This window comes from Melospiza melodia, chromosome 3, assembly GCF_035770615.1.
Source record: "Melospiza melodia melodia isolate bMelMel2 chromosome 3, bMelMel2.pri, whole genome shotgun sequence".
NCBI classification, from domain to species: domain Eukaryota; kingdom Metazoa; phylum Chordata; class Aves; order Passeriformes; family Passerellidae; genus Melospiza; species Melospiza melodia.
In genome coordinates this window covers 136,274,553-136,345,438 of record NC_086196.1, presented here as the reverse complement: position 1 = coordinate 136,345,438, position 70,886 = coordinate 136,274,553, and the positions used below count along the sequence as shown (strand labels likewise).

At 47.7% G+C, this 70,886-nt stretch overlaps 1 protein-coding gene and 1 long non-coding RNA gene across 4 annotated transcripts; one reads left to right on the top strand and one right to left on the bottom strand.

Annotated features, from left to right (window-relative positions):
• Nucleotides 1-35,289: 35,289 nt before the first annotated feature.
• On the bottom strand, nucleotides 35,290-39,236 carry LOC134416481 (uncharacterized). Its single transcript, XR_010027278.1, has 3 exons — nucleotides 39,157-39,236; nucleotides 38,015-38,160; nucleotides 35,290-35,964 (listed from the first exon to the last, which is right to left on the bottom strand). It is a non-coding gene; the product is annotated as an uncharacterized LOC134416481 (long non-coding RNA).
• On the top strand, nucleotides 37,794-67,666 carry GATA4 (GATA binding protein 4). 3 transcript variants are annotated; one of them, XM_063153168.1, is made up of 7 exons: nucleotides 37,794-38,817; nucleotides 39,568-40,210; nucleotides 58,673-58,842; nucleotides 61,412-61,537; nucleotides 62,056-62,143; nucleotides 62,406-62,551; nucleotides 63,157-67,666. In XM_063153168.1, the coding sequence occupies exons 2-7, from the start codon at nucleotides 39,682-39,684 to the stop codon at nucleotides 63,337-63,339; spliced, it is 1,242 nt and encodes a 413-aa protein (XP_063009238.1). In that variant the 5' UTR covers nucleotides 37,794-38,817; nucleotides 39,568-39,681; the 3' UTR covers nucleotides 63,340-67,666. The 3 variants fall into 3 exon arrangements, with proteins under 3 accessions (XP_063009238.1, XP_063009239.1, XP_063009237.1); XM_063153169.1 differs by lacking the exon at nucleotides 37,794-38,817 and having other exon boundaries at nucleotides 39,495-40,210; nucleotides 58,676-58,842; XM_063153167.1 differs by lacking the exon at nucleotides 37,794-38,817 and having other exon boundaries at nucleotides 39,495-40,210.
• Nucleotides 67,667-70,886: the final 3,220 nt, after the last annotated feature.

Genomic DNA, 70,886 nt, shown 5'->3' with positions numbered 1-70,886 from the left:
CAACCAGACCAAGATTTCTGAGTCTGCCATGGCAAGGTTTCCTCTTCACTCTTCAGATAATGTCTGCAGCCCTTTTTCCATGCCCTTTCTCATTTTTCAGGATCTTCTCTAAAGAAGCAATGTGGCTCTCTCAGTGCCTTACCACAAACTAACTATCCCAGCATCCACTGAGAGATGATCCTTCTGGTCTCAGCCATGTGGCCTGGATAGAAATGACAGAAAAAGAGTCAGGGTGTTTTATACAGGTAAAGAAATAAGGATGTTTTCATCTTTCTACATTCTGAGATTTGGCCTCTTCTCCCAGGAAACAAGAGATAGGACAAGGGGGAATGGCCTCAAACTATGCCAAGAGATGTTCAGGTTGGTTATAAGGAAAAATTTATTTGCTTAAAGAGAGGTTAAGCATCGGAACAGGCTGCCCGGGGAAGTGGTGGAGTCACCATCACTGGAAACGTTCAAAAAACAAGCAGATGGGGCATTTCATGACATGATTCAGTGGGCATAGTGGTGATGGGTGAAAGGTTGAACTTGGTGATGTTTGAGGTTTTTTCCAACCTTAATTATTCTCTGTTTTGTTCCTTTCTATTTACAGTAAAAACTGATAATAAAACATCACTGCAGAATCCGTATTTGGGGGAACTCATCTATCTGGGGTGTGTGAGAATGTCTTGATTTTCACCTTCATTTTCTGAAAAGAGAGGGAAAGTTTCAGAACTGGGATCACTCCCTGCAGATTCTTTTCTTTCCCCCAGTCATGGAAATGGGGCAGGAGCAGCCACTGACCCTGATCCACATCACCCACACCAGTGACACCAAAGTCTTTGCCACTGGGCCTTTGCCCTTGGCCAACCTGCAGATGAGTTCCCCAAAAAGCAGCTGAGCTTCCCATGACTTGACTCCTACCTGGAAGACACAACCAAGCCCACGGCAGTGCTGACTTTGGGCTGCAGGGATCTCTGAAAATCGGGATCCTAGGAAAAACTGGCTAATTAACTGGAGAGCCAAAGTGCAGCGCTGCTGGGTGGTGGGGAGAGGTGAAGGGGAGGGAGAGGTTGCTCAGATGGTGTGGGTGTTTCAGGGCAGCTTTCCTTACAGGTCTTCAATATTCCTACCCTGGCCAGGTCCAGGAAGGACCAGGATCACCTGGTTTAGAAGCAGAATTCCACTGAATGTTGGATGTGGGACCCAGGGTTGGTTTGGAACAGCAAATGTGAAAAACCACCGAAGGTTAAGGAGTGCTGGGCTTAGCGGGCAGAGCTTTGCCCCATCTTGTTCTAGAAGTGAAACAGAACCCATGGAGTGCACAGAGGTGAGTGTCCCACCTCTCCTCCAGGAATGCCATGGGGAAATACAAAATGAGGGCAAGGACAGAGCAACGCTTCCCCAACACCCTCTTCCAGCTTTAGCGCGTTTCTGCCACGTGACATCCTGAGCTGGATAAGCTGATTTCATGTTTAATCGTCCTCTATAGAACATTTTTCCTCCACCCAACTGTCCAGTTGCTTTCCTGAACCCTCATGAACCTCCAGCTTGGCCTGGAGTTGATCCCATGCCCCGGTGTCAGGAGGCCAAGCTCCTTGCAGACAAGTCTGAGGACGCAGTGGGGGCCAGAGGAGCCCTATCAGCCTTCCCCACTGCTGAACTCCTGCTGACTCCGAGAGGAGCCAGCCTGACTCCCCGGGATGCTGAGCACATCCCAAACAAACAGGAGGGGAAAGGCAGAAATTGGCCCGTGTGAAAAATGAGAGGGGGAAATAAGGGGCGAAGCGAGAAGGGAAACGCCTGATTCATTATGCACTTGTTTTTGCTTTTGTCTTCTCCAAGGAGGAAGAGGATGGAGCGCCGTTGTCGAAGACAGAGACAGAAGGATGTTTCCTGGCCTGGCCTGGCCTGGGAGAGGATCAGATAATGGGCAGATAACAATAGAAATGATGACTGAGACGAAACTGCAGCCACTCACTGTGCAGAGAGAGCAGCCAGCCCACCTCGGGCAGGGGAGGCTGAGGAGGAAGAGGAAGAGCAAAACAGCTTCAGTGCAAGAGATGCCTGGTCCAGGTAGGACAACTGCAAGCTCAGATCCTCCAGGACTTCTTTACCCCATTGCATGAGCCTTTCCACACATTTATTTGAGGTCTGAGGATGCAGCTGTCCCACAAATGTGGCTGGGGATGGGCAGTAACCATTTATCATGATTCTGCCCACCACAGTTTGTGTTTCTACTCCTGCTGTCCCTCCAACAGCACTTCAGAGCTGCCATCCAAGCGCTCCAACTGAACTCTGTTCAGCCCCCATCATGTGGGATTCTCACTAATCGATGGGTGCAGAGGAGAAGGAGCAGTAAATGAAGGAGCAAGAAACTAAATTAGCTCTGAAGGTCTTCTCAGAAAGGCCTGTTTTATTTTCTCTGCTGCAAATAAAACATTGTTGTGGTCTTCTCTCATCTCCAGGGCTCAACATGCAAACGGTCCCCCAGGGTATGCAAACACAGATGCAAAAGTGCTGGTAGGCAAACACCAAAGCCCAGGCTTTAGGAGATGGATGAAAAGTCCAATTGTTCCCCCAGCACTGCCCGGGCCACCACTAACCCGTGTCCCCAAGTGCCACATCCACAGGGCTTTTAAATCCCTCCAGGAATGTGACTCCAGCACCACCTGGGCAGCACATGGAGGTACCACCCACCCTCTCCTCTGGGGAGAGCAGAGAGGATGAACCCCACACATGTGCACAGGATTTTCCTGGGGCTCTTATTTGCAGTTCACTGTAAATTCCTCTGGTCCCAAGGATGAATTTTGAAAGGATGCTGAAATGGATCCTGATTGGTTTTTTGGAGCTCCATGGACTCCAGAAAAGCCTGAAGTCTGACTGTTGCTATTAAACAATGTAGGGACCTATAGCAAGACATGTGATTGCTTGTTCTTCCACATCAAACAAACCTGCTGAGCTGACCAGAGCTACCAGGGAGATGGATTTGCAGCAGACACCAGTCTACAGCCACAAAATACAGCTCCTCATCCACAGTGAGCCACCCAGCAGCTGAACCCAAAGCCCATAATCAATGTTATCCTCTGCTTGGTCACCCTGTGAACTGGGCACCAGTGAAACAGCAAATTAGGAATCAAACTGGGTCATTATTAATGACACAGTGGCAAAGAGGAGGCTCCAGAGAAGCCTTTAAGTGGTTTATAAAAATGAGAAAGAGGGACCTTTTCTATGGGCATATAGTGATGGGCCAAGGGGGATGGGTTTATCTGAGAGAGGACAGGTTTAGATTAGAAGTCAGGGAGAAATTCTTTACTCAGAGGGTAGGGAAGCCCTGGCACAGGTTTTCCAGAGAAGCTGTGGCTGCCCCATCCCTGGAAGTGTTCAAGGACAGGTTGGGTGGCTTGGAGGAACCTGGGGTAGTGAAAGGTGTCCCTGGCCATGGCAGGGGGTTAGAATAAGATGATTTTTAAGGTCCCTTTCCAGCCAAACCATTCAGTGATTTGGTGATTCTAATTCATATATGGCTTCTACAAGTGGCTCTATTAATTTCATGAGGGGGTGTCTTGGCAGCAGCATCTTTACCAGGCCACTGGGTTTGAGTGGAGCAAAATAGGAAATTAATAACTTCATTAAAAGAACAGGAAATATCAAAACACCTTCTGGTCCTACCTTCACACACAGAGCCAGGAGGACAGGACAAGCATGAAATTCCAAGGAGGGAGGAGCAGATGAGGTCCACACCTCTCACAACCGAGACTGCTCCAAGAAGGAGTCACAGTGGGTTTGAAAATATTGATTTTGGTCAGAATTTGTTGCTGCTGACTTTGGCCAAAGCATGAGTGCCACGTGGGCTGGGGCAGTTCAGTGAAACCCGGCCATGGTAGTCATGGATGATGCTCAGATATGGCTCCAGATGTTCTGTGCCCTGCCTTGACAACCTCATTGCTGCTCTTTCCACTGCTGAATAAGCCAAATCTGACATTTGATCCTACCTGGCCATAAAACTCACATTGGTGCAGTAACAGAAATCCAATGTACTCGTTTCTTCCTGTGTAACACCTGAAGCGACTCTGTTCCTGCTGCTGTCATGGAGGTGGGTCCTGAGGGCTTAAAATTAAAATATCCTGAGTTGAAAAGGACCCACAAAGATCACCAGGAAGCAAACCTGACGAGACTACACCATTATGCTTTTACTTCATGCATGAGGATTCATTTATCCTTTCCATTTAACCCCAGATTTTTTTTTAAGTCATTTTAAGGATGCTCAGTTGCTGGCGGGATTTTGAAAATTGGTGTTTAGAGGTGCAAAAATCTGGGGGGAAAAAGGCCCCTGAGTGTAAAAGCCAGTGAAAACCTGCCTAAGAAAATGCTGCTTGGGATGATCCATACTACAGGACATGACATGGCTCAAGTCCTGCTGCAGAAAGCCACGTCTGCACCTTCTGGGGCTTGCAGAAGGACCCAGAGAGGACATTTATCGTGATAAGAAAACACCCCAATTAAAAATATTGTCTGGATGGGAGGAGCAGGAATTATGCTCATTAAATTGCTGCTTGGAAAATAAAAAAGAAAAAGTCTGCTCAATTTGGGCTGGTAGCCCCCCTTCACCACCCAGCCAGGCCTCCCTCCCTGCTCCATGCAGGAGAAGGGCTCCTATCTCCTGAGAATCCCGATAAACCCTCCTCTCGCACCCTCCCCTTCCCCCCCCGAAATAAAAGTGAGCTGTCTTAGTGCTAGGATGCAGAAACCACTTCCAAGCCAGCATTACATCAACATTGCAGCTGATAAAGGGATGCACAATGGAGTGTTAGACTAATAGAAAAACACAGCTCAGATAAGGCAGGCTCCTGATAGCCTGGGCTGATGTAAAATGCCATTGTCTCCCTTTCTGTCAGCTGAGTCACTGCAGCGATAGGGAATTCCAGTGGCAACGGGCAAGGCAGGGGTCAGAAACCACAAGCCCTGGGCAAGGCAAACCCCCTGGTGTGGGCACTGCTGGGCAGAGGGAGCTGGGGGTGCAGCTGCTGCCAAATTCCCCGTGGCTGAAGGGACTGGGAGGAGGATGAAGGATGGAAAGGGTCCAGCCTGCAAGACTGTGTGTGCAGCAGAGGTCCCTCAGCAGCACCACTCCTGGCATGGGATCCACACTTTCCATGGCTTTTCCTTGCTGTTGCAGCTCCCTCCACTGCCTCACCCACCTCCTGTGTTTCCTGAAGTCAAGGGAGAGTGAGAAATCTGCTGGAGAATGCAGGGGAGGGGATGCTGGTGGCACTGCAACCTCCCAGGTTCTTTTGGGTCCAGAATGGCACAAGAGGAGCCAAATCTTGTCTCCAGCTGCTGTCCCACACTGGTCTGAAAGATAAACTGGGAGAGGCACGGAGAAGGACAGCCTGCCCACACCCAGCCAGTGCCAGGGGCCAGAGGATGTCTGTCTGTCTGTCTGTCTGTCTCCATCCCTCCTGTGAACGGGAACTCCCAGAGCCTGCCAGGGGCTGTGATAGTGCCCTGCCTGCAGGGTGAGGGTGTTTTTCCCTCTCATTTTCCTGTGCTGCCCTTTGATCTCCTCTCACACGGCCCCGGCTCGAGGCTGCCCCAGAGGAGGAACTCCAGATTACGTGCTGGGGTTATGTCATTTTTCCAGCGGACGTGCTGGCCTGGATCACGGCGGGGAAAAGCTTTTTTTAGTGCCAATGCTGCACTCAGTGGGAAGGCAGGTCCTGGGGAAAGGCTGGAGTGGGGATGCTGCAAAGGCCTCGTGTCACAGGGAACATCTGGGACCCAACCCTGGTCTGTGTGTGCTTATTCACACCTCAGTGGGAATATGAACACTTCAGAGCCTGCCACAAGGCAGTGGGTGCAAGATCAGGCCTGGCTGAAAACTCAGTGTAAAAGCAGAACATGGGTTTTATGTCGGGAAATGGGTGATGCTTTTACCCAGATCCTCAGAGGTGGAGCAGATCTATGAGGACATTGCACATTACAGGGGTAGAAAGCATAAAACTCCACTGATGGAGAATGAAATCTGGCTGAAAAGCTTCAAAGATTGCCCTTATCCTTCATCAGAAGTAAAGACTTACAAAAAATTATAAAAATAAATTATTTTTTCTACAATGCTTTCTTACATGTTTTTCTTCTGAAAAACTTCTCAGCAAGACCTTTCTCTTTTTCCCAAACTATTTGACTTTCTTACCCATCTGGTCAACTTGGGGACCATTTCCTCATTATACAAAGATAGAAGCAAACCCCAAAATGTTGAAGAGTACAAAAAAAGAGGATGGAAGCCCATCATTTATATTTGTGAAGAAACCAAGAGGCCCAGGGAAAACTGCTGAAGGTGGAAGTTTGTGGAGGAGACCCTGTCACGTAAGAAGCTCTGACTCTTGCATCTCCATCTCTACTGTCTTTGTTTCAATAAACTGATGCTGACCAGAAATACCCCATGACAATCTAAATTAACTTCTTGTGAGTGTGGAAGGAGATCCAGACTGGATCTGGTTTCTAACACCAGATAAATGATTGGGGAGTAATTTCTTGTCATGATGCCTGGATTTAGTGGTGAGGTGGACCAGGAAGGAGAGAAGGTCGTCTCTGCTTGGAAAAAGGAACGGATGAAGACTCAAACCTCCATGTTCTTCAAGACTTCTGGGGGTACAGTTTGTGCCTTGGGTTGCATTGGTTTGTAGCGGTCTCTGGATCACAGAATCATGGAAAAGTTTGGGTTGGAAGAGACCTTAAAATCATCTCCTTGCACCCCTCTGATATGGACAGAGACTTTCTTCTAGACCAGATTGCTCCAAGCCTCATCCAAGCTGGCCTCAAGGCAATCAATATTTCAGAGTTTGACCTCCGTTCTCTCAAAACTCAATATCCTGCCAGAAATCCCCATTCCCTGAGGGAATTTCCTGAGGCAGATGTGGGTCACACTCTGCACACACGGGCATGGATGAGGGATTGCAGTCTGCCTGCACTGATCACCTGTGGGACAGAGCAGGAGGACAGGACTGGGTTTGCATGGAAACTCCAGGGAGATGCTCATGGGAGAAATTCATTATCTGATCTAGAACACCAATGAACGCCCCTGTTCCCATGGAAAATCTTTAATGACCACAGAATGTGACATTTTCCAAGGAGAAAACATCATTCCACACAATGAAATGCATCACTTCTTCAGGAAAGAAGGAATCCCTGAAAAGCTACTTTCTTCCAGAAGAATCCATGATCGCTTTGACTCAAAACTACTTGAAGAAGAGTTCTGCAGTGTTAAAGTACAGCCCACAAGAGAAGGGTGATCAAAGCTGCTTGAGGATTGAAAATCCAGTTTAGACAACCTCAGTGCTGGCCCATTTCCCTCCCCTGGCCTCACTGGTTCTTAGATCTACCTCTGAAAGGTGGAAATTGTGTTAACAAGAGAAGTCTTTGGGGAAGAGGCTTCAGCAGCTCAGGGAGAAGGGATGTGTGAGGTAGATTTGGGATTTCAGGGAGGAGAACAGCCTGGTCTGGTCTCAAATTCCTGCAGATGTCCCATGGTTGTCTTTTTTCATGGAATCACAGAATCAGTAAGGTTTGGAAAAGACCTCCAAGATCAACGAATCCCACCTTCCATTTTGATGGGAATAGTTACAAAACACAAGAATCTCCAGATCAGATCCTCAAGGACCTTCTGACACCAGAGGGATCTCCTGATTGATGTGGCTGTGGGCATATTGGGGTCCTCATGAAACACCATTTACCTCCCACAGTACAAAACCTCTGGGGAGATCCTTTAACTCAGCAAATCCACATTTTTTCTCTTCCTGGATTTTTCATCCTAAAATGTTGGGACAGGATTTAACTGCAAGTCCCAGGAGACTAAATTTGGGGTTTAAGAAGGTTTTCCTCACTGAAAACGCACGAGAGCAGCCAAGATGCCCTCGCAGGGCTGAAAGGCAAAGGGAACACAAGTGACTCACACTTTTCTGTCCAGCAACTGGAGATTGAGTGGAATATGGACTTAATGATCCCTGTCTCTTCCAACACGGAATATTCCATGATTCCATGATATCCTGAGGCTGGGAAATATGTTATGAGAGAAGCTATGAGGATAAACCCTGGAGAGAGCAGCTGGGCTGCTGCAGACAGTCTGGGTCTGGAGAGGCAGGATCCCACCCTTATGGGATCCTCACCCTTTTCCAGGAGAGACAGAGACTGCTGAGATTCTGCTGGGGAAGAAAAATACAGTCTGGCACTGAACCCTTGAAAGGTTTCCGGCCCTTGGATTAGATGACCTCAGTATGCCTTTTCCATATCTGCTACCTCAGATATAAGGCTTACTTGAGTCTGCTGGGAATTCTTGGACAGAACTACTCTCATTTTTTCTTTTTTTTTTTTTTTTTAACAGAGAAAACCTATTTGTTTAGTAGTTATTATTATTATTATTGTTGTTGTTATTGTTGTTGTTGTTGTTGCTACTCTTTTCTATGGAAATGTACTCATTGCAGTGAATCCTGTAAAAATTATCAGTGCTAAATGGAATTTCTGCTCAAAATTATCACATTTCTCACCCAATAGCTTTGAAGACATTTACAGTCCCAATCAGGCATTTAATTCCCCATTTCTCAGTACAGGATCTGTTTTGACTCTTTGGACGTCTCATTTTAGTGTTCCTCCATGGCAATCCAGGGCTAGGCACAAGACCTGTGGCTTGTTGCTTATAATCAAATGTTTAATTATCTTGTCTCCCTTCTCCAAACCCTCTGTAGGTCCTGGCATCCTGTACACCCCCACAGCCTCTGAAGGAGATATGGGAAAGGAGGACAGCTGTGGTTTGGATGAAATTCTGGTGTGATCCCAACCTCTCTTCTCAAGGATTTAAAAATGATCCAGATGTGAATCAGTTTTCTTCAGAGCAAAGGTGTTGTCACTTGCAAGTTCTTCTTTTCCATGAGTTCTGCCTGCTTAGGTGTGAATACAGATCTGTTGTGATGCTCTGCAATGTCAGAAGGGGTCCATAATATTTGTGAAATCTGGAATTGGATATGGAAAACAGGCAGGCTTAAAAAGCTGACTTTTTTTGGAAGTGATCATCTTGGCATGCCCTGAAAAAAAATCTTGTTTTCATAGAGAGCCGAACACATTCATGGAATCGTGGAATGGTTTGGGTTGGAAGGAAACTTGAAGATCATTCCATTTCACCCCATGCTGTGGGCAGGGACACATTCCACTATCCCAGGGTGCTTCAAGCCCTGTCCAACCTGGCCTTGGACACTTCCAGGGATTCAGGAGCATCCACAGCTTCTCTGGGCAATCAGTACCAGGGCCTCACCACCCTCATCATAAAATATTCTTTCTTATATGTAACCTAAATCAGCCCTCCTTTGGTTTAAAGTCATTAACCTTCATCCTACCTCCTTCTCTGAGACTGGAAAATTGCAAATTATAAAGTAGCCTGGAGTCCAATCTTCCCAAAACCATCACCAAATGTCTTGACCCACCTCAAGAAACTGATTTTCCTGAAGGAGACTCCTCCTGGTCTGATCATTGCCACCACCAACCTCCAGAGAGCAGCTGTGGTGTTAGGATAGATGCCAGCAACCAGAAATCTATTTTTTTGGCCCCAGACTGTGGCATGGAGAAATCCTCCATGCACCAACACTGCCACTAAAAATACACCCTTGTGAAAGCAGCTGTGCAAGGATGCTAATGTTCTACCTGAACCCCAGCAGATTGAAAGGTCCAGGTGATTCAGTTTGTTTTGCTTTTCAGGGAAGGGAAAGGAGTTTCATTTTGAATTGTGTCTTCATGCCAAAGTTTGAACTTGTAATGAACACACTTGAATCAATTTGCAACTGAGGGAAAAGGAAATTTTTTGGCTAAAGAAATTCTGAATCAGGTGTGTTTGTTTTATAAATGTATTTTGAAGAAAAGCAATGTCTCTCAGAGCATGTCTTTCCACGGGAGCAGAAGGGTTTGTATGCTCTTGGGAAATATTACTGCTCAATTTCCTGGTTTTGGTCCCAAAAATTCCATCCTCAATGCAGAATAAAACAGGGGGACACAGGATGGGACAACTACAGCATCACTTTGGGTTGTTCCATCACCCTAATGGGAATATCATCCTCCCCTTTCCTTGCTGCCCATGGGAAAGGGTCCCAGAACTGGAGATCCTGGCATGGAATGAGACCAGGGCAAGCACGGAAAAGGAGGGGGGATGAGGATGGAAAGGGCAAAAGAAGGGGCAATGGGGATGAAAAGGGCAAGGGGAGAGGTGGCTTGTATCGATTGGTGTGTGAAAGGCTTCCAGGGAGCCCCGTTGCCGAGAGACAGCCCTGGGAGATGCGAGGCTGGGATTAATAACTGCTCCATTGGGGCCCTGTTTGCTCTCCTTGCCCGGAGCCCGAGGACTTTGGTCGCAGCTTATCGCCCCGCCGAAAGCCCCAGGAATGCAGTCACAGGCAAATGTGCTCGTTCACACGACATCTATTAATCAAACGACTCCCCCACCCTTTAACCCTTCGCAGCTCGGGCAGGGGGAGGAGGTGAGCGTGGCTCTGCTTTGTCTAAAATCAGGGTCCCAGGAGTCCCTTCAGAGATAGAGGTAAGTCACTCCAGTTAGGATACCATCCCCTTACTCTGCATCGAGGGTTTTCCCAAATTTTTATGGGATTTGTTTTGGTGCTTGCACCTGAAGGCATCCTATTCCAGTTGGGGGCCAAGCACCTAATCATTTAAAATGCTTTGAAAGCCCCAAATATTGTCAATTAAAAACTACCACAGACTTTTCCTCCTCTTCACTCTGTTTCACACTTGAGGTGCTGCTTGCACTCACGCCAGGGTGGTTCTGCAGCTCCCCTGAGCTGTGGCTCTTCTGCAGCTGCGCACATCTGTACTGGGATTCTATCTGCTCTGAGCAGCACAGAGCCCATCAGACACACCCTGGGGACACAAAACACCACAGGCAAATGTCTCTGCTGCTGCTTGGAGCAGGTAGGATTTACTCACAGAATCATAGAATATCCTGAGATGGAGCTTGGTGCCCCCATGGCAACACCAACCACCCTGGAATGATGGAATCATGGAATCATGAAGGTTGGAGAAGATCTCTAAGATCATCCAGTCCAACCATTAGCCCAGCAAGGACAGGTCCACCTCTAAACTATGTCCTGAATTGCTGTGTCCCTCTTGTCTTGCTGCTGGGTGTTTTAGTCTCTGAAATGTGCAGAGAAATGTGTTCCTGCCTTCAGACTGAGGAAGATCTTCGGACTCTTGGCCTGTAAGCACTCATTTAGCCAGTTCAATTAACCTGAGAGGCTCTGTAGGCCCTCCATGGTGAGGGAAGAGGCAATGGCACCTCCTGAGGACAAATCAGCACACCAAAATTAGGCTCCTGCTCTGTAACACTGCCTGGAAATCATCACCTGCTGCATGAAGTGTTGTTAGCTGGCCAGGATGGACATTGCTGCTTTGGTTACCCTGAGATGTCACCTCATCCTTGTCCACACCCTGAAATCCATGGGTTGGGTCAACAAGTCAATCAAAAACACCCTTCAGGAAGGTAGCAGGGATACCCCAGTGCTGTAAGACACACGTGAGCCTGGGAAATGCCACTTGGGCATTAGGAGATGGCTCCTACAGAGGGTCTGGAATGACATCCCAGGAGAAGCAGCTGGGACAGGAATCCCATTGCACTCTGAGCAGCTTCTGGTGGGGTGACCCAGAGTGGAGGCTGATGCTGCTCCTCCCCGTCCTCTGTCCCCTGTTCCCAGATAAACAGAGCCCAGTGATAAGGTCACCATTTGTGAAAGGGGTGGGGACTCCACAGCCTCACCAAGTGCGCTCAGTTCTCCATCACCTCAATTTTCCACCCTGGCTGGCATCTCCTGACCCAGGAGCCCTGCTGGGTGACAGGGTGAGGCCCTGGCTTTTGCCCCAGGCCAGACCAGGCTGGAGGATGGGGTGGGTGGCTTTCAGCCTCCCCACACCAGGAAGGAAGGATGGATTTTTTTTCACGTCACGTCCTGAGGAGTTTTTAGCCCTGGGTCCCGTCTTGTTGGCCTCGTGTCAAGGAGGAGAAGCCAGGAGCTCAAGGAATTTGAGGGAAGGCAGAAGGCACCATGCCAGAGGTGGGATCTGGGGCATTTTTACCTGCTTTTGGGTTCTTTGCCTGATTAATGAAATTTCACAAGGTGAAGGTGCCAGGATCACCACCTCCTTCTTGTCAGCGCAGGTTTCACCTGCTCATGACAGTAAAATAGAAAGGACATTTTTATTATCTGGCATTTTTAGGCATGCAAAGCTTGGGTTTTTTTGTAGCTGTCAAAGGATGAAGCACATCTTTTGGGATTGAACCATTTCAATCAAATGAAGCATCACCACAGTCCAACCTCTGTTTTGAACCTTCAATATTTTCTCCTCCAGATCCAACTATTCCTAAAATCACAGATTTCTTTTGGATTAAATCAATCCAAGAGATGCACTACAGCTCACCAGGGGTCTGTTTTCTATGGGATCAGATTAAACCCCTTCTGAACCATCTGCAGTGAAGGCATCACATGCTCAAGGCCAATATTTTGGCTGCTTTGTCCTGCTCCTACATGGCCACCTCTCCTTCTGCTTTTCCACAAGTTATTGAGTAGGATTTGCCATGTGTGTGTGCAGCAAAGGGACCTGGTGGGGTCCCTGCATGGAAGACAATCACTAATCAGAATGAACTGATTCCTCATCACATTCCTTCTTTCTGATGGCGCAATGAACAGAGAAAAAGAAATACAAGTAGGAAAAATAAAAGTATTACGAGTTCTGCAGCTCAAACAACCTCCAGCAAACCAGGTATTGAGAGGCAAGAGGGAGAAAAAAATAACACACAAAGCAATTTGGCACCTTTACCTGTAAATAATTATTCATCCAAACTTCAGTGATAAGGACATGACACTCTCCAAGCAGATTAGGACCTCACTGGAGAGGAAAACCCTTCTTGTTCCCCCTCTTCCCATATTGTTCCCAAAGAGTTAACAGCGAAACAGGTCTGCAATTACCCGGGAATAATGGGGTGTGATTGGGGCACTAAGGAGGTGGAATTGATTTTTTTTTTTTTTTTTTTTTGCAGGCTTTCAGCTCTGGAAGCCCCTCCCTGACTTCCTGGTAACTCATGACCAGCAGGGTCAATAGAGCAGAAATCCTTCTAAAGGGCCAATCTGTATTTGAATTATTTAAACAATGTAGTACAGCCAAGTTAAATGGGGCTTATCAAACGTTACACCTCTCCAGGCACAATTGGAGACAGAAGGATATTAACTGCTGAGCACTCCACCGATGGCATGGAGAGAGATGGAAAAAAGGGGGAGAAAAAAATGGGCAAAAAAGGGGAACCAAGGCAGGCTGATTTAAGCAAGGGAGAGAAGCAGGTGCCTGCCCAAAGATCCAATTTTACGGTCTTTTCTCCCATTTGGAGACCTTCCATTCCTATCCTGGAGATTGACTTTACCCATGCTGATAAACTCCCTAGTTTGGGGGGATTTAACTCAACCTGCATCATCTCCCCACCATAGGATGAGAGCAGCTGGAGGGATCTGGAGGATACAGGTCTTTTCTTCACCCTTCTGGAAAGGAAAATAAGGAAGGAGTTGTTTCCATGTCACATAGGTCGGGGTTTATTATCCCCAAGTGTGAACTTTGCCCGGGGAGGGCTGGGACATGGAGCAGCCTGCGGGGCACAGTGGAAAAAGAAACAAAAAAATAGTAATAGTAAGAGTAGCAATAATAGCAATAATAATACAATAATAATAGCAATAATAATAGTAATAGTAATAGTAGTAATAGTAATAATAATAATAATAAAAATAATATCTTATCTGGTTATTATTATTGTTATTATTATTGTTATTATTAATGTTATTATTACTATTACTATTACTATTACTATTATCATTACTACTCTTACTATTAATATTTTTCTGTTTCTTTTTCCACTGTGCCCTGCAGGCAGCTCCATGTTATTATACTAATACTAATACTAATACTAATACTAATACTAATACTAATACTAATAAATCTTATATAGTGTATAGTATCTATTACATATTATATAGCTGGTGGTATTATTATTATTATTATTATTATTATTATTATTATTATTATTATTATTATTATTATTATTATTATTATTATTATTATTATTATTATTATTATATTTTCTTGAAATTTAAGAGCCAGACAACAAAATTTTGTCAGCTGAGAGAAGTTAAAGACTTTGTCCAGCAGCCCCAAAAGGGGGCTGAGAGTATTTTTTTTCCCATAAAAATATCAGGTTTGCTTAGGTTTGGGAGTTGAAAATACATCCAGGAAAAGAGCTCTTGATTTTCTTATGAATGTGAAAGTAAACAAGAATCCACCTGGGTGTTTTCCTGGCCATTTCTCCTGCTTTACTCAAAAAATTTCTTGGTGTTTCAGGTGAGTGGATGTGCATTGGGAAGCTCGGGGGTCTCAGGTGGGATGCAGGGGGTAAATAGTTCACAGGTAATTCATGCACTGACATTTTCTCATGACTTATTTGACCTGGAGAGAAAACAAATGTGTTTGCAAGTAAGAAACAAACTGCAAACAGACCCCAAAGGAGCCTAAATTCACCAGATGATGTATGGATGGGTGAGAAATAATTCACCCACATTCAGCTCTGCAGTAAGGATGGAGGGGGAAAGGATTTGTAAGGATTCATGGATCAAAAATGCATAAATATTGGTTTAGTGAGCCACAAAGGTTTCAGCAGAAAGCCTCAAGTTTAAAGCAATTGAGAAAAGAGGGAGAAAAAAAGATTAATAACACTGGCTTAAGGACACACATCCTTCACTTACACAGCTACCGTGCTGCCTCTGAGCTAATTAACCCTGTTAATTAATGAGGTTCAGGTATCAACCCCCGAGAGTGGATTTTTGTTGGGGTAGGGGATCTTTGCCCACCCTGATCTGTGCTGCCATGCCCAGGCTGGACCTTCAGCTGGAACGTGCCGCCAGAGCTGGACAGGAAAACCCAGAGGGAAACATTTCCTGCTGTGAGAGGCTCTCCCATCCAAACTGGAACATTTCAGGAGACGTTGCTGATTTCACTGAGGTTGGGGTTTTTTTGGGTTTTTTCTAAAAGAAAAATAATGAGGAGAAGGAGAGGAAAGTTTTCCTGACTCTGTTCCATCCTTTTTATCAGAAGTTAGGACTATAAGAAGGTGCCTCGCGGCTCAAATCCAGGCCGGTGCTATCTCACTATTTGACATTATTTGTCATTTGGGGAAGAATTTCAAAATGTTTAGATTTCGTTACAGTTCAAAATGAAGCCCCAAACTCAACTTTTCCTCCCCCCTCCTCACCAAGCAGCATTTGCCACCCTTCCCCAGCCACATTTTCAGGGTCTGCAGAAATCCCCAAAACGGGTTTTTTTGGGGGCAACGTCTGAAACGCAACCGGGTGCTGCGTTTGCTCACTCGGATCCAGCCCCAGGCAGCCTCTGCCTCCCCTCCACGGGGGAGTCCTGTCCCTGCCAGCTCTGGACGTCACATCTCCAGCGGATTCTTGCACCTTGGACGTTTTGCTGAAGGTCAGCGTGGCCAGCAGCCCCTGCTTTCACACGCCGCCTTCGCCGCACGATGCTGGGAGGGGACGGGATGGTCACAATATTGGGAAAGCTCAGCCCAAGCAAGAGCAGGGTTTATAAACTCCTGGCCTAGCCCTCAGGCTTGCAAGGTCGCCCCTTATCTGAGTTTGCAGAGGGTTTGCAAAGTGCTGGCGGCCCTCCAAATATGTTTGGGAGTTTTTTTTTTACTCGAACCTAAGGCTGCCGGACTCCCACGTTTGACATTTTCCAAGTGCCGCGGGACGGAGAGGGAACAATGTGTGATTATGGCAGCTGGCTGGGATCTGCAGAGCTGCTGGCTGAGGCTTTCCTAGGGCCAGAGCAAGTGCGAAGGCTCAGCAGCCCTGCAGGAGCCACCTTCCTCAGGGACGCTGCAGGGTGGGCAAAGCTGGTGCTCAGCCCTTGGAAGCCTTTAAATTGCAGATGGAATAAGGAAGTTTTGCAGAGAAGGGAAATACCTTTATTTCCAGGCATTTATTATTATAAATGCCTGGTTACCTCTATTTTTCCTGAACTGTCGTGAGACCCTGCAAGACCCTGTGGGCTGCTCAGCCCCATTTCACAAAGAAATGAGACAAAAAGTGCCCCCATGGATTATTTAGGGTCCTAAAGGAGCTCGTGGACTCAAACCAGGGTTTCTCCAGGTCTACTTTAACTCCTACATTGACTCTTTTGTGTCTTAATTAATCCATTAGTAGCAAGGGCTCACCATAATTAAAGAGCTGGATTCACTAATGGACGTGGTCAATATTGCACGGTAATTTAAATGAGGTGAGGTGCCCTAATTCTCAGCTGGGAATATTTGCATTATTTGGGGGAAAAGGGAAGAGAGGAAAACCACACTGAAGACAGACAAAAGTACAAACTCACTCGTTGTTTTGTTTCCCCTTTTTCTTCCTTTAATCTCTCTGGAAAACTGAGTGTTTCCAGCAGGACAGGGAGTAAAAGAAAACAAAAGAAAGAGGAAGGAAAACCAAAAAACAAAAGTGAGTGTTTCTCCTTCTTTCTCAAGAAAACAAGTCCAGCAAACTTCTTCCAAAACTGTTTTTCACCCAACGGCCGCCTGCACTGAAAAATAATTTTTTTTGGAGGAGGAATGAAAGGCTGGGGAGAAATGGGATGTGCTTAAATACAAATTGCACTGGAAGTGCAAAGGGGGTTATTAGTCAGATAGGGAGGATTATTTTACATCTCAACCACCTCCACAACCACGCGTGCAAGCTCTGCATGAAATGTTGCCTTAATCATCCTGGTCAAAGTCCTTTGGCTACAAGCAAGGCCTTGTTGTACTGGGGATTAACAGCGGGGAGAAATAATAAGAGATTCTATATATACAAATTTCTGGCTTTGGTTGGAAACCCCAGGGTCAGAGCAAAGCTCTGATTTCAAACAACTGTATTTTGAGTGATCCTGTTTATCCCAAGTGTCTGCTGAGGCTTTGACTCCGAGCTATTAATACAAAATAAATAATTTTCACATGAGCTGTTTTTACCTCCCTTGCCAGAAAAACGAAGCAGAAGCAACACGTGTGAACAGCACAGAGGCAGGGGTGGGGCCTTGGGCTTCTGGGATTTTTTTTTGGCTGCTGGATGACACACGGAGCACTGATGCTGAGGAAGACCATCAGCCAGCCCAGTTAAAGATGCTTCTGCAGCACACATGGGATGGTGGGGGGTTCCCAAGGTGTTTTATGGCGTTTTAACTGCTGCTGTTTGAGGGAGGGTCTGATCTGACCCTCTGAGTGCAGTGTATGAGCCCAGATGATGCAAATGTGCTGGTACAATACCTGGGGGTGTTGCAGATGCATCCACAGGACTGTCTGTCTGTGGGGCTCAATGAAAATGTGGGGTTTTGGGAAGCAGCATCCCTTGAAGAGTCTCATTACCTGTGGTGTGGGACCCATCCAGGCTGGTGGAGTGCACTTGGACCCAGAGAGTTTGGATGCTCAGGGCAGGGAGCAGGAGGTCAGGAGATAAAGGCAGGAGCAAATCCCTGCTCAGCTGTGCTCCCAGCAGATGCCAGGGATGAGCTGTATTTGCACACCTGGCGCTGAGCCCCCTCCCATGCCAGTGGCTGTGCAATCACAGCCCCCTTCCCTTCTCCAGCTGCTTCCCTGCTCCCCTTTTTGCAAATTGATGTCTTGAGCTCACCAGATCTCTGCACCTTGGTGCAGGATTTTGGGTCTGGTGATAGAGTGAAATGGGAGGGAAGCTCAAATGGTGCCAGGCACTCCAGGAATGAGGGCCTCAGGGGCAGGAAATAATCCTGCAAAGCCTCTGCAGAGGCCACTTGGCTTCCTGAGGTGTACCTGAAGGACAGTCTCCTGCTATTGTTCTGCAAAAAACACCTTAAAGTCTTTACCACTTGTTGTTCACCTTGTAATGAAGGAGCTTCATGAGGGTTTAGGGGTTCAGAAGTGAGGGTGGGCTTGGGGGCACCAGCAAGGCGAGGAGAAGGCAGCTGAAGGTACCAAGTCATTGCCTTTCAAAATCGCAGCCCTCAGGAAGAAATTCTTCCCTGTGAGTGTGGAGAGGCCCTGGCAAAGGTTTCCAAGAGAAGCTGTGGCTGCCCCTGGATCCCTGGAAGTGTCCAGAGCCAGGCTGGATGGGGCTTGGAGCAACCTGGGATAGTGGAAGTTGTCCCTACTCAAAGCAGGGGGTTGAAACTTGGTGACCTTTAAGTCCCTCTCAACCCAAACCATTCTGTGATTCTGTGATTTACCCCTGAATTCCACGTTAGGAATTCAAATCAGCCTGGGAAAAGAGGGAATCCCTGCTCCCACCCTGGCCCCTCCACCCGAATAAGCCCCAGATCTCTCCCATCCTTGCGGGATGTGGATCAGGGAGGGATGCAGCTGACCCTGGGGTGTTTTCCATGTTTAGACTCACTCAGGTACAAGGAAAGACCTTCAAAGCTGCTGCCCCAAGGACCTGGAGTGCACGGCTCCCCCAGGGCAGGCGGGGGACGTGGCTGCTGCAGGGACTGGGGAGGGACTGCTGGAGTCTGGGAGTCTGCAGGGAGGGCAGGCAGCTGGAAAAGTGCCTGGCATTCGTGTCTGGGGCCTGGCATTCGTGTCTGGGGCCTGGCAGTCATGCCTGGGCCCTGTCCCTCTGGTGCTGGGCTTGAAGGATCTGTTGAACTCTGTACTGATCAACAGAGAAAATGACCTTAAATTATCAGGTTATAGAAAAATATAATTTTTTTTAAGCTGTAAGGTCTCCAAGACAGGACTGTGTCCCACACTTGTGTAAAATCTCTGTTAAACTACTGGGATGCAGAAGCACACAAGGCTTTAGATACCCAGGTGCTTCTTAAGGGAAGAAAGATTGAAGATAAGGATTTAAACACATCCATGTTGGTTCTGGTTCTGGATATCCATTGCTTGTAATCTTCCATATTCTTTTATATAAAAATATAGATATTATTATATAAATATATAAATATATAAATACATATTATATTCTTATCTATAAATATAAGAGAGGGTCTCATATTTCTATTATATATATATTATATTTATATTCATATTGTATTATACTTTTATATTATATATAAGAATATAATCTTTTATATTCTTACAGATAAATCTATTATATTTATAAATCACTGCAAGATCAACTCCATCTCATCTTTTCCCACCAATACCTCTTTCCATTTTGGAGGAAGGAAGTGTGAGCACAGTTCATCACTGTCACAAGTCACACATTTCAGTTTTCCATGTTTGGAAATATAAATATAGATAAGAATATAAATATAAGAATATAATCTTTTTTATTCTTACATATAAATCTATTGTATTTATAAAGATCAACTCCATCTCACCTTTTTCCACCAATATCTTTCCAATTTGGAAGAAGGAAGTGTGAGCACAGTTCATCACTGTCACAAGTTATTACACATTTCAGTTTTCCGCGTTTGGCAAAGTCAGGGCTCAGCTTAACCCTGGTGCAAAGCACCAGCTTGATTTCATTGTCACCCCAGTTATCATGTTAATAAAGCCTGGATCTCAAACAGCACCAATAATGTAACTAAATACCAATAAAATAATGTAGATCCTGCCCATCATTCCTGACACAGCTCAGGATTTCCAAAAGAAAATTAGGAATAACCCAAATCTGAAAATTAGGAATAATCCCACCAGCGCCCAGGCAGGAGAGCAGAGGGGCCAGCTGCCTTTCCATGAGCCACAGGTATCCATTTATCCATTAACAACCAGCTCCTGGGCTCCTCTGAGTGTGCTCAGCCTGACCTGGTTTTATTGGCATCACCCATCTCCCAGTAAATGTGATAAGAGGGGCTGATTAGCCATGGCCATCAGACTGGGCTCAGAACAAGTCTCCAGCTGGGCTGTCCTGGCCACATGTGCTCCCCATGCCACACTTCCAGGCCCAGGAGGCTCCAATGAAGATTGTCCCTGGACCTCACTGTTTACTTTTAGGCCAGCATCAGAATTAAGACCAATTTAGCTGCCCCTTCTTTTCCTTTTGTTTCCTCTCCCGGCTCAGTCTAAACATGCACCTTCAGAAAGAGACTTTTTTATTGCCAGGACAACGTGTGATAAGGAAAGATCATCTGTCTGCAAGAAAATGACTTCTGTGGCCCTCAGAAAGTGGTCCCAAGGGGCTGATTCCAGCCCAGGAACAGCCCCTGGGGGACATTAAGGAATTACAACCCTCACGATAAGGCACTTTTCTTTTATAGTTTTTTATTTCATAGCAATAGTCACAGCTTAAAGATAAGGGCAACATACATTTTGTTTAACTAGGCTCTTGTTCCATGGTGTGGGGTTCAGAGTGAGCTGGCATCCATCAAACTCTTTTGTGATTTACATGAATACCTGATTCTCCTGATAAGGGAAAGTGTAAGTCAACACAGTTCTGTTGTAATTGGGTGTTACCTGTGCAGATACCGAGCTGCTATCTCGGCATCAGCTCACAGCCAGCTCCACTTTACCTTTCCTTGCTAGGTGCACAGGGAATGCCTCCTGCTTCTGCACTGGCCCCAGGTGCTGCAAGAAGCTGCCCTGGGTGCTTTCAGTCTCATCCACAGGATGCCGGGGATGCTAAAAGTCCATGAGCATTCGAACAGTGACCAGAAAAAATGACAGAATAAAAATCCCCATTTAAAGCCCAAATCCCCACTTCTGGTTCAGCACAACCCTTGGCACCTCTCTGTGTGTGTTCTACCAAAGATGTGCTACCAGATTCTTATTTTTCTGATATAATTGTTTATCTTAGTGAGCAATATTTCATGTTTATGGAATAAAATAAATATTCCTAAAGTTTCTATTACTGCAGCAATCTCTGCCCCTTGGCATACCAGGACTCCTTTGTAGTCGATGATAGGGATACTAAGAGAACTCAAATCCTGAGAAGTTTGCAGTCTAAAATCAAACCAGAAACAGATTGCAATAAAATATTTGAGGACTTCCACAAACCAGGCTGCTACCTTTAATGAGATGTCAGTGCCCCAGGAGAAAAACTTCTTTACTTCTAAAAGCACCTGGATTCCCACAGCAAGAATAACTTGAATCAAAGAAAACAAGGAAGGAAAGACCACAATCAGCCTGAATCTGAGCCTCTGAGGGCCAGAGGATTGAAGAAATTAAATGTAAATCACTAATCAAACCCACTCATTTTGGATAAGGAATGACCCAGAGACTGCCCAGATTTTCCTTTCTGCCTGACATCTTCAGGAGAGCTGAGCTCAGGAACCTGAAATGGAGAAACAGAGTGGAATTTGGCCAGGTTTTAGTACCAGCCTGCCACAGTTCTGATTTCCCTGGCCTAAGAGACACAAAGCTGCAGGCCCTCTCAGCAGCTGCTGGTGGAGGGGTCAGGACGCCACATCCCAGTGAGCAGCACACTGGGAAGACCCCAAGGGATATGGATATGGGATATGGGAATGGATATTTGGATGTATCTCCCTCCTCAAATCCAAAAATGAATTGGAGCAACTTGCCAGCTCTGAGTTGGGATGATACAGAAACACCCAAAGGTTTTTTATTAAACCAAATTATCCTCTTGATGTAGCATCACCTCCTTGCCATGAATGGGCTGCTCATGGCAGATCTCCCCCAACCCCAGGGATATTCCCTGTGCTGATCCCTCATGGCAGATGTCCCCAAACCCCAGTTGTGTTCCTTGTGCTGATCCTTCATGGCAGATCTCCCCAAACCCCAGGGATATTCCTTGTGCTGTGCAGGATTTTATGGCGGTACTGAGAAAGACAGATGTGTAGATATGCATTTATATAAAATGCATATTTAATATGTTAATAAGCATGTTTAAGAGGCAATTTCCTGGCTTAGTCTAATTCTCCTATTAGATGTTTCCCTTCACATTCACCTTCATGGCAGATGTCCCCAAACCCAGTGACATTCCTGTGTCAATCCTACACCACTGCCCACGTGGAAGGAATGTTGTTTTCTGCCAGCAAACACTCAGGGCTGGATGAATGAGAGCAGAGGCAGGGCAGATGCAGCCTTCTTCCTCCCTGATGTGGGATCCAGGTCTCCAACAAGAGTCACATTCAAAGCCTGATCCCTCCTCAGCCTCCCCAAAAGCTTCTGCTCAGTGCGAAGCCTTGATGGTGCCTCCTCATTTGGGGTGTGCATCACTTAAAACCCCATTGTGGCCACACATGGAGCTCAAAATGGGTTGGGTGGGCACCTCTGGGCAAGGGGAGATGATGGCTCTGTTGGATTCAGGTGTCCTTGGAGGCTGGGAATATTTGAAACTGGGAGAGACCTGGAAAAATGCTCCAGCCCATGTGTTTGAAAAGGCTGTGTTGGCTTGGGTTTATGAGTTTAAAAGAATTTCTCAGCCACTTTGCTAAGAGCAGGGTTTTATGGTGGTTCTGAGAGAGGCAGATGTGCAGATATGTATTTATATAAAATGCTGACTGTGCCAGCACAGGAGAGCTCAGGTTTAAGAGGCAATTTCCTGGCTTAGTCTAATTCTCCTATTAGATGTTTTCCTTCACACTAAGTGAAATTCTGACTGAATTAAAGACCCCCTTTTCCTCTTATCTGCTGCTGCTCTTATCTAGCTCTGAGGAAAGGCTGGGAGCAGAGACAGCCAGGGCTTGCCATTTTACAGCTCTCCTTCCCACTTTTCCCCTGGGCTCACATCAAATGCCTGCAAGATTTGTTAAAAAACAGCCTGTTATGCTCAACACAGCCATACAAAGGGAACAGCAATGGAAAAGCCACAAAGTAGATCCATTTCCTGATTTATTTTTTTTTCCTAGGGGGATCTCCCAAAATCTCCTACAAACCCCAGTGAAATTGTCTCCTTGGAGCAGGGACCATAATTTACATTAAATGATCCAGGTATATTCACTTGTGTGAGTCTCCAACGGTGTCATGAAAAGGGAAAGAGTAAAAAAACAAATCCTGCTCATTATTTATTGCCACTGCTCCTTTCTGGGTCCTGAGCCAGGTCGGTACAAACAGCAGGAGCCAAGACACCTCAGCCCCCTCCCCAACTCCACCACTGACTCACTGCTGGGCCCTGGGCAAGTCCCTTCACTTATTTCCATAAAATCACAAAATAATTTGGGTTGGAAGGAACTTTTTAAAGGTTTTACCTCTTTCTCAGCAAAGTCTCTGCCTTGATTACAGAGTTTGTCAGTTTTAAGTGAGCAGGATTTGTTGGTCCAGCACCAAACTACTTCCAGCTGATCCTCTTCATGCCATGGTGAAGCAACGCTTGTTCTTAACTAAGAACCATCTTTTATCCTTGGATTTTTCTCCAGACTCTTGACCCACTGTTATTGAGTTTAGTCCAGTTTTTCTCTAAGTCCTCCCTTGTCCCAAGCCTCTGCTACTCTCTGTGTTTGAGTGTCACAGACTTTGCAATGGCTCTGCCAAGAGCTGCACTTCTCACTCTGCCCAGCTTTATCAGGGCCACATTTCCATGATGTGACATCTCCGTTCCCAAAATTCCCAACACATTTCCAGGCACAGAAGCGTTTAGAGCCCTTGAAACCAAATTAGCCACTCTCCATTTTGCTCACATGCAGGTTTTTTATATTTGTCCTGCTGCCTCTGGCAACATCAAACAAAAAACACCCCCAAAATGGGTCCTTACTCACTGGACTTTCCAGGAAGGGCCCTGCTCTGTGGTCAGCTGGTAATTGCAGCAATCTTTAGAAGAGAAAGCCCTGGGGAGAGCTCAGAGCCCCTTCCAGGGTCTAAAGGGGCTCCAGGAGAGCTGGAGACTGACTTGGGACAAGGGATGGAGGGACAGGACACAGGGAATGGAGTGATTGGACATTCTGCTTGTCCTCCCAGCTTCTTCCCTCACCACCTGGCAAATTTTAGGAAAATAACCTGCTTTGATTTCCCACCTATAAAACCCAAGAGAAATCTGCTTTCCCCTGAGACTGCAGTGAAAAGGGATGCACAGCATGATGAAATGATGGCTCCTGCATGGACATGCCTCTTCCCACTTGGAACAGATACAGATCTGGCCCAAAAATTCCACAAAATAAAAGGTCTGAATATCTTTAATACACTGGTCTGATTTAAAAAGAAACAGAAACCTGGAGTCAAAAAGCAGGTGGGTTTTATCACCTCTTTCATTATATAATTTGGCTGGAATGTCCTTCTTTTTTAAGATGAATGAACCTTCTTGCTGACAGCAACTCCCTTACTTTCTTCTTGCAAACCATAATTGATGGGATTTTAGGGGGTTTTCTGCTAGGAAAAAAAAATAAAACACCTTCCTCATTGAAAAGGGTGTTCACCTGTGGTTATGAAAAGCTCTGGAAAACCAGAATACCCTTCTGGGGAAGTTACACCATTTTGAGTAGAATAATGGAATGGATTGGGCTGGAAAAGAGCTTAAAGACCATTTTGTTCTAATGTCCTGCCATGGGCAGGGACACCTTCCACACTTCCACCTTCCAGGTTGCTCAGACCTCCACCCAAAATGGCCTTGAGCACTTCCAGGGATGGGGCATCCACAGCCCAGGACATTGCTGGTGTCTCCTGCTCCAGGTTGGGATAGCCAGTCCCTATAAATTGGGCCATAAAAAGGACAGATTTAGGGGTCCCGGGATCAGGTGAGCATCCCTGCAGCTACATCAGGGCTTGGACCTCTTCAAAGTTCAGATGGATCAGATTTTGGGCACTTTGGTCAGTGCCACCCAAGTGGGCATGAGCCCCATGTTAGATCATCACGAGCATCACCTCAGTGACAGCTGAGCAGGGATAAACCTCTGGGTTCCTGGTATTTGCTTAGTAAAGTTCTTTTTTCAGCAGGAAATTTGTGGCTTAACCTCTACACAAATATCCTTCCAAGAACAGGTTGAGGGCTCAGAGTCCTCCATCCAGCGCAGCATAAGCTGGAGATCTTCAGAACTTTTCTGAACAACCTTAGATTCTTTTATTAGAAAATAAAATTTTCATTTCTTCTATTTCATCACATGGGCCTGAATAAAAAATACAGAAGCCAGCTACATATTTTCTTTAGACAAGGCTTATCCCAGACAGCTGGAGCCTGGACTTTGCTCTTCCCATCCTGTGGATCATGAAGGTTTTTTCTTGCTTCAGCAATAGACTGTTCTCCCTAGAAGCCACCTCTGCATTTCAAGGGCTCTGCCAAGAGGACAGGAAATTAATGAAGTTTAAATGAAGAGCTGCTCCCTCTTCCAGTCGTTTGATCCTTCCTTTTGATTCAGTAAAACCCTGGCAGAGGACTCCTGATCTAATCACGGGAGCTTGCACTTGGTGATCCAATTACTGCCAAGTTTCTGGACATTTGTTTCTCCTCTGATGAGAACATTTAAAGGTGTGAACTTTTCAGGGGCTGTCTCGGCTCTGGGATCTCATTTGGGAAAGGCAGGAATAAAATGCTGTGATTTTCTACAGATTTCAGCTGTCTTCAGCCAGTCTGTGAACCCTGATAGCCAGTGCTTATTTCTGCTCTTACGTACAGGTCTCCACCCCTCTGCCAAGCCTGGCTTGAACGAATCAGTCAATGCAAATCTCATCTGGAGGGACCTGCAGCCAGCACATTCACCCAACCTCATTTTTAAAGGGGAGGCTACAGACAGATAACACAGAGATTCTTTTCCAACAGCCCTTCTCCAACCCAGATGTGCGCAAGTTTACAAGAAGCAGTGGCCATAAACTAAAACAGAAGAAGTTCCGCCTCAGCGTGAGGAAGAAATTCTTCATGTTGAGGGTGGGAGAGCACGGAAACAGCTGCCCAAAGAGGGTGTGGACTCTCCCTCTCTGGACACATTCCTGTGTCACCTAATCCAGGTGACCCTGCCCTGGACAGGTGTTGGACTGATGATCTCCAGAGGTCCCTTCCAACCCTAAAAATTCCATGTTTCTGTGGAAGATGTGCTGAGAACTGATGATTTCACTTCATGAGAGAGTGCAGGACTTCTGCTCTGCCCACTAATTTCCCAGCATCATTGCCCAAACACCCTCACATTGCACCCTCAGTCTTTCATGTCCAAAGGTTGCCGCAGTCACTGATCCCACCACGTAGGGGAAAGAGGCTCCCAGGGTCTGTCCTGTGAGATAACATCCCCCCAGAGACTCCTAGAGCCTTTCCTGAGGTGCCACTGCCCAGTGTTTGCTCATGTCCTGCATTGTCCCCAGCCCTGATAACTCCTCTGGTCAAGGCTATCAACTCATCAGCGCAGCAGCATCAGCCCCCCACGCTTGGACACCAAACCCTCTCTGCTGATAGACTTATCCCTAATCCCATTCAGGACCTTTTTGATCAATGGATAAATCTCTGTTTGAGTGGCCAAATCCCTCCTGCCTTGTCTGTGGCTGAGTGTGGGGATGAATGTCCTCAATGTCCCCCTGGGCTCGTGCCATCCCAGATCCTGACGATGTGGAGAGCACGTTGCAGTCAAGGCTTAACCCCACGAGGCTTTTTTACCTTTATTTGAGCAGATGGACAGCTGAGGTCCCAAAAAGGGTGATGTGGCCTCTGCAGAATCCCAGGACAATTTAAAATTGGGCTGGGAATTCCTAAAGTTTAAGGACATCCTTCTCTTCCAACAGCACTGCACCAGCTCAGGGCGTTTTGTGCTGGCAGCTGAATGAGAAGCCTTGGCCAGAGACACTTTTCCATCTAAATTCCCAAATATCTTTTTAAAGACGTGACCATTTGCTAAGCTTTATTTGCCCAGCAACCCTCTTCCAGTCAGTGGGGAGGAGATAAGGACATATGAGGAGATCTTGATCAGATCAGGACTCACTTGACAGGACAACAATGGGGTGGAAAAGAAGAAAGAACAAAAAAAAGGAAAAATAAAAAGTCTTGATGAATCAGGCTCTAAGAGAGGCCAGATCTGAAGGGAAGAGTTGTCTCCTAAATAGCTCTCTTTTATTTCTTTCACAAATGTCAGTATAAGGCATTTGGACTCCAGCATCAAATCAGCAGCAGAGAGAAAAAAATTAGAGAAGGGGGAAAGAGAAATCAGAGAAAAAAAAAAGAGAAAAATAGAAAAATCTATATACATTTTCCTTCCTTTTTTTTTTTAACCCCAAATGATATTGGCTCAGAATTAAAAAAAAAATCCCATCACCAACCAAAGATGTTTTCACCACATGGTCAATATTGGTGATCAACTACATGGGAAGGAAGCAAAGAGAATTTCACAAAAGGCTCTGCCCTGGAGGCTCAGCTGGACCCTCCTCAGATGCTTCCCAGTGGCGTCCAATTCATTGTCAGTAAGTGGTGGAGAGGGACAATCCTTGGAGGTGTCCAAGGAATTACTGGATGTGGCACTCAGTGCTCTGGCCTGGTGACAAGGTGGGGATCAGCCACAGGTTGGACTCGATGGTCTTGGAGGTCTTTTCCAACCTCAGTGATTCTGTGATTCCATGATCCTCTGATGTGAACTCATGGCGTCTTAACTCCCATCACCTCTGCTCTGGGGATGAAATCCAAGGACAGGCAAAGGGCAGGAAATGAGGCAGGTGCTGATGAGGCCCAAAGATGTTCTTCACACAACCAGCCACTGGGAAATGGAAGATTCTGGGGTGTCATCAAAAAATCCCTGTGATTTAATCCAAATGGGGTATGAAATGTGGAAATCAAAGAACCACAGAGCCACGAAATCATAGAATGGTCTGGGTTGGACAGGACCTCAAAATTCATCCAGTCCCACCCCAGCCATAGGCAGGGACACCTTCCACTATCCCAGGCTCTTCCTGTCCAACCTGGCCTTGGACACCTCCAGGGAGCAAATCCCCTGTTCTTCTGAAGAGATCCTTGCCTACAACCTCAAGGAACAATGTGACCCTTCTGTGATGCTGGGATGTGCTCAAAGAAGAGGTGAGTGCAAGAAACACCTGCAAGGGGTGATGGTAGAAACTAAAATAAAAAATCCTTGGGGACTTCTTATATATCCCGGTATTTGTGGTGGAGGTCTGTGATTTTCATATTTTTAATTTTCCATGTAAGAGGAAAAGTGAGGAAGAAAAAGTTAAACACAAACAGCCCCGTTGTTTCTTGGCTTTTTATTTTTTTCCCTTTGTGTATTTTGGTTTTGCTTGAAATTATATAAAATGTAACAACCTTTGCCCCTGCTGTGGTTTTCCCACTGCACACTGTGAACAGTCAAGGCTTTTTTAAGGCTGAATTCTGAAAATGTTCTTTATTCTCTATACAAACCACCCTCCCCCAAAACAACAAGGAGAAGAATTCAGATTTTTTTCCATCTATAATTAGTAAAATTATTAGAAACATTTAAACTTCTTGCTTAGAGCAGTTCAAGCCTAGCTTTTTTTTTTTTTTTTTTTTTTGAGTTGAAGCAGCAATTCATCCAGAAAGGTCTCAGAATTTTCTTAAAGTAAGCAAACCAACCAAAACCAACCAAAAAAGCCCAAAATGAAAGTAAAATTAAATTAAATTTTAAAGAAAATTAAAAAAAAAAAAACACTAAAAAACTAATAAACTTTGGAGTTTTGTCCAGCCAGAAACAACCAATATTGAACATTCCAGTTTGTGGTTTTGTATTTCCACCTCTTCCAGATGGAACACAAATAACATTTTTCTTGATTTTGGGAAGATTTTCCACTAAAAACAAACAAGCAAACAAACAAAAACCTCAAAAAACAAAATAAAAAAAAAGCAAAAAACAAGATGTTCCTTAATGAGTTCTACTTCTTTCATGTGTGCTTTCCTGGAGTGAATATTACACATGCAGTTTTATCACAGACCGGATGGAAAGGTGTTTAAAATGAACCTTTATTTTTATTTCATTGTCAGAAAAAGACAGTTCATCAAGAGCAGATATTTTGGGAAGGAGCCCTATGTGAGTTGCCAGCAACCATTTATCCATGGTGGTTTAGGTATCTTTGGGTGTTAACAACTGGAATATGCTCCAATGCCCGTGGTGTCCTGCTGGAATTACAGTGAGATTTCACAGCTGTTCTGCCAAAAATCCATAATCCTGTGAAAAGGCATAGGGCTAAAAGTGCTCTGGGAGAGACAGGTCCTGTCCTGGATCTGTTCTTCCCACAAGGCCTTTAATCCCCTTTCCCTTGGCTTCCCAGATAATAAGATCCACCCACCCTGCAGTGCTGTTGGGAGGCTTCATATGGTAATCTCTATAAAGTGCCATGGGATCTTTTGGAAAAGAGAAAAGAAAAAGAAAATGAGAAAAAAGCAGGATCCAGCCTGATTTTGGTGTCACACAGGCAAGGAGTGACTCCCAGGGACATACAAATGATCTGTAAGTTCCCTTCTAACCCAAACCATTCTGTGATTCCATGATTTTGTGGCATAGACAAGCTCAGGATCAGGATCAGTTCTCACTGCAGAGCCCAGCAGCCTTCATGTATCTCCTGGCTGCCAGCGAGGGTGACACTGCAGGGACATTTCTCCAGCCCATGGAAAGAGCTGTCCCTCTGAGATGTCTTTGCCTTTCTGCACTGAACCAAATCTGCTTTGTCCACCTTGGCCCTGGTGGGTAGGACAGGATGGAGCTGAGCCCAAGCTGCTCAGTCACGCAAAACAAAAGACAATTTCTGGAGAAGGGAATTCTCTGGGGAGATCTTAGAACATCTTCCAGAGGCTAAAGGGGCTCCAGGAAAGCTGGAGAGGGACTTGAGACAAGGGACAGAGGGACAGGACACAGGGAATGGCTTCCCACTGCCAGTGGGCAGGAATAGATGGGATATTGGGAAGGAATTATTTGCTATGAGCATGGAAAGGCCCTGGCACGGGTTGCAGAGAAGCTGTGGCTGCCCCTGGATCCCTGGGAGTGTCCAAAGCCAGGTTGGATGGGGTTTGGAGCAGTCTGGAACAGTGGAAGGTGTCCCTGCCCATGGCAGAGGGTGTGGAACTGGGTAATCTTTAAGGTCCCTCCCAACCCAAACCTTTCCATGATTCCCTGATTCTGTACAACAGCCAAAACTGCACATTCAAGCCCAGAATTCTCCTGTCTCTGTCTGGTTTGGTGGGATTTTTGTTCATTTCAACTAAAACCCTCCAAAACTTAAACCATTGTCCAGGATTCCACCTCTCTCCTGCTGCACTCCAAGTCTTGGGAGTCACATCATTCCTGACTTGTCCACTGCATGAAAACTCAGAGGTGCATCAGCTGCCCAACAAATACCACAGTTTATTAATAATATCAACACTGCAATAATGATCTAAGAACGAGGGATAATTACACATAAATTTGGCAGCATGTCTGAGTATTCTTTCCCCATGCACTGCACTGGAGTTTTGCCTGATGTTATTATCATTTTCTGATAAAATAAACTTTCATGTCATTGTGCCTTTTACAATGACAGCCCGTGGTGTATTTTCTTGCTTTTCCCCATGGATGACAAAATGCCACTTTCACCCAGGGTTTCCCATCCTGGACAGCATTCCTAGGTGGGTGTGAAACTGCAGGATGGGTCCAAAAGCCAGACTGGATTTCAGCAGATTTAAGGGAGCATCAACTCTGCTTCCCTCTGTGCATCAAAATTATTACACCAGTGATATTTTTCTTTACAAACCTGAAAGAGGAGAAGAAGAAGGAGCAGGATATTCCTGATGGTAAAAGGAAACTGAGATCTTTACTTGTGCAGCCATAAGAATCCCAATGGCATAGTCTGAATTCCTGCTGTCCTGAGAGATGCTGGGGAGGGCTGCAATGTTCACTTGACTGGAGAACAGCAGTGCAATGGGGATTTTGGTGGGATATTTCTGGAAAATTGGGTGGATGTTAATGAGGAAATGAAAAAAAAAAAAAAAAACATGTTGCTGTCTCAGCTCCAGAAATTGTTCTGTAGATGACATGGAAATTAAATATAATCTGAAGGAACTCTGGTAGCACTTAATAGAACCACGGAATTGCTTAGGTCAGAAAAGCCCTCTAAGAACACTGAGTCCAACCATTCCCCCAAAACTGCCGAGGCCACCACTGAACCCTGTCCCAGAGTTCTACACCCACACACCTTTTAAATCCCTCCAGGGGTGGAGATGCCACCACTGTCCTGGGCAGCTGTGCCAGGGCTGGACAGCCCTTTGGGTCCTCCATTCCTTTGAAAAGTTGAGGGGATCTGGGGGAGGCTGAGTTCCAGCCCACTGTCCAAAGTTCAGGGAATTCATCTTCTCAGGGAATTCAACCATTTGCAAATCTAGGTGAAGAGAGGAAGATTCCCAGAAATTCCCATCTGCCCCCAGTGTCCCTTGCTGGAGGACATTGCCAACCTCAGATCAAAAATTCACCCTGCACGACAGAGTTTTTTTTTCCTTTATGGAAAAGACCAGACATATTTTCCACCTTTTATTTCAAACTTTCCTTTTTAAAATTGTCAATACTTTGGGGTTTTTTGACTGGCATCTTGTCCAAGGTCAAACCATCCTCCTGCGTTACCACTCAGTCCCACCAGCACTGCCTGCACATGAAACCCTGCGTGTCCTTTGCTCATGTGAGGGCATTTCACATGGATTTGGGCTTGGAAATTCAGTCCTTGGACTTTTTGGCACGAAAAACTATTTTGGCTTCGTGGCTTTACTTTTATGTGAAATCTACCTCTTTTCTTTTTGCTTTCCTCTCCAGAATAAGTGCTTTAATTCAACCACTGCGCAATTCAACCATCGGTGCAGAGAGAGAAACAATTTTTTCAGCGCAGAAAGAACTCAGCCACAAAACTTCTGTACTGATCCTGAGGGCACAAGATTTGGGTCAGGACTGGCTTTTTGGGGTTTTTTTTTCCATCATTTCCATGATTTTTTTTTTCATCACCACATCCAACCCAACCAACTGGGGTGCGCGATGCTCGGAGGGAGCCCGAGGGCATCGGAGGGAGCTCGGGGGCATCAGAGGGGGCGCAGGGGCATCGGAGGGAGCTCGGGGCACCGGGCTCCGGCCCTGCAGCCCTTCCCTTCCCTTCCTCTCCCTTCCCCTCCCGGCGGCGCTGCCCGGGGCAGTGACCTCAGCGCCGGGGAGTCTGGAGCGGAGCCGGCGGCCGCCGCTCGCCGCCGTCAGCCCACACCTCATCAATAGGGGCTGACAGCCCCGGCCCCGCCGCCCCGACGGCACCGCCGCCGGCACGGCACGGCTTGGCACGGCCCGGAGCAGGAGAGCCCCCAAGGTGGGGCTGGAGGCAGCGCCATGCAGCCGGGGTGTATCTGGGGAGAGAAGCCGGGGTGCAGAGCCTCACAGGGGTCAGGATGCGGGTAACCCACAAAGATTATCCAGGGATCCCGGCATTCCCACCATGGGTCTGGGATAGACGCAGCATCACTGCGAGGGGCTACGAACATCCCAGTGGGGCTGGAAGGGGGGTACGGGGGTGTAGGGACCCCACAGTGACAGGTAAGGGCACTCAGTGAGTGGTACAGGCGAGTAGGAAGGTAAGACACGCTGGTGAGAGAGATACAGACACGTGGATAAATAGATGGATAAATAAATTGATGTTCTGGCAAAGTAGATGGGCACCAAAAAAAGCAAATAAGACATAGGAATGAGTAGGGAGTTACAGAGATTATGGATATAGGGATATATGGCTACATGATGGATATAGGGATGTATAGATAAATGATGGATAAATTGATGTATTAATAGATTAGGGATAAATGGATGTATGGATAGATCAGGGATATAGGGATGGACAGATGATGGATATAGGGGTATATAGATAAATGATGAATAAATGGATATAGGGATGAATAAATGGATATATGGACAGATGATGGATATAGAGATATATTGATTGATGAAGGATATAGGGATATAGATAAATGATGGATAAATGGATTTACGGCTAGATGAAGGGTGGTGATGCTGGCTGGGGTTCCTCTTTCCCAGGGCTCCATCCCAGGCATTTCCAGGCACAGCACCTTCCCCGCCTGACACACGAGCCTTTTCCAGCCTCCCCAAGAACGGGAAGGGGTTTCCATCACCGCTGCTGCTCCGGCCAGACACCTCCGCCAGTGCCAGTCAGTGCCCGGCAGCCGGGATGTCGCAGCAGGTGTCACTGTCACTGCGGCAAAGGGCGGGCGGTGACAATGATGACAGCAGAGCCACACGTGCGCTGCGAGTGGGCGACACAGCCCGGCTGGTGACGCTCCCCCTTTGTCCCCAGAGGGTTCCCCGCCATCGCAGGTGATGTTTCCCCGTGCTGGTGGCCCGGGGATCCCCCATCCACGGCTGACGTGTGTCGCAGATGCCACGCACACTTTTGTCACACCGCGGTAGCACAGCCCCTGTGTCCCCCCAGGGAAAGTCCCTCTGAGCTGGGCTTTCACGTCTCCTCACCAATTCAGAGAATCCCAGACCGGGAAATTCAAAGCGCTGACATTTTAGTCTCAATTAGCTCGATTTTGGGAGTAAAACTGACAGGAGTGCAGCGCAGTGATCCAAGCTGTATTTTCTGTGTTCTCTGGGACACATCTGTCCCCCCCACGCACACACAGGGGCACAGACACGCAGGGCACCACATGTCCTGTGCTTCCCGTTTCCTAGAGATCCCCGTTTCCTAAAAACCCCCATTCCCGGTGGATTTTGGATTTTGCCCGTCCCGCAGTTTCCATGGCACTGACTCTCACTTCTCAGCCTCTCCCCTCCCGCTGCATCAGGGCACGGATCGCTGCTCCACGCATCTCTGCATCCCAGGGATTCGTCCCTGAGGAAGTCACTTGTACTTATTACTTATTTCTACTGGAGGTAAAAAAAGGGGGGGGAATATAGGAAAAGGCAATAATATAGTATAGAAGGTAGAGGGGTGGTCAGAAAGGATTTAGAACTTCCCCCGAAGCTCCGCTGAGCCGTGATGATGCTCGGCCACCCCCCTGCGAAGGGCAGCACCTGGCCTTTGGGATGTGGGAGGAGGAGGCGGGGGTTGGTGCCATTTTGGGACCACTGCCGTCCCGTAAACAGACGTGATGTTTGTTTGGGAAAATGTCTCTGGAAGGCGCGACAGGAGCTTTGGTTCAGCCGGGGCGGGGGTGGCAGCCACAGCGGGGTCCGTCTGTGCGGGGCTGTCCCTCTGTGCGGGGCTGTCCCTCTGTGCGGGCTGTCCCTCTGTGCGGGGTGTCCCTCTGTGCGGGGTGTCCCTCTGTGCGGGGCTGTCCCTCTGTGCGGGGTGTCCCTCTGTCCTTCCAGCCGTGCTCTCCACAGCGTCCCGTGGGTTTTCCTTGCCTTTGGGTGTCCTGAGAGGTGTCTGCGGGCAGGGGGGCGCAGAGGGGTCCCAGAGCGGGGACTCCAAGGCTTTCCAAAGAGGAGGGTCCATTATCTGCCTCCCAGGAGGGTGAGGGATCCATCCATCCCCCAGCACAGCTCCAGGAGGATTTGTGCTCGGGATTTTCCCCTTTTTGCTGGATCTGGAGAGGGCTGGAGGGGCAGCACCCCCCTGTCCATCCCCAGACGGGTGGGAAGGGGGCGGGAGGGGGCGATGCCGTCCTGAGACGTCTCCTGGCTCGCAGGGAGCCTCGTCCCCCACTCCCGGCCATCCCCCGCTCCCAAACCACCCCGGTCTGCTGCTCGGCCCCAAAAATTCGGGGTGCAGCCGTGCCTTGCCCCCCTTTCCCTGCCCAGTGGCACCGGCTGCTCTAACACAAGGCAGGGACAGCCTAGAGACACCCACAGATAGATACCTATGGATAGATACCTATAGATACCTATAGATACCCATAGATAGATACCCATAGCTGATCCATACCGCCCGCAGATGCCACCCAGCCGTAGGCACCGGGATTTTTTTGAGCCGATTTTTCCCCTCTCCGCTGTCCTGGGGTGGCCGATCCCTCTCCCAGAGTCTGTAACTCTCAGATTCTCCCCAGCCCCCTCCTCCAGACCCTTCCCGGATCTAGCCAAAGCGAGAAATAAATAAAAGAATTAAGGTAATGCTCATAAAAACTCCAAATAATCCCAAATGCCCAATAAGCAGCAGCCGCCCCCATTTATCCCTTTTGCTCTGATAAAATCACATTTCCCCGCTGTTTTTCCCCCCTATTTTTAACCACTTTTCTTCATGATTGTTTTAAAAATTCAACTTTTAGCCCAGAAAAAAAATTAAATTCACTTTTTCCCCTCTTGCCCTCCACCCCCCGCCCCCCTCCAATTTCTAAAGGATTTTTGAGTGATTTTTTCTTTTTTTGATTTTTTGGAGAGGAAATTTGGGGGTTTTTTCCCCATGCATCAACACCGGGAGCTTTAACTCTGAAACCACCGCAGAACTAAGTTCGATACGGGGAAATAAATAAAGCAAAACAAAAAAACCCTAAAAAATTGGCATCGTATAGATTTTTTTCCTGTCCGGGGCAGATCTGGAGGCTGGAAAGGAGAGAGGCAAGGCCAAAGTTTGCTCCCCTGGGTTATTTTCACACAGATTTCGTTAATTGCAAGGTAAAAAAAAAAAAAAAAAAAAAAAAGCTCTACCGCGTGCAGAATAAAGTTCTGGGTTTGCTTTGGGCTTTTGGGGTTTTTGTTTTTTGTCGCTGTGCTTTGCTGTGTCCCATCTGGTTTTTTGTTGGGTCGCGCCAGGCTGGGCTCGGTGCAGTTCCTCACCTCTCCGAATTTCGGGATGAGCGTTCCCGCGGTTCCCGGCTCCGCCGACCGATAATTCCCCGAAAAAAAGAAAGAGGCTGGATCCGGCCACACGCCCCGAAACAATCCACGGGAATTGCTTTTGTACCTTTTTTCCCGCAAGCAGCAAAGCCAAAACGGGTCCTTGAAATCTTTTCTGCTTTGCTGCTTGCGCTGGTTTATTCTGTTTAAATTTAATTTTCGCGTTCTGTGACTTTTTTAAAAAAAAATTATTTCTTTTTAGTAAGGAAAGAGATGCTTTTCTGTAGGAATTCAACGAATCTTTAGGAAATCGCTGCTTTGGGAGAGAAAACCCAAAGGGATTGTGCAAAGGAAGGAAAGATGAGTGTCCCGAACCTGGCACATCTGGATAGGCAGCTGCTCCGGAGAAGGGATAGCAAAAGAGATATCAATATATGTAATTCTCTTTTCTTTCCCTGCTAGTGTCCATAAGCGTATTTTTATATATACCTATATCCATACATATTTTTAAATATACGTGTTTACATGTTTATATATTATATGTGAATTATTAAACATAAGAGTTTTACATACGTTATATGTCTATTTTCAATATATTTAATAATTTACATATATACAAAAACAATACCATAGGGCGTTATAAATTATAAACAATAAATTATTTCGGTAAGACCGTACATCTATGTTTGCCTGTAACACACGTTCCTGTGAATTACAACATGTATTAAGTCCCGTTTATAATTAATTTTTCTATCGATCTGTATAAAATCACACACCTTTTGTTAATTATATATTTTTCCCCATGTGCTGAAATTACAAATATACACAGAGACACCGTTGCTGATGTATTTCTGTGCCTATAATTTTATTTCTATACGGGGCTATAAATATTTTCATCCCGGTATTTGGGGTTATCTCCAACTGCGTTTTCCCATTTTTGGGGATTTGGGGAGTCCCTGTGCCCCCTGGGTATTCCAGAATAACGTGAGGGCAGAGAATGAGGGGATCCCACATTCCCGGGATTTCATTCCCAACCCTGGAGCATCCCCCTAAGTGCTCTCCTCACCCTTCAATAAATCGATTTCCCCATCTCCTCTTCCCCCATACCCCGTGTCTTTCATACGGAGATTTGAAATTTTAATTCAATATTTTTATTTCCAAGAACTAATATCCACCGACATCTCCCCGCCGCTTCCCCCACAGACTTAGGGTAGGAGCCCCAAATTTCCACTGGAAGCTCCAAAGTGCGGGAAATGTTAATTTTGTGACAATTATTCCCGGGAAACGGGGCAGTGGGACCCCCGGGATGGCTGGAGAGACTCCAGAGTGAAATGAGCCCCTGGGGAGGGGAGGCTGTGGATGTGGGGCTGAACCCCAGGTGGGATTGAGACCCCAAATTGCAGAGGGGTGCAGCACCCCCGCTGCTCTTCATCATTAGCCTTAAACCCACCAGAGCATGGAGGGACAGGAAAGGGGTGCCCTGTTTGGGGGGGAGCACCCCAAAACTGGCTGGGGCAGAGAGGAGAGCAGCTGGCACCTCCTCACTCTACAATTTGGGATCGCGATTTGGGGCAGAAGCACGGAAAAATCTCCCTTGAGCAATATCGCCAATGAAAGCGGATTGACTCCAGCGGGATTGGGGGGTTGTGGGGTGTCTGTACCCCTCAGAAAATCCCCAATTTTTTCTGGCAATCAGGCACGGGCATCCCTGGGGACGCGAGGCTGCCCAGCTGATGGGGCCATGCCCATAGGGCTGGTTTGATTTTATTATTTAATTTTATTCCTTTTTTATTGTTTTTTTTTTCCCCCCCTCTCCTCCGCAGCCACGAAACCTGGCGCCCGGCTGATGGTGCAACAGATACCGGCCACCCCCTTCACCCCCCCGCTCCCTCCCATCGCCGCCCACTTCCACGTGACGTGGGAAAACCAGTCAGCGAGTGGCACTGGGCAGCCTGGCCATACTGGGGAGCCTGCAGGGGGGCAGCGCTGCCCCCAGTCCCCCCACAGAAACAGGAGCCGGGCATCTCTGAGCCCTCTGCCTGCCCCACGGCCAGGGGAGGGGGTTCCTGCCCCACGGCCTCGCCCCCTCCACCCCTGTGCCCCCCCAGCACTGAAGGTGGGTAGCGCTTCCCTGTCCCCTCCTCGCTCCTCTTCCTCGCTGTCACGCCGGGACCCCGGCGAGCTCCCCGAAAGTTTCCTCCTACTGTCTCCTCGGGCTTGAAAAGTGACTCGATTTTGCTAATTTTTTTTTATTAATTTTTTTATTATCACCACTACTGTTTGTAAACTCGCTCCTTGTTCCCCTCCTGTGAATCCTCGCTCCTCCTTAGGGAATCCTGTGGACAAGCTCCATCCTAGGCTGGTTACACGCCAACCATTCCCGGGGGGTCAGGGGGACACAAATCTCCCTTAAAGCCCCTTCTTCCCGGCTCGATTCCATCCTTACCCCTTCCCAGCGCTGCCTCCGGCTCCTCTCGCTTTCCTCGGCCGCCTGCCCGTCTCCCGCTGTCCTCCCAGGGTATCAGCCCTTATCTGCTGGTTATCTCCTCTGCTGCTAAATTCAGCCCAGCGGAGGGGTTCAGCCGGGGGAATCTGTTGGTTAAACCTAAAGCAGTCCCAGGAGCCAACTCTCCGGCCATAATTCCGCCCCCTCCGTGCCCCATCCAGCTCTTCTCCCGGTGTGAGGTGGCTTTCACGGAATCCCACAATTCCAGAATGGTTTGGGTTGGAAAATACCTAAAGGCTCATCCAGTTACGACCCTCCTGCCCTGGGCAGGGACACTTTCCACCAGATTGGGTTGTTCCAAGCCCTGTCCAAGATGCTCCCTCCATGATTTGTAAAGAATTTCACATCTCAACTCATCTCACCCCCCTCCCGGACCCTCCTTGGGGAAGGGGTTTCACCCTGACTCCTTTCCACAAGTGGATTTTGAGGTCTTGCCATTTCAAGCCACGCACAAGGCCCCAATGGCATCCCAAGGCCCAAACTCACTCCAAATTCCCCCAAATTTCCCCAAAATTCGAAACCAACCCAACAAGAGGTAAAGCACCCCTTTCCCCCACCCTGTCCCGCGACTCTGGGATGTTCCTCCCCACCCAGACCCACAGCATTCCCAGTCCCCAGTGGGTCACCCCACTGTGCTTCCAGGTTCTCCCAGTTCCCAGCACGGGAAAAACGGGGGAGAGGGATAGAAAACACCTGGAAGAGGGAGTTGGGGTCTGCTCCCCACTTTGGGCAGCACTAATGCAGTGGGTAATGTCCCCCCTTCTCCTTTAAGCCCCTCGGTCATTCCTGGCCGGGCTTTAGGGGGTGCGGACACGCGTGGGGCAGCCGAGGGGTGGCGGGGTCGATCCATCCTTCCCCTTTTCCCTCTTTTCCCCCTACTTTTCCCTACTTTAAGCCCCCACACCCCCCAGCCCTCCCGCCGCCCACATCAAACGCCGGCCCCGGGGGCCATTAACAACTTAAAGCACCGATCGTACCTGCGGGACAAAGGTTTTTGCTGCGGGCCAGAGGAGAGAGCATCGCTGTCTCTCACCTTCCCGCCCGTGTCCCCCGTCCTTTCACCTCCCCCCCCCTTCTCTAACCTCCTTATCTCCCCGCCCGGGGGGGTCCCGGCCCGGCCGCCGCCGCATCCCGCATCCCGCATCCCGGCGGCATCTCCCCCTGCTCCCCCGGGGGTGTTGGAAGGGGAGGGCGGGAGGGGAGGGAGGAGGAGACTGAGCGAGGGTTTTAAACAGCCCAGCCTGATGGTGGAGGGCGGGGGGGTGGGGGGGCGGGAGGTGATGGATGGAGCCCGCTGGGAGCAGCTAAATCCAGGCGGGAGCTAAATTTCCCCTCCGGAGGGACCCGGACTTCTTGCTCGGGGTCGGCAAGAGGCGGCGGGACCTGCTGAAGGTGGGGAAGGTGGGCGGTGGGGAAGAGAGAGGTGGGGAGGGGGGGTCGGAGGAGGAAAAAAAAATCGCATCGCTTGGTGGTGTTTTGGTTTTGGCTGGAAGGCTTGCGCGCCCACGCGGGACCGCTCCGGGGGAAAAAAAAGTGGAGCCGAGGGTTTTCCAGGCGCTCCCCATCGCTCTGGATCGCGGCTGGGCTTTGGGGAGGCCCCGCACGAGATGTACCAGAGCTTAGCCATGGCAGCCAACCCCGGGCCTCCGGCGTACGAGGGGGCAGGTGGCTTCATGCACAGCGCGGCCGCAGCGTCCCCCGTCTATGTGCCCACCACGAGGGTCACCTCCATGCTCCCCAGCCTGCCCTACCTGCAGAGCAGCGCCTCTTCCCAGCAAGGCAGCCCCGTCCACTCCAGCCACTCCATCTGGACTCAACCCGGAGCAGAAAGCGCCGCTTACAACCCTGGATCTTCTCACCCTCCCGTGTCACCTCGGTTCTCCTTCTCCACCAGCACCCCCATCCCGGCCACCTCTTCCCGGGAAGCGGCGGCGGCTTACAGCAGCTCCTTGAACCTTTCTGCTAACGGGAGGGAGCAGTACGGCAGGGGCTTCGGCAGCTCCTATTCCAGCCCCTACCCGGCCTACATGAGCCCCGACATGGCCACGACCTGGACTTCGTCGCCCTTTGACAGCCCCATGCTGCACAACCTGCAGAGCCGAGGGACGCCCGCGGCCGCCCGCCACGCCAACATCGGTGAGCACGGGGCTGGGAGATGGGAGGGGAGGTTTCACCCCGTTATCCCCCCAAGATTTTGGGGCACGCACCCCACTGTGAGTAGGTTTTGGTTTTTGGAGGGAGGAATTCGGAATACTTGGGGTTGTCGCTATCTGAGTGGCCTCTCTGTCTGGAAAACATCGGGGTCCTTATTCTTAATTATTCTGCAAAATCACCGCTCCAAAACATCCTCAAAGTTTCCAAAAAGTAAACGAAATTTAGGGCAGGCCCGGAGTGGCAAGGAGTGATGAGCCGAGCTCTGAAGCGAGGGCCTGCTGGCTCCTCGAGTAGCTCAGAGGGGATTTAGGGGCTCTGATGGGGATAATTTGAATTATCCCCACGATGTTCCATGGACACGTAGGCAGCCCCTTCCTGCGCTGGCTTTAGGTGTTAAACTGGGAGCATTGAGAAAGCAAAGTTTGGTCCATGAATTCCAAATCTTCCCTTCGGGCTGTTTTACGTTCTGGTCTTTTAAAAAATTCTTTTGGAAAGGTCGGGCTACAAAAAGGGAGAGCAGAGAGAAATTTAGAGCTGAGGTGGGAGAGATGATGGAGAAGGATTAAAAGAAATGCATCCACATTTGTAATGGTACTTTTCGGGGAAATCAGGCACATCTGAACAACGAAATCTTGGTATTTCAGGGTCTCCTTACCCCAAAAATCCTCACCCTGATCTCTCGTGCCGAGTCCAGTCTCGGAACCTTTCATTTCATTAAATTCCTCTGGTTCCTACAACGAAGAATTGGTACAAATGGCTTAAAATACTGCTTTTGTATTTCGTGAGGTGGAAGAGGGATAAAAGGAGAAAGAAATGCAGGCACATCTTTGCATGGTGGTTTCATAAACCCTTTTTTCCTTCCCGCCTCCTCTCCATGAAGGTATTTCTGTCGGCTTTGGGGTCGGGGTTAACAAAGAAAACACCTCAAATTTGTCTGCAGATCTATTTTACGATTGTGTTCTCTGACCTGAATTTTGGAGGGCGATATGTCCATCGGAATTTGCGTTGTCTTTAGCATTATTTTAAGTTGTTAAAAGAAGGAAAGTTGGGCATCGGTGAAGGCTTGGCCTTGCCAACATCTTGTGCTTTTCTTTAGGTGCTAGAAAATTTCTCAAAACGAGGAACAGAATAAGGATAAAATTTTAGCCAATCAGACGATTTTTTTTTGGAAGCCGTGAGAAGGCAGATCGCAGAGGAAAAAAATCAGGATTAATTAAAAAATCAAGTATTAATTGAATATCAGTAAGCACATATGAATATTTGTATTTTAGCATGGTGCCATCTCTTCCTTGGGGGGAGGAAAATAATCACCTTTTTTGCGGTGATTTCAGAAGGGCTCTTAATAATAAAAATACCCTAAACCCAAAATAATGCAAATGAAGAATTGCAGTTGCAGAAACCCCCATCAGCTTTAAAAGCGCAAGGGGATTTGGGGGTTTTGAGCGTGGTGGTTTTTGCTGCATTTTGGTGGCAAAAAAAAAAAAAAAAAAAAAAAAAAAAAAAAGTTTTTTAAATAGCACTGGGAAGAACGGATGAGTAGAGCCAGTGCAGTAGATGGTTTTTAATGAAAAGGAAAAAGCCGAGACTCCACGGCCAGGTCTTGACTCGGGTGCCGGATTCTCGGCAGCGCGGCCGAATCCGCGGGATTCATTAGCATGGGGCTAATTACGCCTTTGCATTGGATATGGAAAAGCGTTCGAATTTTAAAGCAAAAGTGCTTGGGTTTTGGTTAAAAAAAAATTAAAATAAAATGAACTGCCTGAGAGCCGGTGAGTTTTAAGCGGATTTTTGGCAGGCAGCTCCTCCGGGAAGGAGTTTTAGGTCCAGCCCTGCCCCGTTCCCACTTCTCCCTCCCTGAGTCGGGACGCGGCCGCTGCCGGGTCCCTCCCTGAAGCCGAGCGATGCTTTGGGCATCGAGGGGGTTGAGTAAAGCATGTAGAGGCTGGCTGTGGGAATCCGAGATGGTAAATGGTTTTATTTTAAGGATTTTAAGGGTAAAAAACTCTGAAAACTGAAGGCATTGAAAGATCTATTGGGGGGAGACACCGCTGTGGATTATTCCCATCACAGACCCACTTTAATTCCACATCCGAGCCTGGTCAGCACCTGAGAAATCCATGGAACGGTGGAGTTGACTCCTTCTTTGCGTTTTCTTAGGGCTAAAAGTTTTTATTCTCTGCACAGCGAGGAATCTCAAGGTGGAAACGCAATCCTTTTAAATGTGTGAAATATAAATATTTTCAGCGCTCTCATTTTCTTTTCCAGAGAAATACCCACCACCTTCAAGTAGCGCTAAATGCTACTGGGGTCATTAAAATTTTAATTACTACGATTTTTTAAAAATAAAGATCAAGTATAGGCAGCTATAGCTGAATATGCAGACAGGAATTCCCTGTCTATATAACTGGGCATGACGTTTTCCTCCCTGTTTTATATAAATATATCCCTGTAACAATAAAGCAACACACAGAGAAAAGAAGATTAGTGAAAACGTATTCGAAGAAAATAACATTAAAAGAAGTACAAATCTTCTTGTTTTTTCCCTAAATTGAGGAATTTTTGCCTGGGTTAAACTGTGGTGTGAAGCACTGGGAAGGATGGGTAAAACGCATCGGCCCGTTTGGAAAACTTTCCCTGGTGTGAGTTCAAAATGCCAAATTTGGGCTTTTCAGGGTAAGTTTGGTGACTGATTTCATTACCCTGAAGAGCAGGATCAGACCCTGCGGTCGAGGCAGTGAACTTGCCCCAGGCATTGCCTGGGATGGAGTTACTGCGAATTCCCGACTTAATGAGCCATGAAAAGGACCAGCTGCAGAATCCCCTCTCAAAAGACTTCCCCGCCACCACCAAAAATCTATTGAAATCGCTCCCAAAATTACCCTAGATGGGCAGTTTGGCTCTTGCCCCTTCCCCGGGCGGAGGGGAGCGGGGATGGAGGGCGGCGCGGGGCTCCGAGCGCATCCATCCCGCAGCTCCTCGCTGCCCCTGGATCTTTCGAGCCTGGGGAAGGACGCTCCGATCCCAAATTTCATTTTGCTCACAGCGGAGATTTTACTTTCGCTGTGGCACCGCGGAGGAATTGCTGTGGTCGGGGGTAAATCGGAGTTGCGGGCATTCCTAGTGGGTGCTTTTTTTGGGTTTTTAAATTTTTTTTGGCTAAATCGAAGTCAGGGCTCCTCAAACAGGCACTGCTGGAACACAGCAGCAGCAGTATCTGGGAAGATCAAAGCCTGGAGCAGACACTGGGTTGGAAAATGTCCTTTCTGCTGCTGGTGGGGGAGAGATTGGGAACCAGATCTTAAGCTTTCCCACAGGGATGCTAAGAGATCAGCCCTGTCGCATCCCGGCGCTGACATTTCCAGTGATTCATTGGCATTTGTTACAACCCTCTGCCCCTACAAGCAGCTCCTGACCTTCCCCACACACCCAGGGACAAGGTGCCTGGTCCCTGTGGGGTGGCAGGGGATGAGAGGGGAGTCCCAGCATCGTTCTGTCTCTGATCCTGGAGGGATGGGACCTTAGGATGCTGGGATGGGGCCATAGGACAGAGGGATGTGAGGGTAGCATGGCAGAAAAATATGTGGGACAGCGGGAAGGGGCTGTAAGATATCGGGAAGGGGTTGTAGGACATCGGGATGGGGCTGTAGGACATCGGGAAGGGGCTGTAGGATATTGAGATGGGGCTGTAAGACATCGGGATGGGGCTGTAGGATATCGGGATGGGGCTGTAAGACATCGGGATGGGGCTGTAGGACATCGGGAAGGGCTATAGTATATCGGGAAGGGGCTGTAGGATATCGGGATGGGGCTGTAGGACATCGGGATGGGGCTGTAGGATATCGGGATGGGGCTGTAAGACATCGGGATGGGGTTGTAGGACATCGGGAAGGGCTATAGTATATCGGGAAGGGGCTGTAGGATATCGGGATGGGGCTGTAGGACACCGGGAAGAGGCTGTAGTATATCGGGATGGGGCTGTAGTATATCGGGATGCGGTTGTAGGATATCGGGATGGGGCTGTTGGACTTGTCTGCCTTTTCCTCCATCCCCCGTTTCGCAAGCGGCCGCATTTCTCACCCCAGCCCCGCCGGCGGGGAAGGTTCCCCCAGGGCTTTGTTCCCCCCGCGTCCGGGTCTGAATCCACCTTCTGCTCTCCGTCCTAATTTAATTGTCACCCGTCAGTCTGGGATTTGGGATGAAACCCACAGAATGAGGGTTTCTAATCTCTGAGCAAGATCAAGCTTGAGCATACAAATGTTTATTCCCCCCTCCAAGCCCTTCAAGCAGTAGAAGTTAAATTTCAAATAAATCAGTGATAATAATAAAAATAACACCACCACGGGCACTCTGACGCCCCTATTAATAATTCAATTATTTACTTAAAATTGCACTATATTACCAAGTGCAGCTTATTTTGCACAGAACAGCCATGGCGTAGTATATAATACAAAAGCTCACAAATTTTTGTAGAGCAGTAAAACTTAAGGCAGTGGATGGTGGTGCTTAATCTAAGACTTTATTAAACCAGGATTAATTATTTTTCACCCATCCATGTGCATTTCTTTATCCCTGTAACAATAACAGCAATAATTTTTTTTTAAGAGACAACTTATATTTTTCTCTCTACATTTTTTTTGCCAGAAATTTTAAGGGAAAGAGGCGAAATTCTTGGAAACAGATGAGGGTGTATTAGGCGGAGTATTCCAAAGGAAACCAGGCCCAATCCTGACGCCTCTGTGCTCTTCTGATGATGGGAAACCCTTGGCTTGGCCGGCAGAAAGGGGCTCCCCAAAACTGGTTCTGCCAAATACAGAGGGGTATTTTGAAAGGGCAAACCATTTGTCTCTGAAAATTTAAGGATGTGTGGAAAAAACCACTGACAAAGCACCAAATATCAAATAAAATTCCAAACTGGGTGAAAAAGTGGCTTTTTATGTGCCTGAAGGTTGGCAGCCTGTTGTTTTTGAGGGAGGATATTAAAATAAAGGTGCAATTTTAAAAAAAATTCAATTTTTAAAAGTTGATTATGTTATCCCAAAACCTTCAGAAATTTTCTTTCTCATTGGTGCGGGGCTCTGGGCTGGAACTTTTGCTCCTTGAGCCCTGCGGAGCTTTGCAAGCATATGGAAAAAAAGGAATGCAAATATATCAACTTTGAGAGGTTTTATTCCCAAGTCTGCACACCAGCCTGGTGTGTCCTTCCCTCCCTGCAATTTCCTTATTGGAAAGGAGGTGCAGAAACGGGATTTTCGGGGATCTCCCCCTGCTCGGTGACACTCCTGGGGATTCACGGGGCAAAGGAAGCCGAAATCTTGAGTTCTTCAAGGATTTTGCAACCGAACTGTAAAAAACTTCACAAAGAGTCTGCTTCCCCTTTGGGGCTCAAAACCAGGTGGGAATCTACCTCAAGAGCTCAGTCTATAGGCTTAGGAAAGAAAGTTTTGCTGATACTGGGAGGGAAAGGCAGAAATGCAGACTTTTGCTGCACCAGGTACATGTTTTGGGGACGTGGGATCCCGAAAAATGCGATTACGCTGCCAAAACCCTTCCATTGTAATGGCCAGGTTGGGTTGTTACAGGTCTGAGTTCCTTTGGAGTAGGGAATGTGTGTAATTATGCCTGTGGGATTGCAAAAAGGGAGATGGGAATATCTGGAAATGCCAAATATTCACCTTGCCGGCGGTTCGGAATCCGCGCTGCTGTCTGGCAGGAAGGTGTAAATTCGCCTTTGGTGTGCGAGTGTGAAACACTGCTTAAATAACCATGGAAATAGGTGAGAATTTGCTCTGACCTCCCAAATTAACCCAAATTATAGAAGCAAATTTCATTATAAGGTTGGATTGAGTTTTTTTTTTAATTTTAAGAAAAACTGGTCTTTCTCCTTCATGGCCCGGAACTCTTGCAGCTGTCTGCGATCACATCCCACATTATGGCAAAATATGAAAACTTCTCCTGCCTTTCCAAGGCTTCCCCACATCATCGGTCACGGTGACCGGGCCTGAGCTGTAAATACATCTGTAATGACAAATTAAACCCAATTATCTGCCAGGCCTGAGCACTGAGGTCTTCCCACACACGGGTGCTTGCACTTGCGTGACAGCGCTCGAAAATAACCCCAGCACCGTTGGCACGAGGGGCATTAAAGGCTCTTTTGAAAACGCCCATGTTTTCAAACCTACTCCAAAATATCAGGGTTTTTTCCATTTTTTTCCCTTTTCCCCCCTTTTTTATCCTTTTTTCCAGGAGCTCCTTGCTGCGGGGTGCGTTGAGTTTGCAGCATTCCCCGCGCTCTTGCACCTTTCTAAACGCTCGCGGCGTTCGGCGGCGATTTCTTTTTCAGTACGATAAGCTCGGGCTGGATTTTCTCATCCCCCAAAAAAAGAACTGGCGGGTGTTGGGTGTGCTCCAAAAGAAGAGCCAGGCAGAGATTTTCCAAGTTGGATGCAGATCTGACCCCGTCGTCAGCGCTGAAATGTTTCAGCTTTGGGGTTTTGGCAAGACCTGGGTTTTAAAGCCAAATTTGGGGCAGCGTCAACTGGAAGTGAAAATAATTTTTTCTTTTCCAAGAAGTGCCCAGTGATTAATTTTTTTCTCAATTATTTGCTGGCACTGAGGGTTTTTTTTGCTTAATGAGGTGGATACCTAATTGTAGAATGAAGTCTTTGTTTGGGGGGAGCAAGTTGGGTATTTCCAATCTCTTTTTGCTTTCTCTGTCTTTTTAAGGCCAAACCTGCTCAGGTTTTAAGATCAGCCATGCCCTAAAAAACCAGAAAAAACAGTGATAAAATAAAAAACAACCTCAAAATTACCCACATTCCTTGCTCAGAGCTGAAGCCATCCCTGAATTAAAGCACAGGGCATTTCACTGGGAGCTGGTGCAGGATCAGGCCCATGCAAATAGATTCTATAGGGAAGAAACTCAGCCCACTGCAAATTACATGGGAATTTACATGTGTTCTCAGGGAGGTGAAACCCCAAAATCCAGTGGGACCTTCCTTTTTTTCCTGAGAAGTGGCGACTTCATTTATACACTGCAGCATGAAGGAATTCAGGATGTTTTTTTAATTATTTTTAGTCACCCCTAAAGCTTGTGAGACCCTTATCGGAGCCAGCTGGGCTCGAACCACTCACACCAGACTTGGGAGCGACTCAAAAATTAATTTTGTTTGCGAAAAAGGAAAAGAAATAACTCCTGGAAAGCCAAAAATTAATAATTTTTCCAGCAGAGGTGAGGCGAGGGCAGCCGGATGAGGGATCCCGCAGGGCTGATCTCCCGTCTCCACCAGGGACTGGTACTGGATTGCTTCTGAATCTGGGATGACAAAATCGCTGCCTGGAAATGCTTCCTCCTAATCCCTGGGAATTAAGTTGGTGTCTGCTGGGGGAGCATTTCAGGAGAGGTCCCGTGGTGGGACGCTGCTCGCTGCTCCTGTTCTCCTTCCCGGAGCTCAGCCCTTTGCTGCTGGACAATGCTTCCAGCACGGTGCATTTACAGGGAGCTGTGATGGGGCTGGGTTCCCACTGCCATCAGACTCTCCCAAAAGGTTAAAACCCAAATTTGGGGGCAGAGCTGAAGCAGGGAGGGAGAATGAGGCCACGCCAGTCCCTCCAAGCAAGGTTTTGCCAATTCTTCCTGGTTTTTCCACATGGAGCTCCCTGTGTTCATAATATTTAAGCAAATTCCAGGCTGTCCTCTGACCTCGAGGGCCTCCTTTGGCTCTGCAAACACCTCCAGACAGTTCAGGAGACATCTCCCTCTTGCTGGATTCCCAGCTGCCCACCCCTGGCTGTTGCCAGCCCTTGTGCTATGGTGCACCTCAATTTTCCTACAAGCTCTGGCTTCCGGAGTCCTGTTATCATATGTTAGGCTCTGCTCTTTCAGAAAGGGAAAGAAAAGCTTTCCTGGGCAAGGGAGAGGCTGGAAAACCCTGATTCCTTCATGCTGAAATCCTAGACGAGGCAAAAAAAACCAAAAAAGAAAACCCAATCTAATATTTATTATTCAAACTCCAATGACTTTCCAAGCCAGACTCTTGGATTTGCAAGCCAGGGAGCCACTATTATTCAACATCCAGGGCTCACAGTGCTGGAGCTGTAAAAAAAAACAATCAGTGAGGCCCTGAGCCCCAGACATCAGGACTCCTCCAAATGACGTGTGGTCCCAGATGTCTGAGATTATTTTGGGAAGGGAGTGCTGGCCCCAGGGGCTGCCTGCCTGGGGGGCTGGCTGCTGGGAAGGACTCTGGGTTGGGACATGCCTGGGTGGCGTGGAGCACGAGAGGGGCAGCTGGTTTGGGGGTGGGATGTCTCTTCCTCATGCTCCTCTGGGTTGGGATGATGCTCTGGATGCTGGGTATGACTTTTCCCATGTTTCAGTCCTTCATTATTTTCCTGGGACAGATGAGTGATGCTGTAATTTATCCTGCCCCTCTGGACATGAAGATCTGGGCTTGAGGGTCTTTTCATTTCCCAGAATAAGTAGGACACCAAGCAGGAGGGGGATTTCACCCTGTTCCCTTTGCCTCAAGCCAGGGAAGGGTCTCACTCTTGCCTGCTCTCTTCCCAAACCCACATCCCAGTCAGGTTCTGGCACCTCCCTCCACACAAATCAATAACAACGGGTGAGCAGGTTAATTATAATCACAGAATAAACGCCGCAGTCTCAAAGTTCACCCAACTCCAGCAGCATTTCAAAACGAGTGGACGGCGCCAAGAAACTTTCATTGATTCCTCTGGGGCAGGTGTGGGAGTTTGAACCTGTCCCCAGGCTGATCTTGATTCGAGGCTACTCAATTTTCCTCCTTATCTCGACTTTCGCCTATCTTATAATGCCTGTTATTTTAGATAAAAAGTCCAATCAATTGAGTTAGAAAAACTGCAAGTTATATGTGGCCCTGATAAGTTCGGTACCTGCCGTTTTATTGGCCTGGGCTGCGAAGTGACCTTTGCAGATGCTTTATCATCCCCTCCTCCCGCCCCGCTCGGGGGCTGAGTTGACTTAACATCCAGAATAACTAATAAAAGAGGAAAAGAGAAGGGCCAGGGGTTAGACAAACTCACTGTCCCCTCTAACGTGATGAGCCCTAGTAAACACCTTTTTGTTTGTCCCTGGCTGGAGTCCCGCTGGGAGGCCGGGATCTGGCCTGGCTTGTGCTGGTGCAGCTCCTCTGAGTGGGATTTGTCAGTGGAACAGCTCTGAACTGGAGGCAGAACCTGTGTCTAAATCAGTGAAATTAGAACAAAACTGGGACAGGGGTTTGGAGTTTGGATGTGTCAGTATTGGTCGGTGCTGTTGTGCTCAGGGAGGGATTGGGTACGTGGAGCAGTCCTACATATTCCATATATTCCTGCACATGGTATAGATGTGTTTTGTATTTATAAAGTGAGGTGTTTTAATATATCATATGTGTTTTACACACATATAAAATTAGGGGTTTTTTTAAATATACATGTGTGCATTTGTGCACATATATATAAATATATATTCGCACACTATTCTATATAGCTAAGTTCTACATGGTCACAGAATAATAATAATTTTAATAGCAAAACCAGAAAGAATTGATTGGAGATGATTCCTAACTTGCTACAGTGGCATTCTCAAGGACATGCCAGGCATCCCTGCCTATGGAAGAGGGTCTGGAACCAAATTATGTTTAAGATCCTTTCCAACCCAAACCATTCTGTTATTCTAGGACATGTTATATGTAAATATACAAATATATATGTTTATATATATGTGTACCACATGCCCAGAAATATAATAACAATAATACAATTGTATCATTGTATTTCTACAAGAAAGATTTTGCCTGTTTGCTTTAGATAAATGTCTATTCTTCTGATCTGGGGAAAAAAAAACACTCAAACACCACAATCTTGGGGTTTCTGGAGGTGTAGAACTGTAGAAATGCTCTTTTTAAGATCCTGAGCAGGACAACCAACTCAGCAGTGGCTGAGGGCATGTGGATGAGGCTTTGGAATGCCCAAGGATGGACATTCCCTCATCTTCTACTGAAAACCCAACAGACCATAATCTTCAGTCACTGGTGAAAGATCATCTTGGGGTTGTCCTGTGCAGAGGCAAGAGTTGGACTCAATGTTCCCTGTGGATCCCTTCTAGCTCAGGACATTCTGTGATTCTGTGGTAATTGTTAGCTCCTGGCATGGACCAAGCACAGACCATCTCAGCCTGAGTCCAGCCTCTCCTGGTGCAGCTCCTGGGAGGAAATTTGGGTGTGATTGGCGTCTCAGAACATCTGAACATGGCCAGACTCTGCTGGCTGGGCTTAGGGTCAGGCTTCCAAACCTCCCCAGTGGCTGGCCCTGGCTCACTGGTTACCCTGCAGCCATAAGGACAATTCCCATGGCTCAGCCACGGAACAGCAGATTGGCAGGACTCCACAGCACACCTGCTTGTGGTCCCCTGTGGGGACACCAAGAATGGCTGCACATGATCCCAACTCAGAGACAGCTGCCCAGGAGGGATCATGGCACTGCAAATCCCAAGTTTTTCTGATCCTCTTCATTTTTTCCCCACTGTCCCTTCCCTGAGGCCATCAAAGAAGAGTCTTAATGGGCACATCCACTTGGAGATGGGCCAGATTTCAAGGAGGGCAAGGCTGTGGCTCTTTTTTCTTTGTCAAAAGAGAGAAAGACCATTTCCAGGTTCCTCCTGCCAAGCAGACTCCAGGCTGAGGCTGACCCCATCTTCCCCATTCCCTGGGCTCTCCATGCTAATCTAAGATTTGTTAAAAAATATTTGGACAGTCGATAAGCGGAGGAATCTTCTGTTTATCAGAGGAGCCTCGGATATTTACAAGTGTAAGAACTGCAAGGAGGAGTAAGGAAGGGGAGGTCACCTTGGTGGGTGGGAGTTCACTCAGGCACAACTTGACAGTCAGCAGAAGCTGCTGTTGGACACCAGGTTGGTCTCTAAAAGGTGGCCAAGAGGCTCCCATCAAAAGACCCTCAGGGATGTCTGCATTCCTGTCTCCTTCAGAGCAGGCTGTGCACCTTTGGGATGTGGGACATGGTCCTTCAGTGTGTGTGTGGACTGTCTCTCCACTCTGTGATAGCCATGAGGCTGGATGGTTTGGGCTCTGGCAGTTTTTGTGTGCTGAAGAGCTGTCACTGCTTTTCCAAGCAACTAGGTTGGCCATGCCCCCAGCTCCTGCCCCTTCCCAAAGTAGTGTTTAGATCTGATTTAGAGGAATCCAGCTTGTTTCCACCCACCCTTCTTCCATCCATTTCTTTTCTCCAGCTTTTGAAAGCTGTCCTCTGCCCCCCTCCAGTGTCACTCCTTGTCATGGGGAAAGGACAGCGTCACCACGAGATGAAAAGCCTTGCTCAAGGGCATCCTAATGCAGAGCCAAGACTCAGCTCCAAGCCAGGCCCAGAATTTGCCCAACCTTCCCATCGTGGCCCTCCTGCACATGATCTCAGCTGGTCCTTTGGCTGCTTCCACCTCCACCGTCCTTCAAAGCGCAGAAAACATATCCATGAAGGAAAAGGAGTATTCCTGGCTGCTGGCAATGGTGTGTGCCACAGACCTTGGCTTGCTGCAGGCAGAGCAGGGAGTGCTGCATGGGAGGGACACAATGTTCCCTTTGCCTTGACGTGAAACATTTGGCCTGGGAAGGGTTGCACGGGAAATGTCTCGCCGTGGTGTTTCGCGAAGCCGGGGAAAAAAGCAGATTTCTTTGCCTTCTGGAAAGCCAGACTGCAGGGTGAATGTTTCCTCAGTAATAAGTAGGGTCTTTATCTTTTCAGAGGGAAAAGTGTTTGGCCCAGGCAGCTAACTGGGTACACAGTTACCATTTTCTCCACCACAGATGTGGCAGATAAACCCTGAAACTTTCTGGGATGGCACCAAGCCATTTCTGCGAGGCTGCACAATGATGCTTTTTGCTTGAAAGCATGTTTCTGGCTAAGTGTGGGGAATTTACCTGGTTCCCCATTTCCTGCAGATCCTCAATCACATGGGTGATGCCTTCTGTTACCCCAGATGAGGGGAGAGCAGGGAGCCACATTCCCAAAGCCCCCAGCCCAGAGATGGGCACTGCTCAGACAGGCACTGTCCTGCTCTCCCTGTGTTTAGATCTCTAAAGCCCTGGGTGAATTTTCCCCAAATTCTGTCTGAGAGACAACAGGAAGAGAAGAGAGAGCAGAAGGGGAAAAACCAATGAGCAAAATCTGTTTTTATAGAAACACCCTTGGCGCCATCAGCTCCATCCTCACTTTCTGATCCCAGCCTGTGTGCCAAGGTGGTGACGTCCCCATGGACAAAGAAAAGGCTCAATGACAGCTTTCCTTTGACTACAGAACTCCCCCATGCATAAATTTGGGCATTTAAAATTTGCCCTGTCACTCCCTGGCCATTCCCCTTTTGTTTCTTCTCTTTTTTTCTCCTTCTCTGCCCCAGTCCTGGACCAACCAGCCCTTTTAGCTGGGATGTGATTTGACCAGAAACTTTTTGGTGGGCTTTTCCCCTTGAAACTTCCACTTCTGGAATCATGCAATTCATGGAAACACCTCAACCCATCCCAAAGAAAAAGAAGATGTGACTTTCAGCTCCTCTAGCTGCAGCAAAGCGCTGGTTTAAAGGACCCCAAAAGGCTGGAAGGATTTCCAAACTGCCACTTTTTAATGGGAACAATTTTGGGATTTGGGACAGAGTGGCTGGGAATGGTAAATCCTGTATCTCCTGGCATGCTGTTGTGGCTGTCCCTTGAAGCAGAAGGTGAGGGTGTCCTGGGTGGGATTCCAGGGTGTCCATGTCCTTTGCCTCAGCTGCGAGTGCCCCCGAGAGTCCATTTGGGGTTTGTGTATACACAGGATCGTGGCTCTCACCTCTTATCATAACAAATTGTTTTAGGAAACTGCTTCTCTGCTGGGAAAACTGCTCTCAGGCTGTGTTTAGAGCCTCTAAGTGGCCTGGCTGTGTTTGAAGGACAGTTCCTCCTTTGCCGAGTTGCTTCATTGGGTTGAGGAGACACTTCTGCAGGGGGAACTGTTGATATCAAATATCTCTGCAGCTGTAAACAAAACTCCAGTGCTATATTAATGGAAGTCTCTTTCCATCCAGAGAGGGTGAAAGCAGGAGGGGGTTGGAGGGAAGCAGAAGACAACCTCGTTGTTTCTCATGCAGGAGGGTCTGATCCAAACCAGGGTAGGGAGGGCTCTTTGTCCCTTTCCACAGGATAATTTGGGAAGAGAAATTCATAAATTGGATGCTGGCTCTGAACTGAAGGATTCAAAACCCTTCCTTTTTCTGTTATTATTCCTTAGGTTCCTGATCCATCAGGTTTATGCATTCAAGATGATCTCCCCTGTGCAAAGAGATTTAATCACAGAATCACAGAATGGTTTGGGTTGGAAGGGACATTAAAGCTCATCCAGTCCCACCCCCTGCCATGGACAGGGACACCTTCCACTGTCCCAGGTTGCTCCAAGCCCCATCCAGCCTGGCCTGGACCACTTCCAGGGATGGGTTCCTATAGAAAGCCCAAAGGTCTGGACTCAGGAATGGATGTAGTGCCAGGCTGGCAGAGTTGGGGTTTGCAGAGATGGTAGGAAAGAGGTCACTTCAAGCCACGCTCCAGGCTCAAGCCTTGGGTTGAGTTGCACGTGGATATCTGGTTCTCCTGTTTTGGAAGGCAAAATTCCCCAGACTTCTGGTGAGCCAGAGGTGTTGGAGGTGTGGGCTGGCAGGACCAGCTCCAATTTGCTTTTTTGATGACCTCAGCATTGTCCATACAGGCTGATCTCAGTGGATGTGAAGGATCCCTCCCAACAACCAAGTGTCAAGAAGGGCCACATCCAAGAATTCTTTTTTTCCCTACCAGACCCCTGTGTCCCACTCAGGAGTCACTCCTGGCTCCCTGGGGACTGGATATCCCATTGTGGAAAGTATTTCTGACATGAGCATACTCAAGGCCTCACCCAAGATTAGCAGCCTGTTGTGCAACACACAAATGACATTTCCTGCCCTGGGGACCTTGCAGTGCTCATAAACAGTAGATGTGAGGGGAAAAAAATCTCAATTTACACAGCAAGTTGATGACCAGGATAGGGATGGGACACAATCCATTCTCTCCACTGGTCATTCAGTGAGATTTCATGATTTGCTTTCATGTGAGAAGCTCCTTCATTGACTAAAGGCAGGGTTTTATGAAGAATTAAGTAGAAGGCCATCAGGATTAGCCAACACCAGGGACCCAGCCCATAAAAAGGACTGAATGATCCCAAGACAAAAGATAAGGGCTTGGCAAAGGCACGTGGGGAAGCTGAACATTCAAAGAGGAAGATGAGGCCACTCAGCACACATGAGGCTCCTTCTCAGCCTGATCAGCAAATCCTTCCCTCAACCCTGTCCCAGTGCTGGCTGTACCTGGCTTTGGGAGGGGGAGTAAATCTTTCCAGCAGAAAGGCCATTCCAGAGGTCACCGGATGGACCCATAAATCTCCATTATCAGGCAGCGGCTCCTGTGCCACAGAACGGAAATTATTGCCCTGAGTGTGACTGGGGGAGCCTTTCCTTCCCCCCTCATTGTTCAGGGCCCTCCGGGAGCCGCTCGGGCCATTTGCTGCCTGAATAAACGTTTCCTTTCCCGGCTGCAAAGTACAAGGAATAAGTGTCAGGGGATCTCATAATGCCAGGATTTAGAGCTCCAGCCCCGAGCCAGAAGCCAAGGAAACACTTTGCTGCTTTTTCCTGGGGAGTCTCCTTAATCCCCATTATTAATAACAGTGACAAATTAAACAATTAGTGCATTTGAAGCCCAGTGACCTCCATGCCCAATTTAGCTCAGCCTGATTGGAGATCCCAGCTCCTGTGGGCTCTGAGCCCTGGGAACATTTTGGTTTCCTGGGTCCTGAACACCCACCCACATCAAACTGCACAAGCTGCAGGTCTTCAGGTGACCCTTTCTCATTATTTTGTAGATCTTCAGGATTCTACAGAGCAGGGGGGACGTGTGGCCAGAAGGACAGCTCAGAAAGCTCCCCTTGGCAACTTCGTCCTGGAGTTCACTGATGCTGTGAATATATGTATAATTGTATATATACAAAATAACAATTATAAAAATATAATTTCTTCTAGAAAGAAATCGAGTCCCTTGTTTCCCACTTCCTTAGGGCCCAAACACCCTTTGTTCAATAAATGACACGCACCAATCCCATATCATCACCTCTAAATCAACTTCCAGCAGTGCTCAAGACACCTCCTGTGCCATCCCAAAGCATTCTTTGAGGCAGGTGAGGATATCTCTCCTCCAGGTGATATCTCTCGAGGTCAAGGAGCTCTCCAGGCTGCAGGAATATTTTTAATGAGGTTGCACTTGGCGGGTGTCATCTGACTCAGCACTGGGTGGTGCCCAGAGGGGACACACCCATCTGATAGGGGCTGTGATTAGGGAGAGCCGCCCATTGCTGGAGCCTCGGTGTCCCCTGGGAACAAAGTCTGTCCCTTCCCTGATGCCAACACCAATGATTCCTGTTTATGAACCTTCACAAGGATCACCTTTGCCTGCAGCTGAGAGGGGAAAGTCTCACAAATGTTATTGCCACGGAAGCAGAAGGGGACTTATGGAAACTTCGACCAATGAAAGTTTGGATGGGGCTTGGAGCAAGCTGGGATATTTCAAAGTGTTCCTGCCCATGGCAGGAGGCTGGAATGAGATGGGCTTTAAAGTCTCTTCCTACCTAAATCATTCTGTGATTCTAAGGAATTCCCTTGAGATAGATGTTCTAGATCCAAATCCCAAGGAAACTGGGGAAAAACCCCAAAACCCAACCAAAGAAATAGGAAGAATATCAGCCAAATGAAGATGGGAAAGGAGAGCAGGTCTCAAGGCAGGTTTGCACTGGTGTTTTGGATGTTGATGAGAAACCAACACTGAAAATAATGTGGCATTGGAGTTGGTTGTCCCCTTCTTGGGAAATAACACTCAACTTTTGGCAATAAATTATTTATTGCCAGCAGATAGGAGACTTACATTTTTCTAAAAGCAGAAATAAATCCATACTTGACATTTTTTGAGGGACCTTTATTAAGAACTAGTCCAATTCTTAACATTTCCAAGGGACTGTTAGGAATTCTCTCCTTTGTCTTTTAATAAAAACTTTTATATTTTGGTTTCCTGGTGGAAAAATTTCCAAGAAAGACTGTATTTTGTAATTAGTCACAGGCACAACTCAAATCACTCAAGTTTTAACTGTTACCTTTTGATTACCTCTGCTCTGCTAAATTCTCCCTGGATTATGTCCACAACTCTGTACTGAATTATTTTCGAAGAAGAATGCATTTTTTACAGGAAAAATTTACTGCAAAAATACTTTGGCTTTTTCTTTGGAAAATTATAATCAAAAACCTCAACAACTTCTAAGATGAAAAAAAAAAAAGTGAAATGTTTTACTTTCTTGAGATTTTTCAAGGAAACGAGTTCTTTCCTGACCAGCTGTTCCAATTCCTTCTCTTTTCAAAGGAAGTTTATTTGATCTAGATTTTGGCTGTGACTCAATTGTCATTTTAAGGGTGAAAGTGAGGGTTATGGTATCACTGAATCCATGTGGACAAAAATCACCTGGAGGGATTCCCATCTTCTTGAAACCACCAGAATTGCCCCAGGGTAATGAGATTTTCCTAAACTGCTGGGAAGATACTGAATTCCTGCTTTTCTGGAACCAGAGCTGCTTGGGTGCAATAAATTAGTGCTCTCTACCATTTCCCCATGGGCACATGGTGTAATCTCCTGCCATTTTTAGCCAGATTTCCTAGGGAGAATTAAGCTCACGTGAATATTTGTCTCTGCTAACTGGCGCCACTTCATTAATTTTTTTTGTCCTTTGGCTGCTTCACAGTTATGCAGTTTCCTGCAGATTTTCCAAAAATAGTCTGGGGAAAAGAGAAAATAAGGCCATGTCTGAACATAACCCTTGCTAGACATCAGAGAATCCACATGGGACTGAGGCACAACTCAGCCAGAAGACAAATTTTGTTGGTTTGCTCCTTGGGGAGCAATTGTCTTCCAGCAGGAAGCTGAGATTTTTGTGTAAAAAGCAGGTGGACAAAAAATACAGTGAAGTTCTTGGTTTCTGGAAGGGTTTGTATGGAATGGGGAGGGAGCAGTGTCTTTCCAAAGGATGATGATGCAGTTGATCTGTGTTGTGCTGACCTTTGAGCTTCCTGGTCCTGTCACAGCCAGGACTGGCCCAGCCCAGGGCAGTTCAGAAAATGCTTTGGGTTGGAAGGGACCTTAGAGTTCATCTCATTCCACACCCCCTGCCATGGGCAGGGACACCTTCCACCATCCCAGGTTGCTCCAAGCCCTGTCCAGCATGGTGTTGGACACTTCCCGGGATGGAACAGCCACAGCTTCTCTGTGAAACCTGCACCAGGGACTCCCCACCCTCACAGGGAAGAATTTCTTCCTAACACCTGACCTAACCCTGCCCTCTGTCAGTTTAAATGCATTCCCCCTTTTCCTATCACTCCATTCCCAGTTGTCCCTCAAATCCCAGCTGCAGCCAAGCCCCAATGAAGGATGTACCAGGAATGCAGTGGGTGAATGCAGCAAGCCCTGGAGTGTAGCATCAAACACAATACAGAGTTCTATCAAAAGCTGAGCCTCGAACACACATAAATTCCCAACAATCCCTGTTAGCTGTTAGCCTAAGCTGGGGTTTGAATCCCAGAACCATGGAATAGTTTGGGTTGGAAGGGACCTTAAAGGTCATCCATTTCCAACCCCCTTCCATGGGCAGGGAATCTTCAAGTTGTACATGAAGGTTCACATCTACATCCACTCCTTCAAGTTGTGGATTCCTGCACCTCAGGAGACGTTTTCTGTGCAGAGAATGGGGTGGAGGCACACGAACCTCCCCTTGGCTCTCTGCAGCCATTCCCCTCAGCAGAGGGGCTGGGTGAGGAGCATTCCCATGGGGAGCAGGGCACATGGAATAGTTTTCTGAGATGCAGCTGCCTGAGCTCTGGGCAGGTCTGCTCTGTGGGGTTTGTGTTTATCCATGGTCTCAGGAATCTGCCTTGATTGTAACCAGGGTTGCTTATCACCTGCCCCGATCTGCTTGCCCTGGCTATGGCCAATCTTGAAAATTGGATAGCATCAGAGCAGAAGGGAAAATTGATAATATCAGAGCCTCCTGGTATCTGTGTCCCAGCACATCCCTGCTGCCACAGAAGTCTGAAGCCATGGCAAGGAAAGGAGTCCCTCTTCCCAATAATCCCAGGGGGGTTTCCTTGGGAAAGAAAGAGCTGTTTCTTGCAAAAGATTTCTATAAAATCTGTTTCTTGCAACCTATAAAATCTGAACATTTGTGATGTCTTGAAATATCTGTTCTGGGCTAAACTGAGAAGCAGAGCAGCAATTACAGGTACAGCCACCTAATTAATGAAGTCTTTTCCCTTCTCTCCCATCCTGGCAGCAGAATTTTTTGATGATTATTCCGAGGGGCGAGAATGTGTCAACTGTGGGGCCATGTCCACGCCGCTGTGGAGGAGGGACGGCACGGGGCACTACCTCTGCAACGCCTGCGGGCTGTACCACAAGATGAACGGCATCAACCGGCCCCTGTTCAAACCCCAGAGGAGGCTGGTAAGTCCAGATCACACCTGTGGGAGGAGGAGGCAAAGAAATCTCAGCCAGCTGGAGATGCCAGGGGTGTTTCGACTCCCATCTGCCCAGCTGAGGTCCAGACTTTCAAAACAAGCCAGATTTTCTCATGCTTGGGATACTCCAAGCCCTGGTACTGCCCAGAGCCGTTCTCCAGACAGTCAGGCAGGCAGTGGAAGGGGCTGTAGGACACAGGGTGATTTTGGGATATTTGGAGGAATGGCAACTCTTTCCAGTTCCAGAACAGTATCCACAGGGGTCCCTGGTCACTGCTGGGTGAGCCCCTCACTTCATGGTGACTTTTCTGGATTTCTGTTTTGGATACTCTGCTCCCATATCTGTTGTATGAGGGGAAGCCCCCATTGTAGGGCAGATCAGGGCACCCCAAGGCCTCTGGGGTCAGGGTGGGGTGTGCACAAGGAACCGGGGGGACAGGAACAGGATTGTTCAGCCTGAAAAACAGAAAGCTTTGGGTTGACCTTATTGCAGCTTTCCTGAAGGAAGCCTATAGGAAAGATGGAGAGACACTATTTACAAGGATAACAAGACAAGAGGGAATGGTTCAAACCGACAGAGCAGGCTTAAATGGGATATTAGGAAGAAATTCCTCCCTGTAAGGGTGCTGAGACCCTGGCACAGGTTGTCCAGAGAAGCTGTGGCTGCCTCAGTTGATACTCTGCTGCTCCCTGCATGTTTTGGTGAGGGGTTTTGGGAAAGTCTCTGTATCCCCAGTGACATGAGTCCATCACAACAGGCTGAGAAGTTTGGGACTGTTCAGCCTGGAGAAGAGAAGGTCTTGTGGAGACCTCACAGCCCCCTCCAGTACCTGAAGGGTCCTACAGGGAATCTGTGACTCTTCATCAGGAACTGGAGTGACAGGAAAGGAGCAATGGGTACAACTTTAAAGAGGGGAAATTTAGGTTTGGTATTAGGAAGAATTTTTCTCTGTGAGGGTGGTGAGACTCTGGAATAGGTTACCCAGGGAAGCTGTGGATGCTCCAGCCCTGAGAGTGTTCAAAGCCAGGCTGGATAAGGCCTTGAGCAACCTGGTATAGTGAAGGTGTCCCTGCCCATGGCAGGGGAGTGGGGCTAGATGAGCTTTAAGATCCCTTCTATCCCCTTAAAATTCTATGATCCTACAACATTCTATGATTCCTTAACATTCCCTGATCATGAACTAAAAGCAGCCACCGGTAAGCCAGATTTCCACACTCCTTGTTTTCCACGAGGCTCCATCCCCACACCGCCCTTTGTAACCCCGTCTGTGCCCGAACCCAGGCGTCCCCCGAGAGTGACAAAGTGACACGGGCAGGCTGAGCGCTGCCAGCAGCCACGGGCACCGAGCGCCCTCTTGTGAAACGCCTTTCCAGAGTCCCAACGATCCAGGCAGGATCTCACCCGGCACCCAGCACCTTCCCTCTCTCATTTACTGGCCTCTAAGGCCTGAACTTTGAAGGATGATGGCAAAAGTCAGGCAGGTGTGGAGGATGTGGCTTTTCTTTCCTCCACCTCCCACTGTTTCCCAGGTCAAATTTTGTATCTTATATGGATTCAAGCCTGTTACTTTCTCCTGTTGCCTTCTGAGCCTGACTAAACCAGTTCGCCCAGAAAAGGAACTTTGGGCCTGCTCCCTAATTCATTAGTGAGACTTCCTATTAATTATTCCTCGTTATCAAGAGGAAGAAAACACTGCTGGAAGCTTCTCTTTTTTATCTTCCCCTTGAGCTCTACAAACAACATAGCACAAAGCCAGCAAGGAATATGGAACATTTATGGAATTGATCACATTTTCTTGGGAGAGCCACGATGCCTGTAAGGGCTTGGGAGCAGGAAAAGGTGGGATGGTCTGAGATCCAGACACCTTAGGGTAGGTGTGTACATGTGCAGAGGGTCTCTAAGCTGCCACTGGAGCTGCTGGAGATCTGGGGCTCTGTTCAGGTGATGTGGGATTCTGGAGAAAGGAGGCTCAGGGGGGACCTTCTGGCCCTCCACAAGTCCCTGACAGGAGGGGGCAGCCAGGTGGGAGCTGGGCTCTGCTGCCAGGAACAGGGACAGGATGAGAGGACAGAACCTCAGGCTGTGCCAGGAGAGGTTTACTGTGGACATCCAGAAGAATTTCCTCACTGAAACAGTGGTCAGGCATTGGCTGGGGCTCCCCAGGGAGGTGCTGGAGTCCCCATCCCTTGAGGTGTCCAAGGAACAATTGGAATTGGCACTCAGTGCTCTGGGCAGGGTGACAGGGTGGTGATCAGTCACAGGTTGGACTGGATGGTCTTGGAGGTCTTTTCCAATGATTCTATTTCATGTCTCTGGTGCCACCTGAGATGGCCCAGGAGAGCTGAGACCTCCTGGAGTCAGTGGAAAGGAAAGAGGGGCAGAAAGATGCAGTTGGACAATTGCAAAGGGGCAAAAAGATAAAAAGCCAGAAAAATACGAGAGGCAAGAGGAGAGGGAACCCTGAGGTGTGGTGGAGTGAGCTGGTTGGGATGTGGGGTGCAGCTGGTGAGGGCACTGCAGGGCTCACTGTTTCCTGGCTCTGTTGTCCCCACAGTCAGCATCCCGCCGCGTTGGGCTCTCCTGTGCCAACTGCCACACGACGACCACCACGCTCTGGCGCAGGAATGCCGAGGGGGAGCCCGTCTGCAACGCCTGCGGGCTCTACATGAAGCTCCACGGGGTAAATCCTGGCTGTGGGAGGGTGCTCATGACACCAGGCTGGGGGCTGGGTTCTTTACATAGCTCTGCGCTCTCCTGGAGCTGCTTTTCCTGCTGTCCTTTTGGGTTTAGTCTCCCTCAAGGTTATGTTGTGTTTATACCTGCAAGGGGGGGTACATGCTGGGTATTTCTCACTTACTAATTAGGTTCCATTTGCAAATAAGTCTTAAAACCTAATAAAACAAGGCCCAGATTCTTCCCACATAAATTCAGGCACTTCAGTAAAAAAACCAAGTCTGAAGCACAAACACATGAGCTGTAGTTCCCTTCTGGCCCTAAAACACACAATACCATGGTGTGATTTTCTTATTCCCATTTGGATGCACATCTTGAATCTCCCTTGACCAGGGAATTTGGGCTCCTTTTTGTTGTTGCTTTCAATTAAACCAGCTGGACCACAAGTTAGAACTGGAATCATGTTCTCTTAGATGACCTTAAGGACATTCAGCAACCAATGTGCTTTTCTGTTTGGACTCACAGGTTCCAAGGCCTTTAGCCATGAGAAAAGAGGGAATTCAGACGAGGAAACGCAAGCCTAAGAACCTTAACAAAACAAAGGCACCAGCAGGTAAGTATCAAATGAAAAAATTTATTTTATTATGTGTATTTGTGTGTGCACTTGTATTTCTAACCACAGTGCCCTCAAATTAGAGAGATCCAATGACAAAACAGGCCATTTTTTTAAAAACAATGGGGGATGTCTAAATACCTGAATATCCTTCCAACTATTTAAAAATTTATTTTTACCACATACTACTGGGTGAGTGAGCATAACTCTGTGCTGAAAGGTCTTTGGAAAGAGCCTGTTTTACCCTCTGGTTTTACCCCAGGCCCATCCAGCAGCGAGAGTCTTACCCCAACCACCAGCTCCACCAGCAGCAGCAGCAGCAGCACCACGACCACCGAGGAAATGCGCCCCATCAAAACAGAACCTGGGCTCTCATCTCACTATGGGCACCCCAGCCCTGTTTCTCAGGTACTGAGGGATGATGTTAGCAGTGGAAAAAAAACATAAAAAGGGAAATAGGGTGGTAGACATGGGGAGAACATCCTCATAACTTTACTTAGGTAGTTCAGCACCTGAAGGGAGGCTGCAGGAAAAGATGGAGAGAGACTATTTACAGGGGATGGGGTGATAGGACTGAAGGGAATGGCTTCAAACTGAGAGAGGTTTAGATTGGATATTGGGAAGCAATTCTTCCTTGTGAGGGTGGTGAGGCCCTGGCACAGGGTGCCCAGAGGAGCTGTGGCTGCCCCTGAATCCCTGGAAGTGTCCAAGGCCAGGCTGGACAGGGCTTGGAGCAACCTGGGATGGTGGAAGGTGTCCCTGCCCATGGCAGGGGTGGGAAGGAGATGATCATTAAGGTCTCTTCAAACCCAAATCCTTCTGTGTTTCTAGAACTAGAAAGAAAGGGAGACAGGAGGAAAGAGCCTGCCCAAAGTATCCCACAAAGGGTGCAATCTCCAGCCCTGCAGCAAATCCAGACACATTTTTTACAACAGCACCAGCCCACACTAAAGGGATTTACATGGTCCTCTAAGGTTTGAAGCTTTTTTCCCAGCATTCTTTATTTTCCATAGGCATTCTCAGTCTCTGCCATGTCCGGACATGGATCATCCATCCACCCTGCAATCTCAGCTCTGAAGCTTTCCCCCCAGGCCTACCAGTCAGCCATGAGCCAGTCTCCACAAACCAGCTCCAAACAGGACTCCTGGAACAGCCTGGTGCTGGCTGAGAATCACGGGGACATCATAACTGCATAACCTGGCCCTTTCCCTATGAACTCCAGGCTGATCTGCTTGAGAGATGAAGAAGATGCCACATAATCATCAAGTCAATGTTGTCTCCACCTCCCCTGCTCTCCTGCCTTCTCTCCCCTTGTGAGATGTTGCAGCAGAGAGGTAAAGAGAATTTATCTGAGGTGTAGGGGAGCTCTTATGAAATGAACAGAGAAGACTCAAATCTCAGAGTAACTCAAGGATTTGAAGCCTTTTTTCCCCACTTTAAATGAGCCTCTCTATTTGACTGTCACCACTTACTATGAAACAGCCAGAAACACAGAGATAGACAAAGTTCTTGAGTTTTATTTAACAATATCTGGCATTTTAAGACTCAGACAGTGGTGGAACAGAGACACTTCTTCTGCCACCACCCATTCTTTTCCCGACAGAAGAAAATGCCATTGTCTTCTCATGACCCAAAATTCAGTGATCTTCCACCAAATGGAGCCAGTTCCAGGACACTTTGCTGAACAGACTTCACTAGAGATTCTTTAGTGGCTTTAGTGGACTTGATATGATGTAGGGCAGAGAAAAAAAGAGACATCTCCCTTCCTCCTCAGCTCACACATTGTCTTCATTTTTCTAGATGGTCTGGAAAGCTCATGAATGTCTGTATTTAATAACTCCTTTCCTATTTATCACTACTAAATCATGGGACTGTGTTTCCAAAAGGTTGTTGGCTGAGCCTGGAGTAGGTCTGTCCAAAGTCAAAGGAGGATTTTGGAAGAAGGAACCTTCTGGAAGAAGGTAGATGAGACCCATGCTGGTCATGAAATCCTGGAGGAAATGGCTGGGGTCTTCCCTGATGGATAGCGACAAGCCAGGTTTAGAGATGATTCAAGAGCACAGCAAGAGAAAGATGCTCTTCTAACGCTGCTGGGCCACTGCTTTTCAGACAGATAATTTAATTCTTTTGCCTATTTTTATGTTGGTTTGGATGCCACTGATGAAATCTGACTGTCACTTATTTTTGGCTGTACTGTGAGTGCCCACTTTCCCCCTAACAGCTGGCTCGTGACCATTTCCCACATCTAATCCTTTAGGATTTCACTTTTTGCAACAAGCAGTGGCTTCAGCCCCTAGAGGAGGTGGCAGGGGCTGTTTTCCTTATCAAGCATGTGCACAGACTTGCTTGCCTGCAAGAGAAGCACAACTCCATTAAACAAGACTCGACTGTTTGTTTGCCCATAAGGCTCTCAGCTACCAGGGAATCCTGGCAAATAGAGTTGGAAAAGATGCAAAGAGCAGGACTCATTCCCTTTTCCCAAAGGGATCAATCCTGCCTAATCCAGCCCTGACTGCTCTGCCTCTGGTTTAACAAACTCAAACTCCAGCAGGGCAGATGCCACAGCTCCCCTGGGCAGCCCAAGTGCTTCACCAGATGCTTCCCATGACGTTTGCATCAACATTTCCAAGGAAGGACAGCTTTGCCTGTCCATGCAGAGAGTTCCTGGGAGACCTCATCCTGCAAGATTCTTCACTCTGGTTTCTGTCTGCTCCCAAGCTCTGTTACCCTTCTTGCCCTCCTCTCTTTTCCTCCCCGCATCCAGAACTCAAGTACAGAACTACCAAGTGAGAAATCTCCAAGGGGGATTGTGCAACCCTCCCAAATGTGCCACCCTCTGCCTCCCACTGTTTAACACTCCCACAAGGAGAGTTCTTCCACACAAACTAAGGCACGTGACTTGGTGAAGAGGAGAGCCACGGACAGGTTTGAAGCAAAAGAATGGCATTGTGTTGTCTTTGCTTGAACTCAATCTTTTCCTCCCTTTGGTGTAAAAGCTTCTCTAAGGAGAAGGATTCAACTGGACTGGTTATGACTGGAGAGTCTCCACATTCCTCGCTCTCTCCATAGCTCAGATTTGCAGGGTTTTGTAGGGGTGACAGAGCCTCCACATTCCCTAGGGAAAAGCACCATGGCAATGGTGCCATGGGAACAGCTGGGTGGTGTTTGCACCAGTTTCCATTGTTTTGTGGAGCTAATGCAATGTTTAGCCTCATTAGTGCTAATTACAGATGAGGGAAAGACATTCATGAAACATGAATACAAAGAAATTAAATTCTGTGATTTTGTTCAGACCTGCTAGGCTGTAGAGAAGAGGCCAAAAATAGCCTTGAAAAAAAAAAAGAATTTGAGGTGAAAACACCAAGGTGTTTCTCCATTGGCAGGAAGATCTTTAGCCAAACTCCTCCTTAAGTAAATCCCTTTGCAAATGGCATTGGAGCTCTCCTGGGAGCTGGCTGTGAATTCCTGGCCATAACACAGCAGCCTGAACCACAAAATGCCACGTGGCTCATGCCAACTTTTGAGAGATCCAGAAATACCCTGGAAAGCCCCAAGAGGGAGTAGAGCCTCCTGATAAGGATTAAAAGTCCAGACCAACCACAGCCCCATTTCTCCTTCCATCTGGAGGCTCACACTGGTTCTCCATTCCCTTCCCTATTGCTGTGCTCCTCCTCCTTCCCTCAAAGCCAAATTCCCCGGTGGAATTTTTCTCCTCCCTTAAAAACCACTCAGAGATGCCAGAAAGAACTCTGCTTATAATGCCAGAAGGAAAAAAAAATCCCTTCAGAACATATCTGCCTTATGTCCCCTTAGTAGAGATTTATTAACTAGATTTTAGCCTTCCTCAAAGCCTGAAAAACTATTTTTGAAACAGACTGAGGAGCATTTAAAAGTCCCTGCTAACAGAACAAGGGATCTGATTTCAAAAGGTGAAGCTCTGGAGGACAGCTTTAGGGGTAGAGGATAACTCTTTAAGGGTAGAAATTAGCTCTTTTGTCCCCCTTTCTGCACCAGAAGCAGAAGTTTGGATACACCAGGTTCTGTGGTTCTTTTCAATCACCCAAAACTGTTGTAAGGCTGCTGTTGGCCCAGGAGATTTTGTCTTTTTCACGCCAGTGCTGATATCAGGATGGTGAGAGACTGATCTCAGATGAGCATCACCATTTCATGTGGGGTACAAACACACCATAACTGATGGGTCCCCTTCTTCAGGACTTCTGATGATCAAATTACAGAATAATTTAACTCAGAAGGGACATGATCAGGTCTCTCAAGGCCCTGTTCAGGCAACTTTTGAATATTCCCAAGGATGGAAATCCCAGCACCTCTTTGGGTTCCTGTTCCAGTGTTTGACTGCTCTCATGCTGGAAATGTTTTCCCAAGAATCACTGGCAAATTAATTATTCACATTTGGGGATTCCCATGTAAGGAGTCATTGTGGGAGGCTGAACATGGTTTCCAAGGCCAGGAATCACTCAGAGCCACGTCTTGCAGGGATGGCCAATGCAGGATGACAAACTCCAGAGGTGACAGACCAAGGGATACTCACAGGACAGGAGGATTAAAGTGCTGCCACTGTCAGTTCACTCAGCTCCCTCCAACAAGAGGAGCTAATTACAAAATTACAGGTTCCACCTGAGCTCTGCTTCCCTGCCTCTGATGGGGGAGGCAGTTAGAGCCTGCTTTGGTAATGAATTAGATACAATTATTAGAGACCCATTAAAACAAAGTAATTATTGGTTTTATTATTGCTTTCATTGCTGGAGAACCTCATGAGATCCACACCAGGTCCTACACAAATACAGGACCGAGAACTATCCCTTCTCTGAGGAGCAAGAGGGAAGGGCCCACTCCTGCAAAACACCTCAGCACATTTAAAACTGCATTTGTGGGATTTGCTCCACTTGAGATCACCCCTAATCACGAAAATGTTGATGCTGAAGGGTTTATAGCACAAGGTTTGGGTGTGTCAAACTAGACCTTGGTAATGGCCCAGTGGCCACCAAAGTGAGATGGGCACATGAGAACCAGGACAGGGAGCCAAGAAAGGTCATTTAACCACTTCTAAATGTCTTTGCTCTTTGTGGAAGTGCATTATCTTGATTCACTTCAGTTATTCTTTGTAAATTGATCAGACAACATGCACAGATCACTTGCAATCTTATGGGCTTGGATGGAGAGGGTGCAATCAGGAGGAGCTCAGGAATATTGCAAGGGAGCTTTAAAACCAATCAACAACTCTCAATGTAACATTGAAGCTGTGACTATGTCTGGGGTGGTGTTTTGTTTTGCCCTTTTTTTTCTCCCCATGTATAAAGTTTGAAGCTTTCCAGGTCATCTGGGAAGGTCTCATGGAAACAAACATTTATTTGTAAGGGGGAGAGGGAAACCAACCAACTGAACAAGCTGTAATTATTTAAAGATGTAAAAAAATATCTATTATGAAGTAGTATGGCTACCAATCCACGTAACTTCTACACCTTTAGAACTAATGGAAATAAAACAATGATAATAAAACCAGAAGGTTTCTGCTTGATTCTGTCTACCCTCATAGGCTTCTTGGAGAGGGCAGGGGGTAAATGATGAAATACTGAAAACATGAAATGCACCTGGAGAAGAAATGGTGAAGTGGGTCCTGTCCTAGAGAGCTCACAATGAAAAAATTACAGGGAATTTAAAATCAGAAAAGATGAGATAAGATTTCTCAGAGCTCTGTTCAGTCAAGTTTTGAACATACCCCAAGATGGAAACCTCACCACCTCTTTGGGTTCCTGTTCAGTGTCTGACCATCCTCATGGTGAAAATGTTTACTGAAATCATAAAATGTGAAGATGTTGGAAGGAACCTTAAAGCTCACCTAGTCCCTCCCCCTGCCATGAGCAGGGACAACTTCCACTAGACCAGTCTGTTCAAGGCCTTATTGAACCTGGCCTTTGACACTTCCAGGGATGGGGCAGCTCAACCACCTTTGGCAGCCTGTTCCAGTGTCTCAAAGTTAATAATTTCTGACCATTCTCCAAGTTAATAATTTCTTCCTAATATCTAATCTAAATTTCCCTTCCTTCAACTTGCACCCATTACTCCTTGTCCTATATAAAAATTCCTATTTAATAAATATTAGGTTATTAACGAGAACAAAAATCTTTGGTAAATTAATTGCCTGGAAATTCCCAAGCAATGAGTCATTGCAGGAAAATCAATGTTGAGCCACACAGAGGCTATACAATCCTACAATCCTATACATAGGATTTGGGACAGCCAGCACAGGATGAAAAACTCAGGGGTGACAGACCCAGCCTGGAGTAAGTCAAAGCCAGGCTGGGCAGGGCTTGGAGCAACCTGGTCTAGTAGAAGGTGTCCCTGCCCATGGCAGAGAGGTGGAACTGCATGATCCCTACGGTCCCTTCCAACCCAAACCAGTCTGTGACTATGATTTTAAAATAAATGAGGAAAAGCCCCTGAACACAGCAGAGAGGGAAAAAACCCTTGAGGACACTTAAAAACCATCATGATTCCGATGTTTGGTCTTCTCACTGAATTTTACTCGGCAGGCCTTGTTCAGCCTGAGTGCTTCCAGCTGAACTCAGAGACAACAGCCGGGAGCTGAAATCAGGCTGTCAACCAGGGCTGTGCTGTGAAAAACGCCAATCACTTGTTTTTAAAATGTGCTGAGCCACCTCCCACTGTGCAGGGGCACAGCCCTGCTCTGAGCACCCAATCACCCTGCCAGGTACTGCCCAGCTTCCTCCCCAGTCCAACCAGTTTCCAAACCGGTACAGCTGGTGGGGTGAGTGAGATCAGCACCTGGAACCCGCCCATCGCTCCCCCAGCAGCCAACTGGGGAGGTCCCCTGCTCTTTGGGGAGGGGAGGGAGGATCTTCCTCCCTTATAAAGAAGTGGGTGGAAGGGCTTTGGCTGTACCCAGTCCTGTTGAGAGTGGGTAGAGATAGAGGAAGGGCTGTGAGGAGTAAAGGAGAGGTAATGAAGTAGTGGGGGGAAGGCTGCCCGGCCCGCTCCCCAAATGGATGCACACGGTGGGCATGGGGAGAGCAGTGGATGAGAGCTGGATGCAGGAATGTGGAGCTTGGGGGAAAAGCAGGGGGCGCCTGCACTGCCCTGGGGTGGTGTGGGTGAGAATGGGATGGGAAATCAATGCCTGTTTTCTGATGGTGTCGGCAAAATGATGCTTGGTTGAATGTGAGAAGATAGAGAGCTCTGCACCCCCCTGACTGCATGTGGAGGGTCAGAGCTGTGCCTTGAAGTCCCTGCAGGAGCCTTGCCCAGGGCTGTAAGGTCACAGGGAGCCTTCCTGCAATCCCTGGCTGCAGGCAGAGCTGGGGTGAGCTGCCTGAGCTTGTCCTTGCTCTGTTCTGCTGTGGGTGCTGGGCCTTTGTCTGGGCACAAGGATGGGAATGAGCCCATACAGGGGGAGGGTTTGTCCTGGAGGCCTGGCTGCCTGCCCCAGAGCTGCAGAGGCACCAGCTCAGGTACCATGCTCATGGTGAGATGGGTGTCGTGCCCTGCAGAGGGCTGGGGATGGTTTTCCTCCTCTTCCTCCTTGGAGGGGGGAGTGCTGTGGATGAGACTGAAATGGATCTAGAGTAAAAATGTGAAATAAGGAGGTACATGGAGATAAGGGAATCCAGTACAAGGGATAAGGATGGCAGATGCTGGTGTTTCTGATGTGGTGGGGAGCAGGGCAGTTTTTCCTTTTGAGGAGGAGTATTCCTTTGCTGTCAGACAGGCTACAGCTGGGGCAGTGTGAGCATTAACACCTTAGAGAGCTCCCAGCACTTCCAAGGAGCTGTGGAGAGCTGACTTAGCAGCAGGCAGAGCTCAGCAGGTGATGAACTTCCCTGGGATGTGAGCTCGGGGCTCACAGGGCTGTCCTGGCACTCAATCTGTGAAGCCAGTGCCTGGACAGCCAGGGCAGGCTCCTTGTGCCCAGCTGTTTCCAGGGATCCACACTGCTGCTGGTGCCTCTGGCAGCAGCAACATCTCTTTAGCTGTCTCTTGATCAATGTAATACGCAGATTTTTTCAATAAAGCTGGAGCAGGCCTGTGAATAATCATCACATGCCCTTGAAGGCAGAGGACTAAAGCTCTGTCTTTTACCCTTGCTAAATCTAGTTTTGATGTAATATCTGTACCTGGATCTAAGACATTAAATTAATGTTCCCTAACATGTTTTCCTCTTGAGGCCTTCCAAAAGGGATTTGGTTTGTGCTGCAGCACAGGAATGGCTGGCATGAGGTGGGAATGGCTCTTCTGGTGGGGGGCCCCAGGATTGCTGTTAATTTTCTCATCAAGCGGTCTCAGAGCTGTGCCAGGTGCCTCAGAGCCCTGCACTGAGTGCTGTGGAGCTTGAAGCTGAGCCTCTGATCAGTGCTGGTCTCTGGGATTAGTCTGCAGGGAAAACTGGCACTGTGGGATGAAAGCCAAGCCAAGCTGAGTTTTCCTTGTACACCCACAGCCAGCAGGAGTCCTCAGAAGAACTGCAAGGAACTGGGGCTTCATGCCAGAAATAACTCCTCATGTATTGGTGTGACTTCCTGGAAGGAGCTGCAGGATGGTGCTGCCTCATCTCCCCCTCATCCAGAGCCTTCTGCTCCCAGAGCCTCTTAGCAGAGTGCAGGAATGCTCCCCAACTGGTTCCATGCCATTGCAGTCAGTGGGGCAAGCAGTGGGTAAAGCCAGGGGTGGGGATGTTCTAATTCCAGGGCTGATCTTTCCATGGGAGCAG

Excerpts from the sequence above, each read along its gene's own strand:
- GATA4 (XM_063153168.1), top strand. The coding sequence starts at position 39,682 with ATGTACCAGAGCTTAGCCATGGCAGCCAACCCCGGGCCTCCGGCGTAC. Across the intron at positions 40,211-58,672 it reads CGCCCGCCACGCCAACATCG|CAGAATTTTTTGATGATTAT; the intron begins GTGAGCACGGGG and ends CCATCCTGGCAG. Across the intron at positions 62,144-62,405 it reads CAAAACAAAGGCACCAGCAG|GCCCATCCAGCAGCGAGAGT; the intron begins GTAAGTATCAAA and ends GTTTTACCCCAG.